The sequence below is a fragment of the Andrographis paniculata genome, unplaced genomic scaffold (genome assembly GCF_009805555.1).
Source record: "Andrographis paniculata isolate CXL003 unplaced genomic scaffold, ASM980555v1 Contig38END, whole genome shotgun sequence".
Classification (NCBI taxonomy): Eukaryota; Viridiplantae; Streptophyta; class Magnoliopsida; order Lamiales; family Acanthaceae; genus Andrographis; species Andrographis paniculata.
The window spans coordinates 1,727,488-1,799,576 of NW_026137571.1; the positions used below are offsets into that span (position 1 = coordinate 1,727,488).

The window sequence follows — 72,089 nt, forward strand, 5'->3', positions numbered from 1 at the left end:
ATTATGTACAAAATTTTAGATTTTGTGTAATTAGTGAGTAATTAAGAAGTGTATTAGTATAATAATTTTAATTCAATAAAAATAATTTTAAATTAAGATTAAGATGACTAAATAGTTTAATTAAAATAAACAAATTATAAATTATGAATTTTAAAATATGATTAAAGTATATAATTGTATTTTTTTTTAAAAATAAATTCTATAAAACGAATAAAAATAAAAATAATGAACAAATTAAATGAAACAATAGAGAATATTTTATTATTAGTTTCATATTCAACTTTGACCCCTCGCACCCCTCACACAGCGGTATTAGATATACCATAACCTCATATGTTTTATGTAGAGTTAAGATAAATTAATGCTGTGTTTTTTTTACCCGAAAATTTCGGTTAGTCGAAAATATTGACAATATTTACAAATAATTCTAATCGAACCGAAGTTAAAAAATAATACTCCCTCAATTCCATAATAAAGTATCCATTTACCTTCATTGTATTTAACGTTAAAAATATCCTTATATTTGTATAATTTTTTATACAAATGTCATTATATTAGTATTATAAGACACTAATAGAAATATTTTTGCAACTTTTTCTTGATCTGTAAGACGTTTTGATATAATAATTAATATTCAAAGATCAATATGCAAAAAATAAATGGATACTTAGTTATGGGACGGAGGGAGTATATTAAAAAATAATTAAAATTCTAATTAAATTAAAATATTTTCAAATATTTCAAATATTCGAACCAAAATCGAACTATAATCGAACCAAATATAATTATTAAGATAAAATTTAAAATTAAGAATATAAATATATTCGGTTCGGTTTAACCGAACCAACAAAAATATCAAAAATCGAAATCGAACCAAACTGAACAAATTTCAAATATACAGTATTTATATTCGAATCGAATTTGTTCGGTTAACCTCTTGGATTCAGTTTGGTTCAGCGGTTTGACGATTCGATTTGATTTTTTACCCACCCCTACATACCACAAAAAAATTAATTCATCTAAAAATACAAAATGAACATACTATATAAATAGTTTATTTGTTAATAAACGAACACGAGTCATATTCACAAACTTTCGTTAAAAAATAAATATGTAAAATTATTAATTAAAAAAATGATTATATATGAACTAAAAGATCAAATAAAATATCATATATTATATCTTATATATATATATGAGATTGTATCAATCTGCCACATGAATTGTCTTTTATGCCTTTCTCGCAAAATGACTTGTTAGCCCTTCACAATCACCCACCCTTTCTTTGTCCTGCTGCCACCGCTGCGCCAATGGCGTGTTACTCCTCCACCAACCATCCATTTGTTTTTGTCCATTTTCCAAGCGACTCTCTTGTGTCTCCTCATTGCCCAATCGATTCTTTATCGACTCTCTTTTTTTTTTTAAATTGACTAAAAAGATCCTTTCGTTGTCATCCGCATGTTTTAAATTTTTTGGAATAGAATATGTATGTCTTCCTATTTTACTTAGGGTGCATTTGGCAATTAGCAGATAGTTTTTAGTTGTTAGCTTATTCAATTAGCTATTAGTTGTTAGTTAATTTAATTAGCTGGTTTGACTAACTGATTCAATTAGCCGTTTGTATGGTTTGACTAACTGATTCAATTAGCCGTTTGTATTAAAGTGTTTGGTAAAATAACTGTTTGACATTAACTGTTTATATATAAAATTACTATTAAGGACATTGATATGCTATTTTTTAAAATATTTAATTTTGTTCATTTGGTTTGAAATTTATGAGAATTTTTGTTATTAATTATTGAAAATTATAAAAATATTATAAAATATTTATTTTTATTTTTATTATTTAGATTTGAGAAAATTATTTTTACTAAAAAATAATAATTTTTTATTAAAATTATATAAAATATAAAATAATAAATCTTTCGTAGATATATTTTTATTATGTTAAATTATTGTTTTAATATATATAAATAAATTTATAACTTTTTTTTATTTGATTTAGTTTAAAAATTTTATATATTTTACAAATAAAATAATTTATGTGTAATAATTAATAATAATAATTATTTTAAATTTACAAAAATAAAAATATAATTTAATATTAAATATATTAAAAATAATTAATAAATACAGTTATAAAAATATATTTATATGTAAAAAAAATAATTAAGTTTTAAGGGTAAATAAAGAATAACTAAAATTAAAATGAAAAATTCTTTCAAAACGCTGGGTAAATGAGGTTTTCAGAAATTAGCTTTTTAATCCAAAAACTATTTCAAAAAGCTAATTTATCAAACACCTAAATTAGTTTTTTGACTGGTCAAACAGCTAAAAACTGTTAATAAGCTAAAAGCTCCGTTTCCTAAACACCCTCTTAAGCTGAAATCATTTTATGGAAATGGACGTCTATGGTTTAGGTTTAGCTTTCTCTACTTTCAATCTCCTTTCCAGCCACTAGCATTCCTGGTCTCTCCAAGTACAGTAAATGACCTAAAATTTGCATCACGTTTTAAGTTAAATGTTGAGGTTGTTTTACTTTGATTTTGTTGCAATCGAACTTGTTTACTTGTTTTACATGTGTATGTATATGTTTTATACGAAATTATTTTTATTGTACACATCGGCGCGGCATCGCGCGCGCCGGGTTCTAGTATATATATATATATATATTTATTCAAACAAGCTTATTCAAATTGAATACTCCATAACATAAGTTGAGACAAAAAATTTGTTTAATGAACCGAATTAAAATACTCCCTCTGTCCCACAACAAGGGTGGCGTTTGCTTTTTGTACAGAGATTTTTTAATATTAGTATTATATTTGATTGTAGTGTAAAAGACAAAAATACCCCTATTAGTATAGTGTAATATAAAAGTAATGACATTTGTGTAATATATTGTAAGTTGAAAGGGTATTTATTATGTGAAGTAGGTAATACAATTACTAAATTAGGAAATGGTAACATTGTTTTGGGACGAACAAAAATAAAAAATAATAACCTTTCGATGGGACGGAGGGAATATATTTTTTAAAATTTTATTAATAAAAAAAAGGGAGAAAGAAGCAAATGTACAGCTTACATGGGAAGGAAGGATGTATATATATATTGGATTAAATAAATTTAATTTTTTTTATTATTATTTATGACGTGGGAATCTGTCCTCGCTACCCGAAAATACACACTTTAAAGCTCGGCCGAAAAAATAAATTTTATCTTGACCGTTGATTCAGTTGGCAGTGCATCTGGTCAAACGCATTTATTGTCTGTACATACATACGCATTTATTAACTGGGCCGGTTTCCCAATTTTTTCGATTTAATTATTTTGTCTATAAATTATTTGTTTTCGTTCCAACTGAATTTATGTTTTTAATTTTTTATATTAAATTAAAAAATAATATTTCATTCGTGTCTCACATAACGTGTTCGGATTACTGTAAATAAGAGAATATAAAATAAATATAACCAGTAGATAATTAAAAATATATTAGTGAAAATAATTATCCTATAATATAAATAATTATATATTAAAATTAAGATAATTAATCAGTCTAATTTATATTTTAAAAATGATAAAATATAAAATATAAAATAAAATAAAAGTGTGTAATCATTTTTTAAAAAAAAAAGTGACATGAGATGTGAAACGAACAAAAACGACAACATGGACACAATAGGTGGAACGAAAAAAGTGTTATTTTAGTATTAATTAGTGAAAATATATAAGTCACTTTTTATATTTATAATTTTGTAAGTACAAATAAAAATTAATTTTCTTATAAAAGTTATGAATGTTTTCATATTTATATATAAATTATTTTTACTAATAATTAAAAATTAAATTTTTTGAATTGGACAAATAAAAAAAATAAAAGTATACTTTCAAGTTAAAACGAAAATATTACATTTTAATCTCTTTCACATTCAAATTTATTTTAATTTCTTAGACTATTATCATTTTTATTTTTATTTTTTTGCTTTTATTAAGTGAAAAATAATACTAATTTTTTAACTATAAAATAAAGTAAGAAAAAATATATATTTATATTAAAATCTATACTAAATATGAAAATACTATTTTAATAAGGAATGGAGTGTTAATTTATAATACTCTTTGTTATCCATAATGTGCGAACACATCTTTTTATAATTTTTAAAAATAGTATTATTTCTAAAAAATATATATCAATTTTATTTTTTGTTATTTAATAATTTTGAAAATAATATGCTTTCTCCATTTTATTTAAATTGTTTAAAAATTTGTAGTAAATTAAAAAATTAATAGTATTATATTAATAAGAATATAAGATGAAAAAAATAATAATAATCATCTTAAATACCTTTGAATTTAATAAAGTCAAGAGTAAAGTAAGAAATTATTTTTTAATAAATAAAAATAAGAGTAAGATAAATAACATAATACTTCCTCCGTCCACACACAAAGTAAATATTTATTTTTGGCGTGGTGTTTAAGAAATAATAGTATTTTAATTATAGTGGGTAGTTAAAAATAGTAAAATGACATTTTTGTTATTGCTTTTTGGTGTAAAAGTAATGATGTGATGTAAATTAAATGGTATTTGTGGAAAAAATGAGGTATTTAATAAAATATTTACTTTATAATTAGACGTCCCAAAATAAAAATATATATACTTTCTAACTGGCCGGAGAGAAAACAATATATAACTTACTCAAGCCCATATTTCTATATAATATATAGTATATATTGTATGTCTTGTGTTAGAAAAAAAATTTAATATAAACTTTTAAATAAAAATTAATACTCCATTTTTATTAAAATTGTATATAATAAATAGTAAAAAATAATTTAAAATCAACTTTGAATTTTAAGTTAGTGATTTTCTAAATAATAAATGGACATTAATCTATATTTTGAAATTAAAAATATATTTTACATTAATATAAAAAAAATAATTTTTGGAAAAAAGAAATATTTATTTCGTCTACCCATAAACTATTTTTATTTTTATTGTTCAATTATAAAATAGCTATTTCAAAAAAGATTCTATTTTCTCTACAAATACACATATTTTACTATCACATAATAATTTTTACACTTAAAAAGCAAAGATAAAATTATCTTCATATTATTTTTAATTATATACTATAATTAAATATTATTATTTTTTAGACTTTATGTTAAAAATAAATACTCCTTCCGTCCAAACAAGGTACAACACTTATTTTGGGCACGGGTTTTTAGGTGGGTAATATTAAGTAAGATAATTTAAAAATTAGGTAATGTGATGGAGAGAGAAATGTATATTTTATTTTTTTTATTTGGGTGATGGGATGCGATAAAGTGTGGGATAGAGATTAAGTATAATTAATTATTTTCTATTTTGAAAATATTGCAGGGTATTTGAGATATACCAAAAATAAAATATTGCACGATATTTGGGAATGAAGGAATATATTTTTAAAGAGAGAATAATACAACATTTATGAAAAAAAAAAAAAAATTGGATAGGATGATATAAGTCAATAAAGGTGACTTCTTCACTCATATTTAGGGTATTTTCATGGACCCATCCCCAAAGTGTCTTTTTCCCACTTCCTATGTGAAGGGAATATAATTAAAAATTTACACCCACAATATTAAGGTCCCAATTAAACCATATATATATATAAATAAGTTGTGGAGTTTAAAATTTTTTGAAGGTGTGTTCTTTCATAAATTTTTAAAAGTATATATTCTTTTAAAAAATAATAATATATTATAATTATATTGATTATATAAAAAATAATATTCTCTTCGTCAGGCAAAATTAGTCATTTTCTTATTATTTTTACAAAGAAAGTAGACTAAATTTGATGGACGGAAATAATATATTATATTAGTATTATATATTATACTTTCTTCGTCCACTTAATAAGTTTAATTTTTTTTTTTGCGTCATTATAGTTTACATTAAAAATATTTCTATATTTGTACAATTAATATTCAAATATCAATATGCAAAAAAATATATGTAAACTTTTAAGGTGGACGAGAGTGTTTTAATAATATATATACAAAATCATTCTATTCAAAAATCTTATATGAATAAATCCAATATTTTTTTTAAAAATAATTACATCAAAAATTAAATGGAGAGTCGACATTAAACATGGCTAAATAAATAAATTAATTAATTAATACTTGTGGCAAGAAGAGCATGTGAAAGTTCATTATGAACTTTCATTGTCTTGCTTGCTCTCTCGCGTCTTTTAAGGAACGGAATTATATGCCAATTTTATTTTAATTTTATCTTACTATACAATATATATATATATTTTTCGTCCTACCACAATTGACATTATTTTTATTTTTATCTGTCTCATAACAATTGACATCTTTTTATTTTTGGTAAAAATTATTAAACCAAAATATATTTAACAAATATAAATCAACTTAATTAACTACATAACATACAACATCATAAATGACGTAGAACCCACTCAAATCTACTTTATTTCTATCTTTCATTTAAAAAATAAATATTTTTATTTATATTTAAAACTACACATCGTTATAATATTAATTTATGTTAATTATAAATAAACAAAAATATTTTTTTTATTTACTTGTATTATAAAAGATTTTATTCTCTACAAAATGATATTCATACTGCATATATTTTTTTTATTGTTATATAATTTTTAAATATTTAATATATATTTTAATTTTTTTAATCATATATATTAAATTTATTTTAAAATTATAAATATTATTAATTATATAAAAAATAATATAATAATATTATAACTAATTATTATTAACTAATTAAATATTCTCACTTTAAATACCGTATTCCTAATCAAATGGTTTAATTTCGATGGGACGGAGGGAGTACTTTTATAAAAAAAAATTAATTAAGTTAATATCCGGAGAAAATATTTATATAATGTTAAGACTCTATTTACATAGAAATTTAAATATATATATATTTTTTATGATTCCAAACACAGCCATATATTATTATTATTATTATTATTATTAAGATATTATATTAAAATATTATTTAAATAAAAATACAAATTAATATTTCATTTTAAATAAATTCAAATCATAACCAAACAAATTCTTAAATGTCTAAAATTTTAGAAAATTTTGATAAAAATAAAAAATTTGTCTTTAATGTGTATATATTTTGTAATAGTAAAAATGCATTTAATAACCTTTTTTTCCTTTTTTTTTTTAAAAAAATATTGTTAATAAATACTACTAGTATAAAAAATTAAGAAATATCTATATAAGCATATCCTAACTATTGGGTCATAGTGTATTCATTAAATCATATCATAGTCTTTTATATTAGAATACTATCATTTTCTGAGTGTTTGGTGTCAATTTCAAGTTTATATAATAGTTCAAATATTTTAAATATTTAATTTAATTTAATAGAATAAAATCTCTTTTATATATTTTTACTAAAATACAATAACATATTATATAATGTACTATTGTATTATTTATTTTTTTTAAATATGCACGGTTACGTCATAACATGTCATATAATTTTTAATTAATTAAATTAACTCATTTATTATTATTATTATTATTATTATTATTATTATTTATTTGGAATATTTAATCAGCAAGAAACAGGTCCACAACAGTTGCTATCCCCAGCAATTATAAGACTATCACCATCAATATTTATATTTATATGCTTGTTCGGTCTCATAAATATAGTCTTAATTAAATTAGACATAAAATTTAAAAAATATTAATATTTGTTACAGAAATTTTCAAAAAATCAAGATGAAATAACAAAGACAAAAGAACACAAGATTTGGTAACCTAGTTCGATCACGATGATCTACGTCTGGGGGCGCTGCGCTGCAAAGCCAGAAATTTTACTATAAAGTACGCAGGCACGTATTAAAGTGAGAACACATTGATATTTATAGCATATGTCTATGATAATAATATCCAAATCATATCTCTAAATCTCGGATATTATATCCAAATCATATCTAAATCATATCCCTAAATTTTAGGATATAATTAGGCTTCATATCCCAACAATCTCCCACTTGAAGACTGATTTCATCTTCCACTTCAACATTTTACTTCATCAGCAATGACAATGCCAAGCCTCCTTCTTCACTCATCGAGACCCATTGAGGTTGAACACAACCTCAATTCATCTAAGGTCACCACCTTAGATTGTCTTTCAAGATTACTTATAAATCGGCACACTACTCCCACTGCACGTGCTTTCCACCTCCTAAAGGTATCAAAAGCATCATAATTACACTTAAGGAAATATACCCATACTTTCCTTGTAACGTCGTCAATGACCACGGGGTAGTACTGTGAGCCTCCAAGGGTCGATACAAAAGCTGGTTCCCGCAACTCCGTATGAACCAACTCCAACTTTTCCTTTTCCAGATCTCTCCCACCCTTTGAGAACGCCACCTTTCGTTGCTTCCCAATGATACAGTCCTCGCATACTCCAATATCGACGGAATTGAGACCTGACAATCTTCCCTTTGACATGAACTTCCCTATCTCCTTCTCACTCATGTGTCCGAGACGAGAATGCCATAAATTTTTGTCATTATTTATGGCCACGGAACTGATTTCGTCTTGCATGGTTTTCGTCATGTAGAGAGTTCCATCTCTTCTCTGTTGGACCACCACAATGGATCCTTAGGTTACCTTCCACGACTGAGTTTAAAAAACTGTCGAGTAACCTGTCTCATCCAATTGTTCAACGGAAATCAGATTCCATTTCAGACCCAAAACATGGCTCACGTCATTCAATCTCCACTCTCCACCATTTGGTGTTCTGATTCGAATCATTCACCTACAATTTTCAATGTCTCATCATATGCAAGATAGACAACACCAAAATTACCTATGGTATAGAATTCCATGATTCCCGAATCACTGCATGAGTGGAATGACGTTCCTGAGACCAAGATCCATGACTCCATTGGACGCTCAGAATCAGCACATCGGATATCTACTCCACTGTGTTTGTTGAACCCTGATCCTTCTCTGGCGCTCCGCACTCTCGTTTCAAGTGTCATTTGCAGTTCCAACATACCACCTGACTTGCATCTTCCTTGTCTGTGTTCTCCAGCTTCAACTTCAATCATTCTTGATCTTTATCATTTCCCTTTGCCTCAAATCTAAATTCAGTCAAGACATCCTCCCAAAGGGTTAGTCGAACCGCACTCATCGTCTTCCTGTCGATCTTCTTTTACTCGACTTTATCCATCTTGACTCCCACAAACAAACCCAAGGCTCACTTGATATGAGAGCACATCTCTGATATTTTCTCCGCTGTGTTTGCCGAAAAACCCTTATCATTCCCTGTCTACCTTGCACCGCCTATCACAAAGGGACCCGCTGTCTGACCTACCAGTCGGGACTGACCCAACACTGCCAGGAGACTTTCGACACAAGGCACCTCCGCAGGTCACAAGGGATTCCCACAGCCACAATCAATATCCGATGCCTCCCAATCCACCTTACCAACGAACCAGACTCTGATACCACTTGTTACGGAAATTCCCAGGAAATCAAGAGAGACAACAAGGACACAAGAACACAAGATTTGGTAACCCAGTTCGATCACGATGATCTACGTCTGGGGGCGCTGCTAAGCCAGGAATTTTACTATAAAGTACACAGGCACATATTAAAGTGAGAATACATAGATATTTATAGCCTATGCCTATGATAATAATATCCAAATCATATCTCTAAATCTCGGATATTATATCCAAATTATATCTAAATTATATCCCTAAATTTTAGGATATAATTAGGCTTCATATCCCAACAATATTATATTGGTAGTTGGTAAAAAGTATGGATAAAAGACTTTTTTGTCCTTGTGAATATATTAGTGTAAAAAGTAGTGGCAATTGTGTAATAAAAATGAAAAAGTAGGGGTAGTTTTATGGTGATATAATTATTTATGAAAATAATACTATTGTTTTGAAACAAACAAAAATGGTAAACAAGACTATTGTATTGAAATGGTGGAGTATATGATTGTTTATTTCTGATTTTATTCACTTTTCTAACATTTCTAATTTAAAAATATAAACTATATTAAGAAAACAATTTACCTAAAAAAACAAATATAGTTTTTAGCTAGTGAAAAAAAAAAAAAAAAAACATATACCCCCTAAAGAATGTAATGATTCAATTTCATTTAATTAAGCAGCACATAATGACAATTAGTTGTTAAATGTCTATAATTAATGCATAATACTCCATCGGTTTTAATACAATAGTCTTGTTTATCATTTTTGTCCGTTTCAAAATAATACTCTTATTTCTATAAATAACCATCTCACCATAAAACTATTCTTACTTTTTCATTATTATTACACAATTGTCACTGTTTTTTACACTAATATACTCACAAGGGCAAAAAAGTCATTTATTCTTACTTTTTACTAATTATCAATATAATATTAATATTTCTTAAATTTCATGTCCAATACAATAAGACTATACTTTTTTTACGAACGGAGTAATTAACAAGCTGCAAGATGTCCTCTTTGATAGGTACAAATTTACTAATAGTAACCACAGTAATGTTTTTCCAATCATGGCTACTCTCTCACATATTATGTGTTTGTTTGAAATTTTTATTTTAAACAATAAAAATTTTGAATTTAAATAATAATTTGATGTGACATTCATCATTATTGATATTTTTTATAACTAATGAATTGGGCCAAGGGGTTATTATTACTATTTATTTATTTTTTAAAAGATATGCATGTATAATATATATATATAATAATTGTAAAAACATAATTACAAATTATTATTATTATTATTATTATTATTATTATTATTATTATTATTATTTTATTTTGATTTTATAGTAGAATTATTATTATTCAATTTATTTTATTTTAGTAAAAAATATTTATATTTTTATAATATCACTTAAAATATTATTAAAATAAAAAAATATTTAAACTCAAATTAAAATCAAACATATCATAATTATTGGAACTTAGACAATCTTAATAACTTTTTTTTAAAAAAAAATACACTCTCCGTCCTCTTTAATGTATTCATATTTTCATTTTCGTCTATCCCTCTGTTATTTTCTTTCTAAAAAAATATTATACACTTTAATTTCATATTAAAATTTTAATTTATAATTTTTTAAATTTTAATTAGACTAATTGATTATCTTAATCGTAATCTAATATTATTTTTATTATACGATAATTATTTTTACGAATACATTTTTAATTATTTACTAATTATACCCTTCATAAATTCTCTTGTCTACGATAAATGTGATACGATAACCGGGACAGAAGAAGTATATTATTTGTCGATTTTAAACCATATAATATATATATATATATATAATGTCTAGTTGCTACTACTATTGTTTGTTATTTATCAATATTTTTAAAGACTTTTAATAATTATTTTGTTATATACTTCCTCCGTCCCCCTTTTCATGTCCACCTTTTCATTTCCGTCAGTTCCACTTATTTTGTCATTTTTATTTTTTGAAAAATAATTATACACTTTAATTTTATTTTTAAAAATTTAATTTATAATTTTTTTAATTTTAATTATACTAATCAATTATCTTAATCTTAATCTATAATTATTTTTATTGTATAATAATTTTTTTTACTAATACATTTTTAATTATTTACTAATTATACCCCTTCTAAATTCTCGTATTTACATTAATGCGGACAAAATATTGGGGACGGAGGGAGTATATCTTTACAATATAGTATTGCTTATCCCTAATCAACATCATAACTAATCTGATTTTTTTAAACATATATATATATATAACTAAAAAAATATAATTTTCTGAAAATAAATAAATATATATTATTTATATGTTTAAAATTTTAGAAAATTAGTTCTTCATTCGTTTATATTTTGGATCCACCACGACAAACAAACATACGTAGAATTTATTTGATTGTTATTTGAAATTATTTAAATAATATTAATTTGAATTTTTATTTAAATAATATTTTAATGTAATGTTATATGGAAATAATAATATTTCTATCGTCCACTATATATATTTTTATTTTGAGGTTGTTCAATTATAAATTAACAATTTTATTAAATATCTTACATTTTTTTTTCACAAATATTTTTACTTTGCCATCATATTATTATTTTTATGTAAAAAAAAGGTAAAATTATCTTTATATTATTTTTAACTACTTATTATAATTAAAATACTATCATTTTTTTAACTTCGCGCTCCGTAAGTAAATACTCCCTTCATCAACTTCTTATTTATATTTATAATTTCATCAATCCAATTCAAATATTTACTTTTTTTTTTTTAAGTAACTTTAGACTCAACCACTAACTACTAATATATTTTTTACATTATTTAATTTTTTTTTTATTTTTTTTATGTATAATGGTATGTTTATTAATATATATATATATCTATTTAAAAATATTAACATATTAATATCTGTATTTTTTTTATTTGAAAAAAAAAAAGAAGAAGAATAGATTGCCACTTAATTGGATGGAAGACTCATGATGCTTTTGGTTGTAAAGTTGAATTATGAAAGCAAGTTAAATTTTACCGTTGAGTAATAAGAATTTATTTCAGAATAATTTTTGAACTTTTAATAATTAGGGAAAAAAAAATTATTATTCACTTGTCGTTTAAAAAAATTGCATAATACTCCACATGGTTTAAAAATTGCATGAGGATATCCCGTATTTTAAAAAGTACTGCACAAAATTTTCTAAAAATTGCATGAAACCCTTTTGTGTTTTCGAAAATATTGCACACAATTTATTTTTAAAAATTTGCACAATACTCCCTATATTTACAAATTGCATATGGTTCTCCCGCGTTCTAAAAAATACTGCACAAAATCCCCTAAAAAAATTGCATGAAACCTTCATCGTATTTTCGAAAATATTGCACAAAATCCCCTAAAAATGAGGATTTTGTGCAATGTTTAAAAATATCACGGGGTCTTATGCAATTTTTAATGTATGATAAAAAATTGTGCATATTTTTATATATTTTTCTGTACAAATATCATTGTATTAGTATTATAAGACACTAATAAAAATACTTTTATTATTTTTTATTAATTTATACTATATTTTAATATAATAATTAATATTCAAATATTAATACACAAAATATAACTATGGCTTATTAGAGCCTGACCAAAAGAATATTTCTTTTCAGGTGTCTTTCAATAGATGACTATATGTTACTTTAAAATAGCCATTGATACATTCAAATGAGTAAAAAGTTTCTATTAGATAAAGGTTGTGTAAGTTTTGATTGTTTTTTTTTTAGAAAACATATTTAATATAATATTTTCCTTTTTTTTAAAAAAAAAATATAATATCAACAAATAGTTATGACTACTCCGTATATGCAAAATTTACAGAACTTATCTAGATGATTTTTTTTTTTTAAAAAAAATCTAATATAAATTTGTTCTTTTGTAATTTTAAATAAAATCAACGCTATTTATTATATACAGTTTTTAATAAAAAAAATATATGATTTACTTTTACAAATATCAAATTAAAATATTATTTAAATTAATATTTTATTTCAAATTAATTGTAAATCACAACCAAATAAATCTCATCGTTTAAATCTACTTTTTTTTTTTTTTTTTAAGTAATATATAGCAATTTTTTTTTTTTGTCTCTTAACACTAATTTTCAATTGTGATTCTTCATAAATATTAATAAACAATAATTTTTGTATTTTCTTTTTACAAAAATCAAAATAAAACAATAAATAAATTTAAATACTCACTACAAAAAGTTAAAATATTTTATACTTTTAACACATATACTATTTTTATATAGAAATATATGTTGTGTAGATTATATATTGTGTTACATGAAATTATATAATATGTTATTTGTTGTATGGCTTGTATATTTTGTTGTGCGATATAATTTACTATTGTGATAAAATCAAAATATATTATGTTATATTTAATTACATAATGTGTTATATATATATATATATTCAAACATATCCTAAGTATTTTATTACAAATATATACTCTATATATTTTATGTATTGTTGTTGCATTTAGATCAGACACATAGTTTTAAATATTGTGTAATTAGTGAATAATTAAGAAATGTATTAGTAAAAATAATTATAATTTAATAAAAATAATTTTATATTAAGATTAAAATTACTAAATAGTTTAATTAAAATAAAAAAATATAAATTATAAATTTTAAAATATGATTAAAGTGTATAATTGTAATTTCAAAAAAGAAAAATACAAATTAAGTGGAACGAACGAAAATAAAAATAATGGACAAATTAAGTGGGACGGAGGAAATAACAAATTAGAATGGAGGAATTAATATATAGAAATAAATATTTTAAATGAAATATGTAATAAAAATGTCATACAGTATAAATTTAAACCAGAATTTTGAAATAAATGTTTTGCGTTTAAGTATAAGGTATTTTTAAGATGTGAGGTGTGAGAAATTGTGTCAATAATATAAAAAATAGTAATATTTGTATTGAATAATTGACTTTTTCTGATAAAATATACTCCATATATACTCCCTCCGTCCCACATTGAGTGTCTTGATTATTGTAGACACGAAAATTTAGGATAAATACAATTAGTAGATAATTAAGAATGTATTAGTGAAAATAATTAACTTATAATATAAATCATTATAGATTAAGATTAAGATGACTAATTATTTTCCAAAAAATGAAAGAAAGTGACATGAGATGTGAACGAACATAAACGACAACATGGACACAGTAGGTGGGACGGAGGGAATATTATTTATATTATGCGGATTGTGTATATATTACTTCATCCGTCCCAAAACAATAGTCTTATTACCGTAAATAATTATGTCACTATAAAACTACTCTTATTTTTTTTTTATTATTATTACACAATTGTCACTACTTTTTATACTAATACATTCAAGAGGGCAAAAATTTTTTTTACCTGTACTTTTTATCCACTGCCTCCCTAGACTATAGTTCTGGAATAGAGGGAGTATATCTTTTTTTTTTAAATATTAAGCGGAACTCTTAGTTGAACAAACCCAAAGAATTTAATTTCAAGAAAGATATTGTATAGTATCCTAAAAATAGTATGATTAGTATGGGAGTGGACTTATGATCGTAAGTTTGCGCAGTCATAAATTTAAACTTTCGATGTTTTCAGGTCTTACATATTTTATTTTTATATTCTAATATTTTGTGATAAAACAATCATTAAATCTAATACTTATCCATTTTTTATCCATTTTTTACATTTTTATCCATTAAATTAGTATTAAAATTATCCATTTTTTACATTTTTTTTTCAAAAGTAAACAACCTATAAATATTCCTCAGCCATCATATGCCCATTATTACCAACTCATCACACATAATCCTAAAAGCATAATATATATATTTCATTATATTATTATTATTATTATTCATAATAGCATATTCTCTATAAAAAATAATAATAATAATAATAATAAATAAATAAATAAATAAATAAATAAAGGGTTCCAGCTCATCAGGGTTTATGCCAAAAGAAAGTGGTGTTATTATATTAAAGTGGTGCATTAATTGAATTATATAAATTTGTTACATCTCCATACTAAATTAGAGTTTATTTATTTATTTTTTGTAAGTGGGATTCTTGTAGATCCAAAGGCTTAACACATTTTTTTATAAAAGCTTTTGTATTCTTTATTAAAAATGCAATTTTTTTTAGTTAAAAAAAAACACCAAAAATACTATATTAAACATTTATTTCTTTTAATAAAATATGACATTAAATACACGACTTATTAATACTTTATCTGTCATTCATATTTATTTTCACTTTTTTTTTTATTTTCACCTAAATTTATTTCCGTTTTATTTTTTTAGTTTCCTTGGTTATCTAAATTTATTTTTGTTTTATTTTTTAGTAAAAAAATACCACTTGTTTTACCTTTTTATTACCATAAAAAGAAAATATTTATATTTTTATCTATTTTTCTTAAAACAGCCTAAAACATTTAGAAATTTATCATGACTTTCTACTTTCATTGATTTTTACTCCCTCCGTCCCAATACAATAGTTTTGTTTACCATTTTTGTCTGTCCCAAAACAATCGTCTCGTTTCCATAAATAAACATATCACCATAAAACTATCTATATTTTTTCATTATTATTATGTCACTACTTTTTACACTAATATACTTATAAGGACCAAAAAGTCATTTATCTTTAATTTTTATCAACTATCAATATAATATCAATATTTCTTAAATCACGGAGGGAGTATTTAATTGTAAATATTTAATTTAAAGGAATCCTTAACGGGAGCAAACTTTATATAATATATATATATATATATAATAAAATTGAACTAATTATTTTATTTTATTTTATTTTCTTCTTTATTTAAATAGTGGACTTTTTCATGTGCAATTTTGGTCGTTTCTTCCACAGTCGTTGGTTTCCTAGTTGGAACTAATTAAACAATTAATTAAATTAAATTAAATTAAATGAATGTAGTAAAGTTAGTAGATGCATGCCTTTAGGCATCTTCTTAATTAAATTTGGGACAGCCCACATGCAATATTTTTTAGTCTTGCTGTAATTTGTTGATTTTTGACATCCTTGTTTTGACTTTTGATCCTAATAATTAATAGTAATTTTTTTATTATTTATTTAAATATGTGTTGAATTAATTTAAAATGATATATTGACTTTATATATATATATATACATATTAAGGTAAAATAGTATTTAAAGATGATGTTTAATACTCTCTCCGTCTCAGATACCATGCCTACATTGCCGTTTCTGTCCGTTCCACATACCATGTTACTTTTTTTTTTTGGAAAATGATTACACTCTTTAATCTTATTTTAAATTTTTTAATTTTAATTAAACTAATTAGTTATCTTAATCTTAATTTATAATTATTTATATTGTAGGATAATTATTTTCACTAATACATTCTTAATTATCTACTAATTACACCCCTTCTAAAATACCGTGTATACAGTGTAGCAGACACGGTATCTGGGACGGAGGGAGTAGTATTTAAAGATGATGTTTTATATGAAAATTTAGGGTATGTTTCTTTAACAAATAATTTTCAAATTTTACTATTTAGACTCTGCGTTTTTCGAAAAAATATATTTTTTCATCTCAGAAAATATGCCATCAAATATTATTTTAATACCAAACTTAAATCAATTTTTTTTCAAACTTAACCAAAAAAAACACACTCTTAAGTGTTTGACTGAATATTTTTTGGAATTTATTTTTGAAAAATTAAATAATAAAGGATTGAATAATTAAAGCTAGAAGCAAACAAACCCTATGTAATATAAAAATTTAACTAAAAACCAATGCAATATTAACACATTAAATAATAATGAAAATATATTGGATTGCGTAATAAGTTTTTGTTTGGAAAAGCAAATTGAGCTACACAAAAGGACTTAGAATTTGTTATTTTGGTGTTATATTATAAATATACACGTAAATTATATAACACTCACTCTATTGTGTTTTAATAAAAATGCATAAAACCCCCCGTATTTTATTTATTGCGTGAAATTCCTTGTATTAATATAAAGTTTGCATTAAACACCTTCCTTGTTTAAAGCTAATATTTAATTCTAAATAAAGACTTAAATTATGCAAGTTTTATATATATAAAAAATGTAAAATATTTTAAATAAGTTTTTGAATAAAATAAATAAATAAATAATTGACTAAATCATTTACTTATATAGTTTTTATAAAAATCATATAACAATTTATTTGTAAAAAATTATAAAACCAATGATTAATCAATTATTTATTTATTTATTTATTTATTTTATTCAAAAAAATTATTTAATTTTTTTTTTATTATTTGTATAAAATTTGCGTAATTTAAGTATCTATTTAAAACCACACATCAGCTTTGGATAACAAAGGTGTTTCATGCAAACTTTATATTAACACAATAAAATTTCATGCAATAAATAAAACACGGAGTGTTTTATGCATTTTTACTAAAACATAATAGGATGTTATATAATTTATCATATATATGTGTGTAATATTTTTACTATAATTTTAAAGAAATTGTATGTATATATATAAATACTACCCTAGTGTCATATTAAGTGATACTATGGTTGTTACTGTGCTAATTTTAAAATTAAGTGATAGCGTATCGTACATGAAAAGACATTACATAATATTACCATAAACATCATCATATTTTTATTAATATAGTATAAATACATTATATAAACTAACATCATAATAATATAGTCTCGCAGATGCATACTATTGTTGATTTTAGTATATAACTTATTTAAGTACAACATATCTATAAATATAAATATAAAATATATTTCTTTCGTCCCATTGGGTGGGTGACATTTGTGTTTTGCATGTCAATTTTTTAATATTAATATTATATTGGATTGTAGTAAAAATGACAAAAATACCCCTATTAGTATAGTGTAATGTAAAAATAATGACATTTGTATAATATATTGTAAGTTGAAATAATATTTATTATGTTAGGCAGATAGTACAATTACTAAATTAAGAAATGATAACCTTATTTTGGGACGGACGAAAATAGAAAATAATAAACTTTTAATAAGACGGAGGGAGTATAACTTTATTTTACACAATATGTGTTGTCTACCTGATTTATGTTATATTACTGTTTTAAGTGTGTTGATTGAAAATTTTAGTAACATGCTAATGACATAATCCGTATAAGTAATAATTAATGTTACAATCCCGACACCTCAGGTCACCTGCCACACATAGTTCGCCTAGTGTGACTTTCCCGTCGGATCTGGTTTGCAGGGTATTAAGTTCGGTCGGTGGTTTACCCAGTGCGTATTTTCGGATAGCGGTTGCAGATTTCTACGTCATCCAAAAAATAAAAATAAAAAAATAATTAATGTTACAAATCCGATCAAAATAATAATAATAATAATAATAATAATAATAATAATAATAATAATAATAATTAATGTTACAAAATTATTTGTATACCCCTAACCAATTTCATTTCAATTTTAATAAAATTAAATGTACATTACTTCTTTTTCTTTTGATGTATATGAATTTTAATTTTATTGATAGTATTAATTTTTATTTTTTTTCATTTTTTAATTTGCATGTAAATAAATACACTAATAATTAATAATATTTTTGCTTTGAAATTAAATGTATGATGATATTATGTTTTTTTTTTGTTTTTTTTTATTTTCAATTATATGTCTATATTTTCTAAAATTAGATAATTTGTAATATTTTCTAAAATTAGATAATTTGTAATATTTTGCCTTTATATTTTTTGAACAAATAAATATATATTTAATATTTAATACTATTTTTTATAAATGAATTTATATTAATTATGTATAAATCTCTATTTTATTTATTTGTACAATATAAATTTTTTTAGTGTATTTGATTTATATTTTATAGATTTTAGTTTTTGTTGTTTTTATATATAAGTAATAGTTATAGATGTTTATATTGTATTCATAAAATGTGTATGTTTTTATTGAAAATGTTAAAAGTATAGTATAATAAAAAATTAAAAAAATATATAATTGTATTTTCTACAAATTACAGTTATATTAAATATATATTATTAAAATATTAAAATTATATTTTAATCTAATATATATTATATTATTATTTACTTCATCCGTTTAAATTCAAACTACTATTTTTACAATTTTCGTATGTCCTACTCAAAGGTATTTTGTTTTTTTTTTTAGAAAAAGTAATTATATACTATACTAAAATAGCCTTAATTTTTATTTAAATTACAAATATATAATTACATATTCAATTACTTGTAATTTAATATTTTATTTTAAATTATCATTATTAAAATTTTGTTTTCTGCCTAGTCAAAATTTATCCAGCTCGACAATAAATTTAAATAATATTGATGTTTATTTAGTAGTGTGTACAAAATAAATAGTTAGATAATGTCTTTTTTCTGCTCTTGGGAATATATATTTTAATTTAGGTATAATAAATAATAATATTTGTATAATACTAATAAAAAAATGATGATAATTTTATAGTAATATAATTATTTATAATAATAAATTATTTGATTTAAAACAAAAAAAAAATAATAAAATGGAGCAATAAGTATAAAAATAGTTTTGTTTACATTATACACTTTCACTCATTTAACATTATTTTAAAAATATAAAATATTACATCAAATATATTTTTTCTCTCAGAAAACATCACATCAAATACAAATTTTTTATTTTATTTTATTTTTTCAAATTTAGACCAAAAACCAAAACTAATATGACAATTATGGTTTCATATTTATTTGAAATGAAATATTAATTTAAATTTTATTTTGATATTATTTTTTATAAAAATTTATGTAAATAGTATTGATTTAAATTTGAAATGGTAAAAAAATAAATCTCAAATTATGGGATATTTTTCGTTTATACAAATTTATTTATTTTTTTAACACTATTTTAGTATATATAAAATATCAAATTAAATATATATTTTAATTTATGTTTTTTTTTTTTGATAAGTTTGAAAAATATTTAATTTAAATTTGATATTAAAATAATATATATATGATATAATATTTTGTGAAAAAAAAATAAAAATACATAGTTTAAATAGTTGAATATGAGATTTATGACTTGACTTTTTTATGATTTTAAAATTTTTTGAAGACTTTAAATTTTAGAAGTCTATATATATAAGAGATCCATATCTTTATAATTACTTCACAGTCTCCAGACATGTGTTATTATTTTGTTGCACAATCTTTTACCACTATTTAATTTAATTAATTTCTTGACCCACCCAATAACAAAAAAAATTCAGTAAATATATATATATTAAAAAAATAATTTTTATTATGTTTATTTAATCGTGCACGAATTTTTAAAAAATTTTAAAAAATATATTTTTTATGATAAGAAAAAGATAAAAGAAAAAAATGATAATTTTTTACAAAAAGAAACATGATAGATTTGAATAAAAAAAATTAAAATAAATTTAAATGATAGAAGAAGTACTCCCTCAGTCTCACTTTTCTTTTTAATCCGTCTGTTAAATTTATCATATTATTAATTTTGGGAAAGTCAACAAATCAATATTTAATTATTATCTTTCATTCACCATTTATTTACAACAAATACCACTAATTTTATTATATATATTTTTTTATTTACTTCCATGTCTAATTAAATTTCCAAAAATACCCCCAATTACCTATCACTATTTCAATAAAATACTCCATCCGTCCCAATACAATAGTCTTATTTATTATTTGTGTCCGTCCTAAAACAATTGTCTCATTTTCATAAATAACTATATCATTATAAAATTATCCTTACTTTTTAATTATTATTACACAATTACCACTACTTTTTACCGTAATATACTCGTAAGGGCAAAAAACTCTATTACCCTTACTTTTTATCCACTACTAATATAATAATCAAAATTCTTTAAATTCCGTGTCAAATATAACCCAAACTATAATTTTAGAATGAAAAGAGTATTTATTTTTCTAAAACTCTGTACGGGATTCAAATGGATTATTTTTAATGGACGAAAGGAGTACTAATTAATTACTACAATTTCTTTATATATATGTATAAAGATATATTATTTTTAAAAATAAAATATGACATTAAATATTTATTTAAATACAAAACAAACAATCATTCAAATTTAATTTTAATATAAAATAAATCCAATACCCTTGATTATATATATATATTAAAATGATTAATTAATTAATTAATTTTAGTGTAGTGTAGTGTGGTGTAGTTGGAATTATTACATGTCTGTCCATGCGTGTGGAGATTGCAATTTTGCTATGCATGTTCGTTCATTACATTCATTTTTGTCTGCTTTATCGCCACTTGCCCCCATTCCCTTTTTGTCCTTTTTCCCAAAATTCATAATTAAATCAATCAATCAATTCACCTAAAGTTTTGACTATATTATAATACCTCATTCCCAAAATTATAGTCTCGATGTGTTTCACACAAGATTTAGAAAACATAGATATTATATTGATAATAGGTAAAAAGTACGGATAAAAGACTTTTTTGCCTTTATGAGTGTATTAGTGTAAAAAGTAGTGGCAATTGTGTAATAATAATGAAAAAATAAGGGTAGTTTTATAGTGATATGATTATTTGTGAAACTGAGACTAATATTTTGGAACGGACAAAAATGGTAAACAAGACTATTGTATTGGGACAAATGGAGTATATAAATATGCACATTTTAAAATTTGTTGCAATTTATATTTTAACATCATACTCCACCTGTCCCAAATTAAATGGTTATTTGGAGTTTTATAATATATTAAAAAATAATACTTCATCCGTCTCACATACCATGTCCACGTTGTCGTTTCTGTCCGTCCTACATTTCATGTCACTTTATCTTTTTGAAAAATGATTACACTTTAATCTCGTTTTAAATTTTTTAATTTTAATTAAATTAATTAGTTATCTTAATCTTAATTTATAATTATTTATTTTATAGAATAATTATTTTCACTAATACATTCTTAATTATCTACTAACTACACTCCTCCTAAAATACCGTATCTACAGCGTAGCAGACACGGTTATAGGACGGAGGGAGTAATATTTTATTAGTAATTGAAATGGGTACTTTGAAATAAAACAGACAAAAATGATAAAATGATACTCCATCCGTCCAACTACAAAGTATACATATTTCTATTTTGGAACGTCTAATTACAAAGTAATTATTTCATTAAATACCTCATTTTTTTCCCACAAATACCCTTAGTTTACATCGCATTATTACTTTTATACAAAAAAAAATAAGGGCAAAAATATCATTACACAACTTTTACCTGCCAACTATAATTAAAATATTATTAATTCTTAAACTTTGTGCCAAAAGTAAATGTATATTTATTGTTTGGACGGAGGGAGTATTTTAAATTGAAACGAAAGAAATATCAAATACCATGTATAAATTATTTATTTTTTCTATTTTGATCGTCTTATATAATTTTATTTTATTTTTTGGAAATATGACCATATCTTTAATCATATTTTTAAATTAATAATTTATAATTTTTTTTTAATTTTAATTAAATTATTTAGTTATAATTTTAATATATAATTATTTTTATTATATAATAATTATTTTTATTAATATATTTTTTAATTATTTATTAATTATATTTCACCTAAATTCTTATATATAATAATAATGCACATAATTTATCCGAAATAGAGAGTAATAAATTGTTATTTTAATTTATAAATTCCAAAATTTTTAGTAGTTTAGACATAGACTTTTGAAGATTTTTGTACTTTTGAAATTTTAAAAATAGTAAAAAATTAGTATTAATATAATTATAAGTTAAAAAAATTATGTTGATGTTATATTTTTTCAAATGTTGAATAATGCCATTTTATTTTTATTTTTTGTTTATTAGGCTTTGTTGAAACAAATGTTTTTGAGTTTTGATTTTTCTAGAAATAGTTACAACTAATAATTTTTATTTTTATTTTTTAATATTTAATATAATATATTTTCTAAATTATTAACAATAAATAATGCTAAAAATTTATATATATATATATGTAAATATAGCTTTACAATATACTTCTTCCATCTAGCTATAATATAACTGTTTCTTTTTACCGGTAAATTTTAAAAAAATACTAGTGTTTTATACTCTCTTCGTCTCAATACAATAGTTTTGTTTACTATTTTTGTCCGTCTCAAAATAATAGTCTTATTTCTATAAATAACCATATCACTATAAAATTATTCTTATTTTTTCATTATTATTACACAATTGTTACTACTTTTTACACTAATACACTTACAAGGACAAAAAAGTCTTTTACCGTACTTCTTACACACTACCAATATAATATCAATATTTCTTAAATCTCGTGTCAAACACAACCCCAACTCTAGTTTTGGGACCGGGGGAGTATATTATAGAAAAATAGAATTATACATATAAAAACATTATTTTTAAATCCATCTGCTTTTTTTAGTACTCTCTCGATCTCAATAGAATTGTCTTATTTTTTTTATTTTTGTCAATTTCAAAATAATTGTCTTGTTTTCTTATTTAGTAATCGTGGTTTCCACTTTATAACAAAATTATTTATATTTTTCTAAAGTATCCATAATTATTACTCTAACTTACTTTTTAAAATCACTCAAAAAGTAAGAGAAATTTAGTCTTTTATATTATACTTTTTACCCACTCTCAATTAAATATTATTATTTCTTAATTAGCGTGTCACTTCCAATAAGACATCTTTTCTCAGACGGAGGGAATAGTATTTTTTATAATATTGTATAAAATATATGAATAATTTTTTTTAAACAAATGAAAAATACCAATTACTAAAAAATAAAAGAGATTGAAGATAAATATACTAAAATGATAAAATAAATTTATTAAAAATGGAATAATAGAGTATTATTTATTTAAAATCATATTGTATCTCACCTGCTTTTTTTAGCCTTTAATTTTAAAATGTGAAAGCATGCAGCTCAGTCCAGACTTAGGTCGTACGGACCAATGTATAATCGTGACATCTCATTGTCCGAACAGGTGTGTGATTTATTTCAATTATAAGCCATTGACATTATTTTTCGCACACACATATATATAATTAATTATATGTATATATATTAAATAAGTTATACAAAAATAAAATTATATGTAACAAACAAAAATAAGGGACATCGAGAAGTTTTATAAATAGCTAAGACTATGTAAATTAATAGTATTATTTTTTTGAAAAAAGATAAAAATATTATTTTAACAAATATTTATTTCTTTAATTATTTCATAAAAATATCAAATAGAAAATTTAAAATTTTTATAATTTCTATAAATTTATAAAAAACTTTTCTTTCATCCCTTAATAAGGTAACCGCCCAGTTATTTTGCCCCGTCTTATATAAATATGTTAATTTAATAATAGCTACAATTTATTTAATATTAAAAATATTCTTATAACTTATAATATATTATACTCTCTGCGTTTCGGAAGCACGTAGTTTTAGAAATATTAGTATTATATTGGGATATAGTAGGAATAAAGTAGAAATGACTAAAATAACCTTATTAGTACGTGTGATATAAAGATAATGACGTAAGCTGTAAGGGTATTTGTAATGTTAGGTAGATAATACAGTTTTTAGAAAAAGAAATTGATACTTTGTTATGGGACAGACTAAAATGGAAAAATGAATACTTTGTTATGAGACGTAATGAGTATTAGAATAAACGGTCATTTACATCATCTAACAACTAATATTAAAAAAATTACGCGAAAAAAACAAATGACACTCTTATTTCGGAAATCGGGAAATAGTTATTTTGTCAGTGGATGGATAATAAAGTAAACTTAATTTTATGGGCGCGGATTAGGTATTAATTCAATCAAATTAACAAATCACATAAAGGTATACTAAATACTCTCTCTCTCTCATTCAAATCTAGTGCACTTTTCTTTTTTGGTTGTCATCGAAAAATATTATTTCTTTTTTTAAATAAAAAATTATTCTACTTTTGTACTTATTTTACTATAAAAAGGAAAAATTAACAATTATCACTCACTTTTATTAAAACTCGTATCTTGTCAAATGAGCACACATTTGCATGACGGAAGGAGTATATTTTTTTCATAACACAATATATATAATATTATATTCCGAATTATAACATAATATATAATGTATCATAAATATACTATGATAGTATATATTATATGTTGATTACCTTTATATGATATGGTGATAGATCAATTTAATATCATACTAATTTAATTGGATAAAAGTATATATAAATATATTTATATTATATATAGCAAAAAAGAGGGTTTGTTATTTCCAGACATGTGACAGGTTAGAACCCAAATTGAGACATGGCACGTACAACTACATCAAGAACTGACTTATTATTATTATTATTATTATTATTATTATGAATTAATTAATATTAATTGTAAAATAAAATAATAATATATTAGTAATTTTAGATGAAATTTAAAGATATTTTATTGTTACATGATGACTACATTAATTAATTAATTAATTAATTTTGAAAATAAATATTGATCGATTCAGTCAACGTTTTTAGATAGAATTGATTTTTTCATGTGTGGTATGAAGAACTATGCTAGTAATGTAAAAAATAATATTTTGTGTTGAATTCATTTTTTGTGTGCAGTAAGGAAAACTGTGTTAGTAATATAAAAAATAATATTTTGTATTAAATAATTGACTTTTTATACGTGAACGATATATATTGAATATTTGTATTTTTAATAATATTTATAAAAAATTATTCCATTAAAAAATATTGAGTGAGCATAATAATTGTATTTAATTGTGTGAAATAGAGATTAGACATTTGTGTAAATCAAGTTTAGGATAGTGACAATGAAATAAAGTGATGAGGTCCTCCTCCACATGTGCTGATTTAACCTACTCCACTTCACTTCACTTAATTCAATTCATACCCAAACCTGCAATAAATTATTATAAATATATAAAAATAAATAATATTAAAATAATAATAATAATAATAATAATAATAGTAATAATAATAATACTCCCTCCGTCCAAGATACTATGTCCACCTTGCAGTTTCTGTCCGTCCCATGTATCATATCACTTTCCTTTTTTGGAAAATGATTACACTTTAATCTCATTTTAAATTATTTTATTTTATTTTTTTTAATTTTAATTAAATTAATTAGTTATCTTAATTTTAATTTATAATTATTTATACTATAAGATAATTACTTTCACTAATATATTTTTAATTATCTACTAATTACACCCTAAAATACAGTAGCAAACACCGTATATGTGAAGGAGGGAGTAATAATCAATTATGAAAGCCCTGATAGATAGCAACCCAGTATAATAAATGTGGATAAAATAAATGTCTGAAAACGAGGATTCAATTTGGGCCTGGGCTGTTATTACAATGTTTTACATATTGGGCCCCATGTTGGGCCTAATTTATGATTTAGACATTTTTTATTAATTAGGGGCAGATTTCATAAATAAATTAAAAAAACCTTCTCATAATAATAAAATTAGTATTATCATTTACTTTTTACTTCATTGTATTTGATATTAAAAATATTCTTATATTTATATAAATGCACATATATCATTATAATAGTATTATAAGAAATTAATAGAAGTATTTTTGTTATTTTTTCTAATTAGTACATTTTTATATAATAATTAATATTCAAATATTAACACGTAAGAAAGTAAATAAGACCCGACGAAGATAGTATAATAATTGTGCAAGCCTAAGGCCTTTGATTTTAGTATAAATATCAACAATACTAACGTAATAAATATTTTTACAATTTATAAAATGTTAAGCAAATATCATTATTTTTATATTACACAATAGCATGTTTTTATATTTGTTTTTACGGAGAATAGTATGTTTACTGTATTATAATGTTATCTTAAAATTTAAAAAATAAAATAAAATACTACATCCAAAATATCACATCAAATAATTATTTTAATTTATTATTAGCATTGTTAATTAATGCTCCGTTTACATAAGGTGTGTTTACTTGTAATATGAACACTTGGTTTTTATATTTTAACATTTCTTAAAAATAAATATTAAATTAAACACATAATTTTTATTTACTATATTACATTATAATTTAATTTTATATTTAAAATATCACATCAAATAATTATTTTAATTCAAAAAATTTGCTATTGAAAACTAAAACTCAAAATAAACACAATATTTTGAGAATTTGTTTGCACTATTTCTACGATAATCTTTTAAAAAATAATACAACAATTCCAACATAAGCTGGCAATAATTTCCTCCAAGAAAAAACTCAGGAAATAAAAACGAGCATTTTATTTATTAGTAAAATTTCTATAATGCAATAAACTACTAAAACCTAAGAACACATCAATCCCATAATACTGTCTAAACCTAAACTAGAAAAAACTCATAAGCATGTCCAAAAGAATTATTTCATCTTCTTCATCAAGTATGAATCAATTTATATAAAGCAGAGTTTATAGTTAGTTACCTCGTGGAGAAAGATTCAAGCTTTAGGCTTAAGGATCTTCGGAGTTTCCCAGGTGAAGTCGGGATCGTCGCGCCCAAAGTGTCCGTAAGCCGCCGTCTTTTGGTACCTGAAATTGCCTCCTCTCTTCAAGTCCAGGTTGATCGCAATCATCCCCGGCCGGAAGTCGAAGCTCTCCTTGATCAGGGCCAGGATGTCCTTGTCCGGGATCTTACCCGTCTTGTAAGAATCCACGAATACAGACAGCGGTTCAGCCACGCCAATCGCGTAAGAAACTTGCACGATGCATCGTCGCGCGAGTCCTGACGCGACAACACTCTTGGCAGCTTGTCTGACAATGTAGGCGCCGCTTCTGTCGACTTTAGTCGGATCTTTTCCGGAGAAGGCGCCCCCGCCGTGTGCGCCCCAGCCGCCGTAGGTGTCGATGATGATTTTCCGGCCGGTCAGGCCTGCATCGCCGTGGGGACCGCCGATGACGAATCGACCGGATGGGTTGAGGTGGAAGATGGTTTTGTCGTCGAGGTATTGGGCAGGGATCACGGGCTTGATCACGTGCTCCTTCAAGTCACTGGCGATTTTTTCGTTGGTGACGGTTTCATCATGCTGAGTCGAGATGAGGACGGTGTGGACTCGAACGGGAACCATTGCGCCGTTCTCATTTTTGTACTCGACGGTGACCTGTGTTTTCCCGTCGGGTCTTAACCATGGGCAGGTCTTGTTCTTCCTGACTTCGGTGAGTTTGGCGCCGAGCTTTGTGGCGAGGACGTGGGTTAGAGGCATAAGCTCCTGTGTTTCGTCGGTGGCATAGCCGAACATGTGGCCTTGGTCGCCGGCTCCGATTTCTTCGGGTTTCTTGGTGAGATGGCCGTGGACTCCCTGGGCGATGTCGGGGCTCTGTTGCTCAATGTTGACGAGGACTTTGCAGTTGTCGGCGTCTAGGCCGACGTCGGGAGAAGTGAATCCGATTCCTCTGCAGGTATCCCTTACTATCTTCTCGTAGTTCACATTTGCCTTGGTTGTGATCTCGCCGAAGACCATTACCATGTTTGTTTTAGTGCAGGTTTCGCAGGCGACTTTGCTCTCTGGATCTTGCTCTAAGCAAGCGTCGAGAATGGCGTCTGAGACTTGGTCGCAGAGCTTGTCAGGGTGTCCTTCATTGACGGATTCTGAAGTGAACAGGAAGGAATCCATGGTTTCTGAAAAACAAATTTGGATGTCAATTGTCAGTCATTTGAATCGGAGACAGTTTTGTTAAAAGTAGCAAGTTCACATTCGAATTGAGCATGATTAAACTTGAACACAAATCACGCATGGTTATGAACTGGAACTGGACTATCAATAATTGATTGATCACTGGTAAGGAAAAGCATTCACCATCGCTTAATCGATGAATCTAACAAATGCACCGTGGAGATTATGTTCTATAAAAATCGGAAACATATTCGAATGGATAAAACAGAACACATTTATGTGAAGTTATTGTGCATAGGCATTTTGAGGCAGATTAAATACAAATCGAGGAGCTAAATCAAACGGTGCAGCTTCGGTGCGATCGTAACCATTGATAATGCTTAGGGATAAATCACCGCACAACAAAATGTAAAGGAAAATGCGAAAACCTAAAGATATTCCTCGCGACACAAAATCCATCGAAATATCTAAATTTAATCAAACAATCACCGCAATCTGTGAGGCTATCATACAAATTTACATAAAAACATCAAATCAACCAACAACAATCATCGAAATCGTCCAATTCGAATACTAAACGAAGCAAAATGAAATCATTGTAGGCATAAACGATAACAGAAGCGCAATAAATAAAAAAAATTAATAATAAAAAAACAAAATTAAAGTAGAGATCGATTCGATTCAGGTGGCTGACCTTTCTCCAAGAACGTTAGATCTGCAGCTTACAATCGTCTTCCTCGAGAGAGCAAAGCGCAATCGCAGACTGGTTCTGTGGCATCGGCGACATTTTATAGGCTGTCAAACTGACAGGCGCTTCAAGTGTAAAACTACCCTACCTACACCACCCAATTATATGGTGCCACCTGGCGACTGACAGTTGATGTCCACCAAATTCTTTATTTTTTATTTTTTATTTTATCTGCATTGTAAGTTTGTACCCTACGAATCTCGAGATGTACGTCTGTTGGTTAAAGGATTTCACCCACTTTTAATGAGAAGGGTGTGATTATTTGTGTTTTGTTTTTTATACTCTCTCCTCCCAAATAAAAGAAAGAACTTTTGAAATATTATAATACATAAAAAAAAATTAATATTAATATTTTAATAATTAGCGAAAATATGTGAAAATGTATTAACATTAAAAATATCATTATATTGGTATAATTTTGTTTTTAATTTGTACTATATATTGATATAATAATTAATATTCAAATATAAAAAAATAAAAAATAAAAAATAAATGGAACTTAGAACCGGACGGAATGGGTATATTTATTTAACCTATAAAGATATTTATCTTGTAATTTATTTTAAATAAATAAAATTTATATTAGAATGATTATTGTATTATTAAATAATTCAATTTTTTTACATATAAATTTATTCTTATTTATATAATATAAGTATATATATATGCTTACTGTAAAATAAATTAAAATTGATGTTTATTTAATAAATTAATAAAATTATATTAAATATTTTTATTTTTCTTTATTTATTCAATATATAGACAAAACTATAAAATTATTATATTTTTCATTCCCTCTCCTCTCCTCTCCTCTCCTCTCCTATTTAACCAAATACAAATACTTATAAAATTACTACATAATTCTACAATTTTTGTATACCATAAAAAATTAAACATATTTTATTAGGTAATTCATTTATTTATAATATATTAATTCAACTATACATCAACATATATACTTTATATAATTTAATAGTATTATTTTTATCAGTTAACAATAAATTGAATACATCATCCAAACTCCAAAGTCTTCACTAACAAGGGAGTGTTTTTTTTGTGCTTCCAATTTAATTTTACGTAAATATATACTCCTCCCGACTCAATTTATTATTTTTGTACGTTCCACTTAAAAAAAATAATATTCATTTCTTATAAATACTAAAATATCCCTTAATTTTTACAAAAATATTTTCTTCATTTTACTTACAATGGTAAAATTATTAATACTTTCCGGCTTATCAATAAAATATCATTATATTTTAACCTATCATTAAAAAAAAAAAAAAAAATTGAGTATTTTGAGTCAGAACGAAAAGAATAATATATAGCAAAAATTTTAAAATTAAGCCTTTTTTTTTTTTCTATTTATTTAGCCCTAAAAAACAGAAGATAACTAAATGGAATATCCACACTATGATCATTCTAACTATATTTCTCACTATTGCTATGATAATTATGAAATCTTGAAATAGTTTACCTCTACATAAGCTTGGCTGACAATAGATACAAGGAGTCTTCACTCAAGCAGCTGAGCAATCCCGAGCCCGGTAGACGAGCAAACTTGACGTCGCGAATGGGAGGCTTTAGAGGTTTGAACCACTCGACGGCATTTAGAGATGGCAATTCCTGCAAAGTGAGTTCATTTGTTGCTTCATCGCCAGAAACAAACACGGGTTTCGGGTATACTCCATCAATTATTGCCGATTTTGGGAATCGGATGTCGCTCACATTGGCAAAAGTGGTTCCTAGTTTGTGGTATCTCGAGCAACCTAATCTTTTGTAAAGGACATGACTTCCCACCGTGACTTGCCCACATGGCGCAAGTGTTGGTTGAGTGATCTCCACGGCTGATGGCTCGATTTTAGGTCGATAGGATGCGACAATATCATTGGTAGAGGGGCAATATGCAACGGATATACATACTCCTTGCTTGTCTGATTCTGGAATCAAAAATGGCCTACACCACGACAAAATTTTAATAATGAAATTGAAACTAGAGGTCTCCATAAATAGGTGTGATATAAATCGGAAAGACTCAAATAATAACAATCTAATATAAGATAATATAAACCTAATCTAAACTATAAACCAAATATCTAAAAATATAGTGTCTCCGTCCACCAAATCTATGCTCATTTTTCCTTTTTGTTTGTCCACAAAAAAATATGAACTTTCTATATTATTTAATTTATACCCTTCACTATTATACTTATTTACAAAACTACCATAACTACTTAGCACACTAAATTTATCAAAATGCTCATACTTATCAAAATATCCTTACTTTATGTCGCGATCAACCAATATGATACTGTATCCATGAAAACATGTGTGCAAACCAAATGAGCATACATTTGAAAGACGGATGGAGTATAAGATATCTCAACAAAAATAAATGTTACTGCTTTGCCTGTTCTTTCAACAAATTTTTAAAGCATCAAAAAACATAACTGAATGTACTATTAGATCCGACAAAATGTAAATTCCAAAAAGCAGGCGAGCATATGATCCCAATTTGCAACAATGGAAATTAAAGTAGTGAGCCCAAGAGAGAGCAATCGAATGTCACTAGTCCCTTCAGTCTTACACCTTGGAAATATTATAGTTAAAGACTAATTTGAACGAAACAGATGAAACTAAAGTGTTTTCAAATGGAAAGACGGAAGTAACAAGGGATTATGGCAACAAATATATGAAAAGATTAGAGGTTGGGAAAGAAGTCGATCAGTGGTCTGTGAAAAGAAAAGTAAAATAAGCTTTTCATTCATTTTTCTCATTTTCTTGGAAGGCAGCCAGTTTTTATTTTTAATTTTAAACTATATATGCCATCTAAATCATTTCCTTCTCTATCCAATTCCTATCATCAAAGATTATAACAAACAGTGAAAGAAATCTATGGCTTCATAAGTTAACACATCTGTAAACATACATTAAGGAAAGGGAGTGGGGAATGCTACGGAAACATACCTTCCTTCACGTCCACCGAAGTTCCATTGACATAAGCCAATGGAAGATGCGGAAAGAACACATCCGGTGCCAGAGCTTAGAGATGAATCAGACAAAAGAGAATGCAATGTATGAACTGGGCTATCTCTCAATCCAGTCAAACATTCCACATGAGTCTTGGTGTAGCGTCTGTCGAACTGCAAAACCATGCCATTCTGCAAGGATATTATAATTAGAGAGTTGATATAAATAAATAAAGCTGTATAAGATAAGGAAGATGCCAAACATCAAACGAAACCTGTAAGCCTGCATATGCATATTGTGCATTGCTAGCATCCCATGAACATGACCAGGCAGCAGCCTGAGGATTCAAAAACCATCACAGCTTCAACATGATAATAATAGAAAAGATAATAGTTACAGCTACTCAATAACATTTTAGAAAAGACAGAACATGATCATATACTTGCACAATCTCACGGTTCTTCAAAAAAATAATGATTATTTTGTTGGATTTTGGGCTTCCAACTAAAGCGAAAAGGTCCAAATACTTCATGGGTAATTAAGGACCACTAGGAAGATAAAAGATCTTGATTTTAGGGTTAAGGAATTAAAGACAATGCAGGTAAGCTGCGCCAGAAACAGGGAAAAACAGGGCATTTGTGCAGTTCTTCCGTTAACTGTGCAGTCTCGGATAGCCGAGCTTCTTTTTTAGCAAAGAAAACATTGTCCGATTGGCTTGGATTTTTTATGGAAATAGAAGACATTCTATTCTTAGTTTTGAATGGTGGAGATTGGATTTAAATGGTTAAAACTCTTGGAATAAAATTCACTGGAGATTTGGTTGTTTTGTATTTCGTTAATGGTAGGACTTGAGTCATATCGTGTAATTTCTCATTGAAAACTTTATTTTGAAAATGTGAAGTTGGTTCTCACTCGTTATATGGATGCTAACAAGGCTAGAGATTTAGATACTTCAGAGTCTACTTTGGGTTATGTAATTCCTTTCCACACGAGCAATTTCCTAGCAATCCAAACTACAGAAATGTGTTGCTTTCTCAAACATCCTACCTTTTGAAGTCGAAACATTGAAGTGAGATATCATTGGTTGCATGATGTGTTGGACAAAAAGTTAACTGAACCTGAAATAGGATGATAATCGAGCTGATATGCTATAAGCAATGTGGGCCAAGATGAAAATTCTAATTTTGTTGCTCACATGCCAGAATGAGAAGTTCCTTCTCCACAAGGTTGGGGGGGGGGGGGGGGGGGGGGGAGGGAATTTGTTGGGTTTTGGAATTAAGGAATAAGTAAAGACCTATTAAGAAGATAAAAAAACAATGATTTTAGTCAAAACTACACAGCCACTCAAGAACCAGAGAAAAAATAAAGCATCCATTAATTCTGCTTTCTTTGTGCAGTCTCAGTACTCTCGAGGTTTTGGAATAGTAAATATTGTCTAAGCAGCCTTTTTCTATGGTTTGAATGGGGGGATTGGATTTCAATGGCTAAAAGTCCAAGAATTAATTTTTGAGGGTGGAACAGTTTTTTTGCCTTTTTATCTACATATTTTATTATTCAGTTGATATTTGGGCCATATGGTGACTTTGTTGATAACCCAAGGCCTTATCTCATTGTGTGATTTTCGTATTCTATGTTGATTGGTTATAGTTGAGTTTTCAGTGAGCTCAAAAGCCCCGTGATTTTTCTTCTCCACATTAGAAAGGTTTTTCACGAAAAACTTTGGGGTTATTGGCATTCTTTATTTTCGATCTCTGGTTAGTCTAATGCTCCTAATATGGTTATGGCAAATTGGAAGGTATTGTAGATGTTTTAATGACATTCTTACAGACACAATTACGGGATTAGCTAACATTGCACCAAATATTACAGTTGTAATGTGTCGTGTTCTAGTAGGGTATGATTTTCATGGATTCCTAGCTAAGGAATGATTGCAAGAAGCTTCAAAAGCTGTGAATTTTACTATAAGAAAAATCAAGGTAATAAAAAAACATTACCGGAAGCTGATAAGTAAGAATGGGATTGTTGCTCTCCGTGCTGAAACATAGTAGAAGGAAAGCACAACAGATGATCAGAGAAAACTAAAATAGCTCCAATGACTGCCTATTTGGTAAGAAAGGGAGCACACTACCTGAATATCAATAGTTTCTTTCCTAAGGAAGCCAACAGCACATGTTTGCTATGAGGAGAAATCTTCAGATCCTTGACAACTTTGATGTTCTCAGGGAGACGAATATCATCCTTTTCATGGCTATTAAACATGCTAACCTGAAAAGATTCTTTACTAAATCAAATGAATGTTCACAAGATCAAAAGCAATATATATATACATATATATGAAAATTTTGTACAGACTTATCAAAAACCAAAAGGATCCATGTGGCCAAAATGATTTTATATTTCCGAAGGACCACAAGAACATACTTTGGTCAGCACGTGCAGTCCCGCCCTGCCTGGAAGTCTTCGAGCAGTTATAAATAAATGACTGGAACAATCAATGTCAAAGAGGCGAGCACCCACTACATGACATTCCATCTACAAAAGTAATATCAAATTAAAGAGATTTCTAAGCAAAGTTATGATCCATTATCAAATAGGAAAACATTTAAAACATTAAATACGAGTCACATGATGTTGTTACATACTTCGCTTCTTTTCCAAGAACCATTTCAGAAAATTTCAGAAATAAGACTTGAACTCATTAAAATTTTAATCCGGTGTATGTCTTGGACAATAAATAGAAAGATGGAAAAATCAAATACATAATAGAATTGGAAATCCACACAATTTCTGTAATTCATCAGACCAGGATGAAAGTTTTGCACATTGCCCTTCAACATTTATGGCTTCAAATTGCAATAAGGAAAATGACCTAGAAGAATTACTACCTCCAATTTAAATCTACTCATACATCCTTCCATTTGAAACCTGCCGCATACATCAAGATCTGCAGAGAAAAAATTAAGAGATATCAGGGACCAAGAAAAACCTAAAATAAAGCATGAGTCCATCCTACTCATTACAATTTTAATTAGTGAAAATTACCCGAGGTTGGCCATCTTTGAATTTGACCATTTAAATAGGTGGGAGCAGTTGCTGGTACCCTGTGATCCGTATCTCCTAAAAGACCCTCCAGACCATGTGTCCTCTACAAGACAGCAATATTGTAATAATGACGACTTTTTGTGATAATAATAATAATAATAATAAATCATATGAAGATGACTCATTGAGTAATTCCCAGATATTGGCTTCTCATGTTTCCCAAATTAGAGATAATAAAAAGTAGAAATAAGCAATTCAAAGTATGAGTAGTGATAACACTCCAGAAACATTTTATCTATTAGTAAGACTAAAAATCCAACGCATGTGAATGTGATTGTTAGAATTTAGAGAATAATAGCTAAGAGAAGAATTTGAAAGCAGCCAAATTCTACTTTCACCATTTTCCCACAAAAACCAATGGAATCGAATCTAACAAGATAATACTTTTCCAGTATCAATTTCCAAAACATGGACACAAAAATAATAATGTGAAACAGAAAGAACACAGGCTCTTTCGCTGCTAATCTTCTAACATCAATACTTCATAATTGTAGCATCGCATTTGATGCTCATCAATATATTGGATTAACAGCCAAAAACATTGGACACAGTAGTTTCATAAAAACAGATGAAATACTGGCTATAAAGAGGAAGAAACAATCAGGATATAGATGAAACCAATAAAGATATATGAACAAGATGAAGCAAATACCTCCTTAAGATGTTGCATTTTCTCCTGCATATCAGCTTCTCTCTGCCTCCATTCTACTTCCATCTTAGAAAAGGACAAGCACAGAAGGGAAGGGTAAAAATCACAGGTTGACATAAAGTAGATCCCACAGGTGGGATTTTAGAGGATTCCTCGAAATTAGGCACAGTACAAAGCAGAAATGAACCAATTCCAATTCATAAGAAAATCAATAAATAAGATACATTAGCATTTAGTACAGTACTAGACCAAAGACAAATTTACATACAACCCCCTTCTACTTTCAATTATTTCCACAGAATTTACAGGAATTCAACTGGATAATGTTTAGCAGTAAACATGTCCAAAGTAAACAGAAAAAAGAATAATCTGTAGCAGTAAAAGTGTACTCATGATAAAATTTCTTCGTGTGTGTTTGTTTGGGGGTTTGGATTTTGAGTTGGGATTTGAATAGTAAAAATTTTGAATTTGAATAGTTGTATGATGTGATATAAATAGGTGTTGATGTGATGTTTTGAATGTAAAATTGATTTTTAGTATAATATAAAAAATGAAAAATACGTGTTTGATTTGATGTTTTTTGGGGGAAAAAATGGGATGAATCATTTAAAATCCAATCCTCCAAACAAACACACCCAAAATCGTTAATTGCAGCAATAAGCACTTAAGATTAAGACCCACAGAAAAAACGAATAACAGCCAAACCAAAGTGTTAGCAATGAACGAGTGGATTACAAAATCATTGGCCCTATTAGTCTTAAAAAAAAATGAAAAATAGCAGCTATAAAAGGGTACAAACAATCAGGGAATAGAAAACATGGATGAAGAGACAGAAACTAGCACAAGCAATACCTTCTTGAGACATTGAACTTCCTTGAGGATATCAGCTTCTCTCTTCTTCCATTCAGATTCCATCTTAGACCAGTTAGCATTCTGTAACATGCCGAATAAAAGCAAGTGAAACCATCAACTACAAGGATAAAACAACAAAAACTGCCAACTTGCTAAAATGATCCTAGAGTACGTGTAGTACTAACTTCTTATAAATGTATGTCCTAACATCATCATATGATAGAAGCCAGGCTAATATTGATGTAACAGAGAGGCTACAATGAACATCTGACAAAAGTTATCTCTTGCAACTATAAAGCAACAACCAGAATGTTTAATCCAACAAATATTACTAACATCAATCAACAAAATATATTACTGAAGCTCCTAGTGAAAATTGAAATCAAGACCATTTTCTACATGGAGGTTGAAGTGAAGGTTCATGAAGTCAGGAACGAGAAATATATATATATATATATATATTACATAACATATACAATGCTACTTACCAAGCTTCATCTGATACCAACACTAAGTTATACACTTTTACTCACATCACAAACAATAAGAGAGTGCAGATACAAGATTAAGTAAAATAATGCATCTACAATTGACTTGCAGATTTTCTTCAGTACCAACATATTACATGTTTGTGGAAAATAAAATAAAACCCAACCTAAACAACAGACACATCTAACTATAAATTTCAATGTCATAAAAACTCAGAATACTGCATGTGAAATGTTGCTCAACTTCATAGCACAGAATGAAGTTAATTCAATGCAACAATCTCCTTGACAAGCTATAAACCAAGACCATAGTTGATAAAAGTTAACAAATGGAAAGAAAATATAACAGTGGCTCAGAATTAACCAGAAGCTAAGGAAACACATCCAATAACAGTCGGTCATATTTCAAGAATACTTTGTTTGATTTACAAATAGCCATTACTTACCACAATATTGTTTCAAGTAATCTTGAAACTATAACACATAATTTTTTGAAAGCACAATACAATACAATTTCAGTAGGGGCATAATTTTTTCAAAGCACAATACAACACAATTTCAGTAGGGGAAAAACAAAAGGTAAAAGTAAAAAGAAAAAAGAAAAGCATGAAAGATCATCAGACTTTCATGATAATAAGATATATAAAGTTTACACAAGCACAAGTATAAATCATTTATAGGCAAACTGCAAACAGATGGATTTCATCAGATTACCTACAAGAACAAGGATAAAAAAAAAAGAGTCCATTTTCACATGTATGCTCACCTTTTTCTCAAGAGTCGCACATTTAGCTTCAAGTGATTGCACTCTCTGCGGACAAAGAAACCAAACACACACAAATAAAAAAATTAAAAAAAAAAAAAGGATCACAATCCAATTAACTAATCCAATATAAACACAACGCTTGCCGCTCTCCATGACCTCAACCAAAACACACCTTTTGAAGCTCACCATCAACGGCAACAACTTGTGTAGCATAAAGCAGACGGATATCCTTCACCCCACAATCTTTTTTACATTGGGGGCACTAAACACAGAAAATTAGAAACAAAATTGCAGAAAAGTATTAAAAAAGATAAAGATTGCAGCACATATCATCGAACACTAATTGTAAGCTAAATTACCTTACTTGAACGAGGCCGCCTCAACCATTTCTTGATGCAAGAAAAGCCATATATGTGCCCGCACGGCAAACAACTGTTAATTACAGAAAAAACCTTATACACTAAATGTAAGCGATGAATTCTACACAATATAGGTTTAATTTTATTGAGACGTACCAGACATTGTGGTCGCTGCCAGAACCAGAAGACCACGGCTCGAAGCAAATGGGGCATATCAGTCCATCAATTTCCCCCCGATTCAACTCCTCGCCATTTACCCCATGATCATTGACGTTTCCACCATTGTTGAATTGATTACAACCCACTTCTCCGCCGTTGCTTTCGCCCACTACTACCAAGTCATTACTTGAAGCCTGGGTGTCAAGATCCAGTGCTTCTCGAGACGTGCCTGCAATCGTATTGCTGCTACGATTACCGTACAATACCTCACGCAATGTCCTTCTGGCGCCTTGATCGGCGTCATTGCTGTTGCCATTATCTTCCTCTCCTTGTTCTTCTTCTTCTTCTTCTTCTTCTTCTTCGTCCTCTTCATCTTCTTCTTCTTCTTCTTCTTCCTCCTCCTCCTCGCTTTCTACATCAATGTATGAACTCATATGCCGGAGATCATCCATTGCCTGCTCAAAAAGATGTAAAGCATCGTCGCGGTGGCTTGGATCCCACATGTATGAGCAATAGTGCGGTGTGGTTCTGTGGAAATTTGGGGATTTAGGGTTTCGGAATCCGCTAATTTGGGGTGGCCTTGTCGTCGTTTCACACTATGTGATATCCATGGACAGGTTTGTTTAACCCATAGGCAATGTCTATTGACTTGCTATCGGTTTGTTAGGGTGCGTTCCTTCCCATTGGTTCGGAAAATCTGATCTGTATTTTTTGTTGGATATGGTTTCCTTTTTTCTAATTTTTTTTTTTTTGTTTTTTTATTTATTTACAATGTGAGAATATGTTGTTGTTATGCAAAAGTGGTGCCTGATAAATTCGGCTCGATCTAATACCCTATTTGCAAATTAAATCTAACAAGTTAAATCACATTAGACTAAGACAGATGATTTGGAGGCGTTAGAATTTGAACCATACTAGAAATTTATTTATTTTTTTACTTTTGGAAAGATATAGTTTGAATTTAAAGAGTTTTTAATGTGTATTAATTTGATAGTCAACTGATGTAATAATGTATATATGTATTAAATTATATTCATTGAAATTAATTATAAGTATGATTTGAGTATTAATTTATATTAATTATAAATAAATATTTATATTTTTTTATTATTTATAGTATTATTTAAAATTTTATTGACATGCATCTTATATATATTTATTTATTAAATTATAGTTATTGAACGAATTAAATGGTTAATTCGTTCTAGTGCAGCACCGGTTTACAAATCGGGCTATAATTATCTATTTTAAAAAGAATCAAAACCTACATATGGAAGTTTCATGCCAAAAAATACTATAAACGAAAAATACTATAATCTATATTAACACAATGCTTTGTTCACTTTGTGTTTTTTATGTTAAGTACGAGATATTGTATTGATATTATAAAAATAAATAAAATTTTGTGTTGAATGATTGAACGATAAACTAGTGTGTTTGTTTGGGGGTTTTGATTTTGAGTTGGGATTTGAATAGTAAAAATTTTGAATTTGAATAGTTGTATGATGTGATATAAATAGGTGTTGATGTGATGTTTTGAATGTAAAATTGATTTTTAGTATAATATAAAAAAATGAAAAATAGGTGTTTGATTTGATGTTTTGGGAGAGGAAAAAAATAGAATGAATAATGTATTTAAAATCCAATCCCCAAACAAATACACAGTAGATATATTATAGATAATACTATATAATATTTCCTTGCATTTTAATAAAAAAATATATATATATACAAAATGCACTCTTAACACATGTGCGACTTCTTTAGGATCAACCCTGGGTGGTAGGTTGTCGGTAACAGAAATAGGGTTATGGGTCTGTCCTCCTGATCGTTCTTCTCTTGGATAGGTCGATGGGAGGACGTCAAGCCTTGCACCAAACGGGATGTTGTTGAGGTAAGTGAGGGGAATTTTTCCCTATCCGTCCTAAAAGGGGCAATAGCACTTTAGATAGTACTATCCACATAGGACGGTCCAGCAAAATTTGTTTAAAATCGGAAATGGGACATTCCTAGTGGCGTAGGACAGACTCAGTGTGACCTTTGACATGGCTTGGCCAAGCATGTTCTGCATCAAGTTTTGTTGCCCCCGCAGCATAGTCTGCACAATCGATGTTTGTTGATTGTTCATTTGTTGAACATATGATAACAATTCGATATGTACTTGAGCTGCTCCTTTTGTGTTTGGGACGGTCACTGTAATCGGCGTAGGGTAGACGCTCTAAAGGTGTGGGACTGAGAGCTTGCCATGTAGATCCTTCCAATGATTCGGCCGGACTAGAAACGTATAAAATTTTTGTTTGATATAAGATCAGCAGTCTTGCCTATACTTCTATTGTAGTCGTCAAATTGTTGATGAGAAAATTTCAATAATAAAAAGTAAAACTAAAAAATATATTTCGAATTTGATAGGTGGTGCCTGAGATCAAGGATTCTTAAGCACTAAACTTGAATACACTAAGAAATGATTAGATAAAAGCTGGGAAAAATATGAAAATAACGATCCCCAAAGAGATTCTCTTGAATTTGTTGTCGATTGAAGATGATATATCCCTTCTTGCTGAAGCCCTTAAATAAAAACAGTCAATCTGTCTGAAACCGTCTGCCAATCGGTTATCGAGATCGTGTGCCCAACTGACAATAGTTTCACATTATACATCTCATATTGTTGTACCAATCGTTAAAACCAACTGCTTGTCCCTCAATTTTTTTTGGCATTTTTGACAAATCAACTTCCTTCACATCAGGTCTCTTGGCCTGACCAATACTAACTAGGACAGTCCTCTAAAAGGACTAGACGATTGGTCTTTTGAATGACCCAATTAGTTGCTCTTTTGAGACCCAACCCTTATTCAGACCCCGGGGCCCACCACCAGGCCCACTTTGACTCAGTATTTTGGTTCGAAACCCTAATTTTAAATTTACATGCTCAACAATAATATTGATATATTTAGTGCTAGTTAAAAAATATTAATGCAAGAATGAAATTAATATCAAAGAATGAAATTAATATCATCATGAACTGAGTCGAGGAATGCCTTCTTTTTGCAAATTAGATTACGCCATATAATGTCTCCAAAAAGATAAACAATTTTCAAATTTTGGTCTAAAAAAAGAGTGACACATTTAATCCTTAGAATTTCAATAAACTAAAATAATGAGAGAGGTGCCGAAAAGCCTTTGCAAGAAAGGAAATGATATGAGAGGAGACGGGAGAATGTGGTGATATGTTGGAGAATGAAAAATGAAGGCCCGTCATATAAGCGTCTTCACTCAATTAAGGAAGTACTCACTCACCATTAATTATTGTCTTAGTTATTGATGTAATTAAAAGTCGCAATTTACATTTATTTCAAACATTTTGTTTGATCTGATCATAATTTACGATAATTTCAAAGATTTCATTTGAAGTTATAATGGATATATATATGCTTAAACATGATTTTATCTTGATTAATATGCAACTTCAGTTATATATTTTGGTTTAACTTTGATTTTCATAATTTAGTTTATCTCGAGACGGACAAAATAGTCAAATATTAGCAAAACTTCATATCCAATATATATAATATATTTAATCTACATTAATTCAATTTATTTGGTGCACTGATTCGCATTTTCAATTACCGATTAATCAATTTTGTATATTTTGAATTTAATTTGCTAAATTTAAATTTTATCAATTAAATAATTAACCGATTGTCAACATTTGGTACAACAATGACACATGAAATGTTTTTGTGCGAAGGATTTTGGGGATTCTTTATTATTAAAAAAATTAAAATATCAAACCAATACTTATTTTATTTTGTTATATTATATTAAAAATTAACTTATATTTAAAACATCGCATTAACACTTATTTATATTATATTATAAAAATAATTTAATTCAAAATTTAATTATTTAAAAATAAAATCCAAAATCTATGTGATTGTTTTGTAAAATAATTTGAATGAATATTTTTTTATGTAAAGTATAATATATCGTCCCATAAATGGGTTGGATAGTTGGTAAAAAGTATGGATAAAAGATTTTTTTGCCCTTGTGAGTGTATTCGAGTAAAAAGTAGTGACAATTGTATAATAAAAATAAAAAGTACGGGTAGTTTTATGGTGATATGATTATTTATGGAAACAAGAGTATTATTTTGGGACGGACAAAAATGATAAACAATACTATTGTATTGAGACGAAAGAAAGTATATAAAATATAAATATATTGAATATATGCGATATATTAATATTTTTAAGAAATATATATATTTATATATATATATATATATTTTTTTTTTGTTAAAACAACATACCTTTTAAACTCAAACAAGCACAACCATCCTGGTTTTGCAAAATTAAATAAATAAGAAATCACTTTTCAAGAAATTAATTTCCGATAACACCACAAGACCCTCAGTTAATAGACATATATATATATATATATGTTTGATGTATGTATTATTTGGTTTGACCGCCCAAATATATTATTTTGATCGAATTGAATTAATAATTTTTTATCTGGGTCTATAAGGGTATATTTTATTTTTTTTATTAGTTTGAAAAAAAAAAATTGATTTGAATTTAATATTAAAATAATATTTGTAAAATTAAAATAATAAAAAATTAAAAATTTAATAAAAAAGAAACAAACTCTACCGTGTTTCTTGTTTTTTTTTTAATATTTTATAATAAAAATACTACGCAAACACACCCTTTATTCTATAAAAAAAAAAAAACAATGAGTTTATTTGTTTAGTATTTTGATTTGAATTTTTTTTTTCTATATATTAAGAATAAAGAATTGTTTTTTTATAAAATAATAAAATATATATATTGAAAATCGTTATGAAAGAACAAAGTCAATATTTATATTCAATATATACCAAGTATATATCATCCGTTCAAATTCAAAGTACATTTTGCTATTTTCGTCAGTTCTACTCAAAAGTATAATTTTTTATTTTAGAAAAAGTAATTATTCACTAATATTAAAATGTTATTTCATTTTTACTTAAATTACAAATATACCATTACACATATAAATAGTTTATACAAAAAAATCAAGGAACAAAAATTATCAAAATCTCTTACACATTTTCACTATTAAAAAAAACTATTATTTATTAATTTACTACAAAACCCCAAAAACATTTGAAACAGAACGAATATTCAACAACAAACCCTGACCATTAGCCCAACAAAACTAAGGGTGTGCTTATTTTGTGATTTGCTTTGAAAGAATTATGTTTTTTTTTAATTTGAAATATATAAAATTATTCCGATAGTATAAAAATAATAAATATATATAATAATATATTATTTTTTTTTGTTCCAACTAAATTATCTAATTTAGCTTAGACACAAAATTCTAGGTATTGTGTAATTAATAAGTAATTTAGAAATGTATTAGTAAAAATAATTATGATTTAATAAAAATAATTATAGATTAAAATTAAGATGACTAACTAATTTAATTAAAATAAAATAATTATAAATTATGAATTTTAAAATATAATTAAAATATATAATTATATATTTTTTTTAAAAAATAACAAATAATGTGAAATAAGATAAAATAAAAAGACTAGACAAATTAAGTGAGACATGATTTATTTATTTATTTTTTTTTTTGTAATTTTTCTTTTTAAAAATGCCTTATAAAATTATGAGTAAAAGACTAAAGTCTAATTAATTTCAAATAATTTTGTAGTTTGGTGGCCGCTGACGCGGTGCCACGTGGGATGATGTCACGAGTCATCCCTGTACGGTACCGTGTATTAATTGGATACAGGTAGGAATATTCCTGCCCCTTTAATTTAAATAAAATAAAATAAAATTAGTGGAGTTGGATTTTTTTATAGTGCATTAAATTGGTTGATTGTTTATGCAATAAATCAATTTATTAGTGTTAATATTTTAAATCAAATTAATAATTTATAACAATAATAATAATAAAAGTATTGAATAAATAAAAATTGAAAAAAAAAAACAGCTGTATAAACAAATCCCTTTACATAGATTAATAAATAATAAAAAATACGAGCACGCAAGTCACGTGCTCCGGTGCGCAGCGGCACCTGCTGCCGGAGATTCCTCCCTTCGCCGGAGATTCTTCCGTCGGATTGTTCTCAGTCAATGTCAGTCTACTCGGAGAAAGCGAGAGATTCGATGAATTTCTGTCGATAAACATGTAAAGCGTGAGAGAATCTAGCAAAATCTTAAATTGGAAAAAAAAAAGGCGGAATGTCACAATTCTCGTGAGGGGTCGCCATCATCACCAGCAAATCGACAAACGAAGGAAAGCATCGCCCACCGCAGTCCACACTTGTTGTGGATTACCTACCCCAAAATCACCAGGCACGTTTGATTCTCGCTCATAATGCACCCAGCTGATAATTATGGCGTCACAATTTCACTTTCACCACTGAAAGCCACTCTTGTTCCCCTACCCCTTCCCCTCCCTCTCTCTCTACACATGTATTTGTAATCGAGCGCAATTACGATTCAATTTCTGTGGTTCACAGCCGGAATTGTCATCCGATTTGGTGTTTGCAAATTGAAATTGAAAACCCTAATTCAAAATTGGGGAAACAGCTGCGGATGCGATGGGGTTGCTGCTTGACGATGCGGTGATAATCAAGCTATCCGAGAAGGAAGAGGAGCCTACTATTATCACTGTAAATTGTCCCGATAAGACTGGATTGGGTTCAGATCTTTGCCGCATAATCCTCTTCTTTGGTCTCACTGTAACCAGAACTGGTATGCATATATACCTTTGTACCTCTTTTTGTTTCTTCTTATTGTCTATAATTCAAGATAAAATCACTTGATGTATTCTGAAGTGATTGATTCATTCGATGGAATAGTTAATTGTGGATGAAGGTTCAGAGGTTTCCATTTTCCAATGGTCACTGTTTTTGTTGAGTTTGCTAATTGCTACTGCATCTTTCTTGTCTTTCCATGGTTGTGTTGGTGAAGACATGTCTACAGATGGAAAATGGTGCTACATAGTGTTTTGGGTGATAGGCAAACAGGTCACAAGATGGAGCTTGCTGAAGAAGAGGTTGATGGGGGCATGCCCATCTTATTATTCATTGGCTTCGGGAATTTCGTATTACAGAGCTGAGTTGCAGCCCCCCAAGCCTTCTGATGTCTTCCTTTTAAAGTTATGCTGCCATGACAGGGGAGGTCTTCTATATGGTAAATTCTGCATTCTTGTCGATGTTGAATCAGTAGTATTTCTGTTTTGTGATTGTAGTTTGAAGAGGGGATAAGTTATATGCGACTGAATGAGCAATCCTTAGTATTTTGTTCTATATAAAGGGATATAATTGATGCGAAAGAAAATTAAGTAGAGAATGAAAATAGATTTTTTGTTTGGTAAAATTAAGAATTCAATGAAGAAATGTAATATATAATTTGGATAAATTGATCTATAGGAGATAATGTATTACATTTCAGAATGAAAAGGAAAAAAAAAAAGAAGAAGAAAAATGAATCGATTAGGAGGAGACAATGAATTAACTGAAAAAGGATTTCAATGGATCCAGAGAAATATTGTTGATGTGATTAGTTGGTGACTTTTTATTTTTTTGGTTTTGGTTTGAACAATAATTTGAATGTGATGTTTGATGTGATGAAATATAAGTTAATCGAAAAAATTGAATAGTAGAAAATAGTTGTCAAATTCTTATTTTTTATTTCTCTCAATTTCTCTGATAAGGTAGAACTATGAAAACAGAGAATTTCTCATTCTCCGACTCAAACAAATATGGAAAATGTCATTTCTTTATTCTCATCCCTAAGGTTGTTGTTCAAGAAAGGATTACTTGGTAAGACTAAAATGTTATTTTTTGGCAGATGTGACCGAGGTTCTTTGTGAACTTGAGCTAACGATAGAGAGAGTAAAGGTATCAACTACTCCGGATGGAAAAGTGGTGGATCTTTTCTTCGTAACCGACACAAGGTTTTTACAATCTTGACAATTATGGCTTCTCTGTTTTGTTTACTTATTCCAATGAGATCTGATTGCGTAGTTGGTTCGAGAACTCATGACTCTGCTAATGTCCTCATCAGGGAACTGTTGCATACAAATAGCAGGAAGGACGATGCTTGCTTTCATCTAAAACTTGTTCTTGGCGATGTAATTATCAGTTGTGATATAGAAATGGCGAGCCCTGAAGTCACTGCCTGTTCTCAAGGACCCTCCTTTCTTTCAGATGCGATTGCTGAAGAGATGTTCGATATAGAGATGCTTGACAAACGGCAAGATGATTGTACGGCCTTTAATTGCCCATCCATCACGATGGACAACTTGTTGAGTCCTTCCCACACGCTTGTCCAAATCGTTTGCCAGAATCATAAAGGTCTGTTATATGATGTAATGCGAACATTAAAGGACTACAACATTCAGGTATTTGCAAGATTTGCCCCTTCTAAATTTGAGGTGCCGATTCAATCTGCTTAGCTGAAAGCTGACCCTCTTCCTCATGCTTAATCAGATTTCTTACGGACGCTTCACCACAGGCGGGAAAAGCAACGGTGAAATGGACTTATTCATTATGCAAGCAGATGGTAAGAAGATCATCGACCCCAGCAAGCAGAATGCTCTGCGCTCTCGTCTACAAACAGAACTAAGCCGTCCTCTCAGAGTAGCATTGATTAGCCGTGGCCCTGATACTGAACTGCTAGTTGCAAATCCTGTTGAGCTATCCGGAAAGGGCCGGCCCCTAGTTTTCCATGACATAACCCTCGCCCTCAAGAAGCTTAACACACCAATATTTTCGGTACTTTTTACATAAGATTTCTTTTAATTCGGAAATATACTGTTCTCCAGTTCTGTAATTGTTGTCTGGTTTTGCTGCTTTTCAGGCTGAAATCGTTAGGTATGAGGTTGGTGATCGCGAGTGGGAAATTTACAGAGTTCTACTAGATGAAGGAGACGGATCCTCCATTCCAAAGAAAAAGATAGAGGAAACCGTGTGGGATATGCTAATGCGCTGGGAGTGAAAATTTCCGAACTTCCTGCTCTACTTGATCATCGATCTTCATCTGCTGCCCGGGTATGCGATTGTTCTTAATGTTCTTGTGCATCGTGTAAAAGACTAGATTTTCAGGTCATATGTATCTTTTAGTTTAGCTTAGCTTAAATCCGAAGAAATATGGGGATTATGTGTGTATATTCATCCAGCTTGTGAAAATAGGACATTAAGCCATTTCTCTAACTTATGAAATGCTTTGCGATTCGAAACTCAAATGTACAAATAGACAGGGAGAATTCCGGCTGTTATATTCGACGTATTGTTCTTACAATTTCCAGTATATCCCAAGTTTGTGCAGGATGCCGGAAACCACTGCCCAGAAGGTAATCTCAGCAAATATTACGTAGAGTAGAGTCCCGACTCGCTCAGATTTCCAGACATCGATGAAAACGTGCTGCTGAATCCAGTTCACCTGAAGAAAAGAACACGAAAGGTATAATCGAACATTCATCCAGTCCTCGAACATTGTACATATGCATACTGATTAAATTTCATTACCAGATTGTTGTCGGGATTCTTGAAATACCATCCGTTGACGAAGGCTGCGAAGATCCCCTGCGCTGCCATCACGAACACAAGCATCGCGTTCATCCCTATCCACTCCAAGAACAAGAATGGCACGCGCATTCCCCAGACGTCAATCTGCGCAACCATTTGCTCGAAGATTTGTTATCGAGGAGAATGTTGGCCCGGATCAAAACAGTGTCGTTCTTACCAGTATGTAAAAGGCGGAGAAGACAATGCCAGCAGCCCCAGCGGTGAAGCAGACATAGCTGAAACTGTAGAGCTGCTTGTTGATCGGAATTGCTGATTCGAAAACACCGTCAGTCTCGATTCTCCGGGATAAAAAACAGCGTAAAAGTATGTCATTACCATCCGTAAAGTGAAGAACGAAGGCTACGGTCAGCAACACCAGTGCCATCGGCACCCATTGTTTCAGCCTCTCCGCGTGGCCCTGCAACAAAGAACGTCGTATCAGAGTTTTCGTCGGAATTCAAAGATTTCAATAAAGTGTGTTCTCCGATTCTCTATCAGCATACTCGGAAATGGATCAAGACATGGCCGTAGTGAACTCCGATGGTGCCGGAGACAATGGCTGAGATCGAGCTGCAGCGAAAAGAATCTCGTCATAGTTAGCTCAATGTCGAAGATGGATAAAGTGAAACAAACGATCGAAATCAAAACCTGAGCAGGCCTTCGGGTTCGAACGGTGCGCGACACCAAGCCGGCGCATCCTTTCGAAGAGGACCGGCAGATGGAGAACTGAAAGTACAAGCCTGCAAGTCAATCGATGAGCATACGGCGGGAACCTTAAACCGGAACGTAAAGCGCAAGAAAAGGGTTCGGGAGCGCTAACTCGTAATCGCGACCAAACGGGTTGGTTGTAGAGATGATTAATGCCCCAGACTTGTCGATCGACATAGCCTACCGCGTTGCAGGCCGGTCCGAGATGTCCTCTCATTCCACATTTCACCTGAAAGTTACGATTCCGGCGTGTTATCGAGTTTTCGAAGAAGTTCCGATAGTGCTGCAACTATCGTCGATTGTTACCGTGTATCTTCCCGTTTTGTCCGTGAAGCTCCAGTCGGGAACATACAGAGAGAACGTCGTGACCATGTAGATCGTGAATGCTACGAAGCCTCCGATCCTGCAAACGACGACGCAATTATTGTCATACGATTGTCGTCGGTGGAGACTGAATAAGGTGCGGCGAGTATATCACCATTGGCATTTATATGCAGTGAAGATCGAGAAGTGATTCGGGTTTAGAGTCGCCGGCTTGAGCTTCGTCGTTAAGACCTCGATCAAAGCCACCACGAAGTACACCAACGCGATTCTCTGCGACACGAGAAAGACACATCGAAACAAAGAGTTACGGAGTCCTCCAAAGTATTGGCGACGGTGACGATGAAATAGTTATCACCTGGAGAATACCGAACCATCGGATGAGCTTCATGTCGACACCGTAAGATAAATCGTCCGGCGCGTGCGAATACCCCCCTACAAGATTCGTTTTTGAAGTTACTACAGAAATAGACATAGGTCAGGTCTCGTAAGAATTTCGAAAACTCCAAAATCGACAAAACCTTGAAGAAGAACACCCCAAAAGAGAAGCTTCAATGTCCTCAAAGCTATCTTCCTAATCGCTTTCCGAGCATCGGGAATCCTCTACAAGATTCTCGATAGGTTAGAGCTTTGTTTACATAGATACTTTTGAAAGTTCTGATCTTATGGAATCTCAAGACAGATAGGAAATTTCAGTAAATTCGAAAAATCACAGTGAGATTTCAAAACTTAATAAGTTTCTTCCTAAACGGAGTCAAGATTTCAAGCTCGTAAGAAACGAGCACGTACCTTAAGAGCGAGGGCGATGGCGACGCCGACGATGAATAGGAAAAACGGCATGACAAAGTCGGCCAAGGTGCATCCATTCCACGGCGAGTGATCGATCCGCGAATACGCGGACCCAGCGTCGTCGACGAGCACCATCAGCTGCGTAACGGTAACGTGAATTATCGCTCATTACATATAATTAACAAGCGTAAGCGACTGTCGGGGCCATATATACCACGATGGCAAGTCCTCGAAAAGCGTCTAAGGTTGCGACTCTTTTGTTCGACGTCGTCTTCTGCTGCGCGCCGCCGGGGATGTCCGAAGCTGGACCAGCCGCATTCTTTTGGTCGTGCTCGCCTTGTCCTGACTCTTTTTCGCCGGAAATGGGATCGGCGTTTGCGCCCGCCCCGAATCCTTCCTCCAGCTTGCTCGGATCCTTCTCCATTGATCGAAGCACCGGATATGTCTACGTGTTCTCGATATATATATATATATATAGATATAGATATAAATAAGGGGAAGTGAGGGAGACATGAGACAACATTGAATTCAGACGCCGGCGAGGAATCGAAGGAGAAAGAAGACAGAAGCTAGGAGATAGGTAGATGAAGACAAATATGGAGCTCTTTTGATTATTATTGATAAATAACAATAAAAATTTCAATTTTTTTTTTAATTTTTTTAAATTTTATTATTATAATAAAAGATAAATATATATACACGATATATGAGAAGAGGACGAAAGACAGGTTAGGGGCGATAAAGTCATAAGATGGATGATTCTGCCTGTTCTTTTCGGACTTTTCCTATGTAATTATTTATAGCAGACTGCACTACTTAATAATTTTACATAAATCAACCCGACAATAAGGTTGTGGGAAATCATATTATAGTAAGGGGGTGTTTGACAACTCTTTTCATTTCTTTTAAGGTGTATTTGTTTTGGGATTTGATTTTAAATTCACTGTTCATCCCATTTTTTTTCTCAAAAATATCAAATTAAAAACCTATTTTTTATTTTTTATATTATATTAAAAATTAATTTTACATTCAAAATATCACATCAATACCTATTTATATCACAGCATATAACTATTCAAATTTAAAATTTTAACTATTCAAATCCCAACTCAAAATTCAAACCCCCAAACAAACGCACCCTTAACCAATTAAACTCGAGAAATAAATTTATTTTATTTCTTTCTTATAGTCAAATGAGTGGAAAAAGAATTGAATATTGTAGTATATATGTATATATAGATATATATTTTTGTACTATTAATTTTTATAATTTTTAAAAATTATATTATTTTAATTTTATAAAAATTATATTTAATTTATTATTTAAATATTTAGTTTTTATAATTTTTTCGTATAAATTGTATTAAAATATGATTTTGCAAATTATCCTATACTCCTTCCGTTCGACTCTAAGGTCTTATTTATTTTTTGCGTTGTACTTAACATTAAAAATATTTTTTATATTCAAATAATTTTTTGCACAAATGTCATTATAATAATATTATAAGACAATAACATAAGTACTTTTGTCATTTTTACTTGATTTATACTAAGTTTTTATATAATAATTAATATTCAAATATCAAAAGTAAACGAGACCTTAGAGCTGGACGAAGATAGTATAATTAATACTATTTTTTTTTATCTTATAATTATATACATTTATTGAAATAATATTGGATTTGTTTGTTTAGTTTTTTCATTTGATTATATATATATATATATATATTGGATCGGCCGGATAAATCAAAATAGATTCCCGGACTAATTATAGTAAATCTCCGGAACGAGGTCTCTATGTGGATGGTTGTATTAGATCACGCAATCAATAAAACACAAACAAACAACAAGAAGAACAAGAGAAATTGCATGAACTTATGAAATATAAAATGCAAAATTTGAACAAGAACAAGACTAACAAAATCAAGAAATTAAAGATGGATCCTCATGTGCTAGTGTCGTCGTTCCCTTCCCCACAGCCGCTTTAATACACTTTTAAATCAACTAAAAAAAACTCCCGACGCTTCCGGATTTCACCTACTATATATGATTAGCTTAGTGTGACTTGTTGGATCTAATTTGCAGCGTATTAGGTTCGGTCGGATTTACCCAGAATGTACTCGAATTCGGGTGTGTTTGTTTAGGGATTTAGATTTTGAGTTGTGATTTAAACAGTAAAAATTTTGAATTTGAATAGTTGTATGATGTGATATTTTGAATTTAAATTAATTTTTAGTATAATATAAAAAATAAAAAATAGATATTTGATTTGATGTATTTTTTTAAAAAAAATTAATAAATAGTAAAAATCTTATAAAATCCCTCGAAACAAACACACCGTTCCGACTGCAAAAAAACCACAAATTAACACAATTATTCACCAAATCGTCATTTCAATTTTCATCCCTCCATTTTTTTATTTTTTTTTTTCATTTTTGGGCCTCCATTTCACCATCGCTTACCTCACTTACTAAGCCCATTAATTCAATTCGGCCCACTGAATTCTTTCTCTCTGTTTGCCCACAAACTTTTGAATAGAATATAATATTCTTCATGTATCAAATTAACTGAGCCGTTTTTTTTTCCAATTTTAATTGACACTTTCTATATTTAATAAATATATTTATTTAAAAAATTATATTTAATAAATATAAATCAAATTTATTAATTTTATAACATATACTCCCTCTATTTCATATAAAATATTTATATTTCTATTTTCGTCTGTTCACATAATTTGTCATTTCATTGGAAATATAATTATATATTTTAAATACATAATAAAATTTATAATTTATAATCTATTTTAATTTTTAATTAAACTATTTATTTAATTATTTTAATTTTAATATATAATTATTTTAATTATATAATAATTATTTTAACTAATATACTTGTTAATTAATTATAATTTCATTTAAATTCTCGTATGTACAGTAACATTGATATATTATCTTAGACGGAGGGAGTAATATAATACATCAAGTAGACTCACTCAAAACTCTTATATTTTTTTTTTCAATAACTAAATATTTTTATTTGCATTTAAAACTCTTCATTTTTTTATAAAATCAATTTATATTAATCTTAAATAAATTAAATACTTTTTTCATCTCATAAGAAGAATAATCTTTACTTTTTGTACAAAAAAAAAAGGATAAAAATACTTTTTTTACTATTGTGTAATATAAAAATAATGATATTTGTATAATATATTATAAATAGTAAGAACATTTATTATATTAAGTAAATAGTATAATTATTAAATTAAAAAATAATACACTTGTTGGCACAGATAAAAATTAAAAATAAAAGGTGACAGATGGAGTATATATTTTTCTCTATTTATATTATATTAACTTTTATTCTCTACAAAAATAAATTCATATTATATGTATTTTATAAAGATATAATTTTTAAAATATTTAAATGTATATTTATTTTTTTAAAAATTACTTCATCCGTCCCACAGACCATGTTCACGTTGCCGTTTCTATTCGTCCTACATACCATGTCACTTTCTTTTTTTAGAAAATGATTATACACTTTAATCTCATTTTAAACTTTTTATTTTTTTTAAATTTTAATTAAACTAATTAGTTATCTTAATCTTAATTTATAATTATTTATATTATAGGATAATTATTTTCACTAATACATTATTAATTATATACTAATTATACTTATCATATATTCCCGCGTCTACAGTGACCATGACATCCATTGTGGGACGGATGTAGTAATATATATAGAAAGTAATAATTTATAATATTAATTTACTGTCTTATACTCCCTCTGTCTCTCAGGTGTCTATTTTTTCATTTCTGTTTGTCCCATATATCTCGTCACTTTTATTTTTTGGAATAAAATTATACATTTTAATTTCATTTTAAAATTGTTAATTTATAAACTTTTAATTATTTACTAATTATATTTTTTTTATAATTCTCGTATCTACAGTAAATAGAACACCTTAGTGAGAACGGATAGAGTATATCATATCATTAATCAAATTGATTGATTGAAATGGAAGTGACGAAGTAATAATAATATTCCCTCCGTCCATGACAAAGTATCCATTTTTCATTTTAGTCTGTTCCATAACAAAGTATTCATTTCCTCTTTTAGTAATTGTACTATCTACCTAATATTACAAATACCATTACAACTTACAATATATTACACAAATATCATTACTTTTATATCACACAATACTAATAAAATTATTTTAAAATCATTTTTACTTTATTCCTACTACATTCTAATATAATACTAATATTTCTAAAATCTTATGTAAAAAGTAAATAGATACATAATTACGGATGAGAGGAAATAATAATAATAATAATAATAATAATAATAATAATAAGACATACATGTAGGAAATACATAAAGAACAAAAAGAATTAACAGATACGACATAACACTTTCAACCAATTATTCGAATTTAAGAAATAATAATAATTTCCTATTTTCTCTGTGTCTGTCCACAAAATATAATATTGTATCATATAGGAGTATAACAATATATACTTCAAATACTTCTTTCGTTTCATAAGTAAGTATTTATTTGCCTTTTGTACGTAATTTTAAAAATATTAGTATTATATTGAGATGTAGTAGGAATAAAGTAAAAATAACTAAAATAACCTTATTAGTATGCGTGATATAAAAGTAATGACATTTGTGTAATATATTATAAGTTGTAAGGGTATTTGTAATGTTAGGTAGATAGTAGAGTTACTAAAAAAAAGAAATGAATACTTTGTTATGAGACATATTAAAATGAAAAAATGAATACTTTGTCAATGTGACGAAGGGAAGGGAGTATAATTAATTAGAAACGGGTCAAATACTTCACATTGGTACTATGTATGATTGTGTGTATTTACATTTTTTTAGATATTTATTTCATTTAATAACAATAAATTTTCCATATACTTCCTCCGTCCATTAAAATTAGTCCATCTGTGTTCAATACGAGAATTAAGAAAAATAGATATTTTATTGAAAAAGTGATAGATAGTTGAGGGTATTTTTGAAAATTTAGTTAAAAAGTAAAATAAATGAATAGAGATAATGTAATAAAATTAGAGGTATTTGTTGTACATAAGTGTTGAATGAAGGGTAATAATTAAAGGTTGATTTGTTGACTTTGCCAAAATTAGTAATGATATAAATTTAGTGGACGGACTAAAAAAAAGTGAAAATAAATTTGACGGACGGAGGGAGTATTTAATAATAATAATAATAAAATTTCCATATATTTAATAATTATATCTAAATATTAAAGTACTTCTAATTTTTTTAAAAATATTTATTTTGTTTTTATTTTTAAAAGCAAAAATATAAACATCAGCTTACATCTCTGCTTATTAATAAAATATTAATTTATTAAATAAATAATAAAAAATAAATTGAATTTGGACAAAAAGTAGGTGAATGAGTCTTAATAAATATCAATAATATAAATTTAATTTAAATATATTTTCAAATTTAAAAACATCAACCAAGCGTAGCTTTTAAGGAATTACTCATCAACACTTGTAGTGTTGGGTCTTAATCGACATGAAGTTAGGGCAATTATTTTGGATTTGTGGTTGTAAATTTAATTGGATGAAATTTATTTAATTAATAATTATTTATGATGTAATATATATGGTTAAAATTGTTACGTATGAAATTTAGAATTAGGTTAAAAAACTGAAGGTAAAAGAAAAACATGAGCCTGGTAATAGAGTTGATTAAACTGGCTGAAGGACATTGTGGGGAACTCAAGGAAAATAGGTTAATTTCTAAGGAGAATGCAGGACGGAAGGTCCTCAGGCCGGGAAGTCCTTAAGTCGGGAAGTCTTCAGGTCGGAAAGTCCTCAGGTCGGGAAGTTTTCAGGTCGGGAGGTCCTCAGGTCGGGAAGTCCGCAGGTCGGAAAGTCTTCAGGACGGAAAGTCTTCAGGTCGGAAAGTTCTCAGGTCGGGAAGTCTTCAGGTTAGGAGGTCCTAAGGTCGGGAGGTCCTCAGATCTGGAAGTCCTCAGGATGGAAAGTCTGCAGGTCGGGAGGTCTACGACTAGACCAGTAAGTCGGATGGTCTTTAGGTCGGGAGGTCTGCGACTAGACCAGTAAGTCGGATGGGTCTTTAGGTCGGGAGGTCTGCGACTTGACCAGTAAGTCGGATGGTCTTTAGGTCGGGAGGTCTGCGACTGGATCAACAAGTCGGGTGGCCCGCAAGTCGGGAAGATTGGTAGTCGGGCCAATAAGGTGGAAGAGTAGTGTTCGGACCAAAAAGGTGGAAGGTCTGCAGTCGGTCCAAAGAGGCGAATGCTGTTAAGAGTGGAATAGAGTGATAATGTTGGTCTGCTAAGGACACGTGTCAGCAGGAGAAGGGTTGGCAGACGGTTAAAAAGGAGACGTTGTAACCGTTCAGGCGACGGTTTCCAGTACAATTTCTCAGGAAGTATTTAAGGATTTGGATTTTTCTTGAGAGGGCATATTTAATCAACTTCAACAAAGCAAAGTCAGATTTGGAGATCATCACTTTAAATTTCCAGCATTTTATTTTTCCAATTAATTTCTTTATGTACTGTACAGAGATTCCTAATCTCAGGCACTAATTAATCAAGTTTAAAGATATTTTCCATATCTTTGAATTTTACTTTTTGTTTGTTGAAAAAATACATCAACAAAAATAAAATCAAAATATGTATATTTAAATACTTTGTGTTTTTAAATGAACTTGTTTTTAAAATTAAGGATGAAGATTTGTGTTGGTAATGTAAAAAATAATACTTCATTCGTCTCATAATTAGGTATTCATTTACTTTTTGCATGTAGTTTTAGAAATATTATTATTATATTGGGATGTAATAGAAATAAAGTAGAAATAACTAAAATAACCTTATTAGTATGTGTGATATAAAGGCAATGACATTTGTGTAATATATTGTAAGTTATAAGGGTATTTGTAATGTTAAGTAGATAGTACAATTTCTAAAAAAAGGAAATGAAAAAATGGATAGTTTGTTATTAGACGGAGGGAGTATCACATTTATTCCAAGATAATTGTCTCATTTCGCTAGTGACATGGTATTTAAGGTAATAATGTTTATTTGGTTAATAATATTGAATTATGATAATGTTTTATTATTTTTTCATTTAATTAATTATATTCATAGTTTTAAAATAAATTTTCGTTCACCCAACTTTGGGGGAATTGATTTTTGGTGTGTAGTACGAGGAATTGTATCAAAAATATAAAATATATTATTTTAAATTAAATATTTAACTTTTATAAAAAGTATTTTATATTTTTTATTATTATTTTTGGGAATCGCAATTGAAAAATAGTCTTGAGTGAACAAAACCATTGATTAAAAAAAATTAGAATGTACTTAAATATTTTAAAAATTATATCTCAATTAAAAATATATGCAATATGGTATAGTTTTTTAAAAATTAAAATTTTTTATAATACAAATAAATAAAAAAATATATGTTTATTCAATTATAATTAATATAAATTAATTTTATAAAAGATGTGAAGTTTTAAATATAGATAAATATATTTATTTTCTAAGAGAGATATAAATAAAGAAATTTTTTATGATGAAAATAAAGAAATTTTGAGTTGATTCTACATGGTGCATGATGTTATATGTTACATAATTAATTAAATTGATTTATATTGTTAAATATGTTTTGATTTAATAAATTTATCCAAAATAGAAAAATGTCTATTGTTATAGGACATACAAAAAAAATATATATATCAATTATTGTTGAACGGAGAAAGTATATATCTTCTAAAAATGTTATTTTTAAATTATCTATATAAACATATTGGGGGATTTTATTGTGTTAATTATAATTAATTAGGAAAATGTTGATATCATATACTCCCTCCGTCTCAAAACTATAGTCTTAATTGAGTTGAACACGAGATTTAAAGAATATTGATATTATATTGGTAGTTGATAAAACATATAGATAAAAAACTTTTTTGCCCTTGTGAGTGTATTAGTGTAAAAAGTTGTGAAAATTGTGTAATAAAAATGAAAAAATAGAGATAGTTTTATGGTGATATGGTTATTTATGAAAATAAGACTATTGTTTTGAGACGGACAAAAATAATAAACAAAACTATTGTATCGAGACGAATGGAGTATAATATGTACCAACATGACACAATGTACAAACCGAGGACATATAATTAAAGTCTATATTAATAGCATGTGACAATAGTCCACACAACACATATTATACTTCATTTGTCCCTTAACAATCTATCAATTTTTTTATTTTGGTCCGTTCCATAACAAAATATTCATTTCATTTTTTAGTAATTGCACTATTTACCTAACATTACAAATACCCTTTCAATTTATAATATATTAGACAAATGTCATTACTTTTATATCATACAATACTAATAGGGTTAATTTAGTTTTTATACATTTATTTATACTTTATCTCAATATAATACTAATATTTCTAAAACTCCGTACAAAAAACAAATGGATATATAAATATGGGATATAGAGAGTAATTGATTTCATCATGTCATATATATATAATGAATATTAACATGTGTTGTCTATTATATTTTTCTATAGTAACTATACTAATTGTGATAATTAACATATTGATGATTAACTCTAATTAGCACCTTAATTATTTCCAAATAGCTTCGGTTAGAATGTTGATTGAAGATTTGTTAGTACTATATTCATTGTCTCAGTCAAGACATGAAAATGCTATAAATAATATATGAAAATATAATAGATAGTACATAATATATAAAATATTACTTTCTCTATCCCGTAAGAAGGATATCATTTTTTACTTTTGTCCGTCCCAAAACAAGGGTATTATTTCATAATTTAGTAAATATATTACCTACCTAACATAATAAATACCTTTACAATTTACAATATATTACACAAATACCATCACTTTTATAACACACCATACTAATAAAGGTATTTTTGCCTTTTTTACTACAAACTAATATAATACTAATATTAAAAAATTTATGTTAAAAAAAAAACAGTGCAATTCTTGCGGGACGAAGGGAGTAATATATTTTTGTCATTATTATTATTATTATTATTTTCATTCATTACTACTATGACAAGAAGAATTAAAAAATAAATAAATATCAAATCAGTAAAAATATGCCGGCAAATCAGTTCTTCCTAAATTCATAGGCCGGTTCCGCCAGTATTTGTATGTACAGTGTAAGGGTGTGTTCGTTTGGGAGAATTTTTTCAAATTTTTATTATTCATCAAATTTTTTCTTTAAAATAATATCAAATCAAATACTTTTTTTATTTTTTTTTTATATTATATTCCCTCCGTCCCATCACAATTGACACTATTTTCATTTTTGTTTGTTCGTAATAATTGACACATTTTTATTTTGGGTAAAATTTACTAAATTAAAACATATAACTGTTACGTACGAAATTTAGAATTAGGTTAAAAGCCCAAGGTAAAAAGAAGGATGGGCCTGGCAATAGAGTTGATTGAACTGACTGAGGGGTACCATGAGGAAATCAAGGAAAATAGGTTTATTACTAAGGAAAGTCCTCAGGTCGGAAGGTCTTCAGGTCGGTAGGTCCTCAAGACGGAAAGTCATTAGGACGGTAGGACCTCAGGTCGGTAGGTCCTCAAGACGGAAGGACTTCAAGTCGGAAGGTTTTCAGGTCGGGAGGTCCTCAAGACGGAAAGACCTCAAGTCGGAAGGTTTTCAGGTCGGGAGGTCCGCAAGACGGAAAGACCTCAAGTCGGAAGGTTTTCAGGTCGGGGAGTCCTCAAGGCGGAAAGACCTCAAGTCGGAAGGTTTTCAGGTCGGGGAGTCCTCAAGGCGGAAAGACCTCAAGTCGGAAGGTTTTCAGGTCGGGAGGTCCTCAAGACGGAAAGACCTCAAGTCGGAAGGTTTTCAGGTCGGGAGGTCCTCAAGACGGAAAGACCTCAAGTCGGAAGGTTTTCAGGTCGGGAAGTCCTCAAGGCGGAAAGACCTCAAGTCGGAAGGTTTTCAGGTCGGGAAGTCCTCAAGGCGGAAAGACCTCAAGTCAGATGGTTCGCAAGTCGGGAGGATTGGCGGTCGGACCCATACTATTGTAGATTGGTAGTCGGGCCAAAAGAGTGGAAGGTCTGGGGTCGGCTCAAAGAGTGAAATATAGGGATAATTTTGGTCTGCTGAGGACGCGTGTCAGCATGAGAAGGGTTGGAAGACGGTTTGGAAGGAGACGTTGTAACCGTTCGGGTGACGGTTTTCGGTACGGTTTCCCAGAGAATATTTAAAGGCTTGGATAATCATTTGGCAAGGCATCTTCAATCAACTTCAACAAAGCAAAGTCAGATTTGGGGATCACCACTTTAAATTTCAGTCTTTTATTTTCCAATTTATTTTCTGTACCATACAGTGTTTAGAGATTCCTAATCTCAGGCACTAATTAATCAAGTTTAAGGATATTTTCTATATCTTTGAATTTTACTTTATTTTTGTTGAAAAAATACATCAACAAATTGGCGACCACAGTGGGAGCAAGACAAAATTGCTCATTCCAATTCCGGCGATAATTACATACGTCTAAGATCCGGCCGTATCATCGGAAGGGTCCATATGGCAGGTTCACAACCTCAATCATCGTCGGCACCGGTGGGAGAATCCGTTCCACCACCTAATGTGCCAAATGCCGGGGAAATCCCACAACCACCAACAGATTGGTGGTCTTATGTTCAACAAATGTTGCGTGAGCAACAAACGAACATGTTGCGTGAGCAACAGAGTATGATGCAGACCATGATAGATCAAGCACTGTCTAGGGTTAGTCTTCAACCCACTCAAACTCCACCAGGAGTTTCACCGTCCAGACTACAGACAAATTTCGCAGGGCCATCATTCGTGGATAGTGCATTTCCAAGTGCCACAAATCCCAACCGAATGGATAGGGGAAAGTCTCCTCTAACTTTTCCCAACACTGTTCCACTGGGACCAAGGGTTACCAATCCGCAGACGAACAATACACGGGAGGACAGGCCTGAAGGATATATACATGATCCTATTCATATTCCTGTGCAGGATCCGTTCCATGTTCCTGATCATCAACGCTTTCATGTAGATCCTGATGAGCTTGCACATATATTAAGGGATCAGTATGGATTAACTCCTCAGATGGCTAACCGCACTGCATATCAGAAACCTTTCCCAGAAAGGGTCATTAATGAACACCCTCTCCCAAGGAATTATCGACCACCCGATTTTCAAGCATTCTCAGGGGAGGACGGATCTTCCACTATAGAACATGTTGGTCGGTTCACAGCACAATTGGGAGAAGTTGGTAATAACCCTTTTTATAAGTTGCAACTGTTTGGCTTATCTCTTACTAGAACCGCATTTTCGTGGTTTGCAAGTCTGCCTCCTGGACAAATTCAGACGTGGGAAGGACTGGAGACGGCATTTCATGCTAGATTCTTCAATCCTTTACCAACTGTTTCTTTAACAGATTTAATGGAATTGAGGCAGTATCCAGAAGAATCTGCTTCACAATTTATAGAAAGGGTACGATTGTTGAAGGGACGATGTCCTACGGTAATCAGTGAGAAAGAGATGACCAATTTAGTGGTCCGGAATATGCATACTCGTTTAAGAAAGGCACTCACTGCTTTGGACGTGGAGGATTTGGCAAGTCTTGCATCCAAGGCAGGGCGTCTAGAGTCTTTGTTCAGAGAGGAAGATCAGCATAACAGGCGTAATAGAGGCCAACATATGGCGAGTATGGGAACAGAAACATGTGACTTTGATTTTAATAATCAGTCAGAAGAGATGGCAGCCGAAATCCTTTCTGGAAAACCTTATGTATGCCCTAAGTTGAAACCAGTACTAGGATCTGAAGGAAAAGAGCAACCGACGTTTGATAGTTCAAAAGCTGATGAAATTTTTGATATCTTGCTGACTGATGGTCAGATCCGTATTCCAAAGGGGCAAAGACTTGCCACTAAAGATGAAATCAAAGGGAGACCATATTGTAAGTGGCATAATTCTTTCACGCACACTACAAGTCAGTGTACTCATTTCAGGAAGGAAATTCAAAAGGCCATCAAGACGGGTCGGCTCAAATACATCACTCTAGGTGTAGACCAGCAACCGTTTCCGAAAGTAACAACGGCAATGGTTGACATCCAACCAAGTTCGGAAACAAGGAAAAGTTCGGCCAATGATGGACAAACAGGGGAACGACCTCAGGCAAGCCCCGGAACAAAGAAAGGAAATCAGCCAAAAAGCAGCCGACCTGAAGAACGACTCAAAGTTTGTGAGAAACCAGTCGCTGAAAAATGGGACCATCCAGACGGTTCTTTTAATGTGGAGGTGAAAGAAAGGGCGTTAGTTCGTGACCACCCGACCAGAAAAACAGGGTCAGTCGGGAACAATTGGGCTCGAAATAAAAAGCCTTTGCCAGTTGATATAGATCCTCGTTTCCCAGGTATGAATCGTACACAGATTCGCAATGCCAAACGCAGGTATGCTGCAAAGTATGGGAAACGAGTTCCTTCAGCAAAACAATTAACCGACGAACAAAAAGCAGCCGACCACGTGGCAGGAGATCGGTCCGTTAGAGTCTCCACAGAACAACCGACCAACGAGCAGGGAGCAGCCATTCAGTCTCCAATTGGTCGGTCCAGTCGGGTCTGGTCAGGAAAGCAACCGAATGCCGAATCAGGCGCTTCCGACCATACCAAAAGAAGTTCGTCGGGACAGGGGAAAGGTAAAGGAATGGCAGATGAAATAATTAAAGGTTTTAGATGCCAACATTGTGAACGGATCAACATCAATCCATCTCTTGAAGACTTCCGTATAGAATCTTTGACGCTTCAACCTCAGAACAAGACGAAGGAAGAAGTTATAACTACAGAGGAAAGTTCAAGATCTGTTAAATCTCGTCTGGGACCACGCATCCCTTGTCGGATGACAGAAGTTAATCAGATGAGAGATGAACCGATATGGGCGAGTCTGGTAGATGATACTATGGACGAACCGTTATGGGCATTCTTGGCAGATGATGAATTAGAGGAAACAGAGTGGGTAAAGACTTCAGATTCTGAGCCTCAGTCCGAAACACCTTCGATAGTGTTTCCTCCTATTCCAGAGGGTGTGATCTCCCATTTGAAACCTCTGTATGTTAATGCTCACATTTGTGGGAAACCAATTACAAAGGTTTTCGTGGATAATGGAGCAGTCTTTAACGTTATGCCATTGAAGACTCTCAAGAAGCTAGGGAAAGGAATTCATGATCTGTCTCCTGTGGAATTCGAAATGACAAGTTTTACAGGGCAGCCGACTAAGCCTGAAGGGATGATGGTTGCCACCATTGAAGTCGGACCAAAGAAGATTTCCACTGTTTTCTTTATTGTGGACGCAGATACTACATACTCTCTCTTGCTGGGAAGAGACTGGATTCATGCCTCCCAATGTGTGCCATCAACCCTGCACCAACAATTGATGTTCTGGGAAGGAAATCAGGTTCTCAAAATGGAAGCAAATGACAACCCCTTCGATATATCAGAGCAAGTTGAAGAGTCAGTGTTTTATTCCAGTCATTTGGCTCCGATGTCTCAGTTGTATATGGCCAGGGAGTACCCATACAAGGGTTATAAAGTCACTGGCCAGAACTCGATATTCTATTAAAAGAACACCTTGATTGTATGGCTCATGATAAAGCCACACCCATTCCCATATAATTTGTTTGCAATGGATGATACAAGTTTAGAAGTATGTAGTTCTCTTATTAATAAGTTCTATTTAAAGCAGTTATTACATAAAGCAGAAAATAGTAAAGAGATTCTTGATGTTCACCTCCAAGAAGATGAACAATTTCGTTGGCCTGATTTATTGGAGAAAACAGAACCAACAGCTTCATCACAAGACCCATTATTGGAGTTTAATTTAGGAACCGAATTGGTTCCAAAAGTGATCAGGTTAAGTGGTTATTTGTCTAAAGAGCAACAAACAATGATGCTCAAAGTTATTAGAAACAACATTGATTGTTTAGCATGGGATTATTCAGAGATGCCTGGTTTGACAAGAAGTCTAATAGAGCATCGATTGCCTATCAAAGAAGGTTGTAAACCTTACAAACAACCTCCAAGGCGAATGAGCCCGGACCTAATGCCTCAAATCAAGGAAGAAATCAAAAACTTCTCAAAGTGGGTTTTATTCAGCCTTGCCGTTACGCGGAGTGGCTGGCTAATATTGTGCCAGTGGTCAAGAAAAATGGTAAGATTAGGATATGCATCGATTTCAGGGATTTGAATCTAGCTACCCCTAAGGATGAATATGTGATGCCTATGGCCGACATGTTGATAGATGCAGCAGCAGGGCATAAAATCCTTAGTCTGATGGATGGTTATGCAGGTTATAACCAAATATTTCTGGCAGAGGAAGGCATTCCTAAGACAGCATTCAGATGCCCAGGGGCTTTAGGTATTTATGAATGGACAGTCATGCCATTCGGGTTAAAGAATGCAGGGGCAACTTACCAAAGAGCCATGAATTCAATCTTTCATGATTTAATTGACAGATCTATGGAAGTGTATATTGATGATGTTATTGTTAAATCTGCCAGTTTTGATGAACATTTGAGAAATCTTGAAGAGGCATTTGAAAGAATGAAGAAGTACAATTTAAAGATGAATCCAACCAAATGTGCCTTTGGAATATCAGCCGGGAGCTTTTTAGGATTTCTAGTTCATGAGAGAGGAATTGAAATCGATGCCAACAAGGCTAAAGCCATTCTTGATAGTCGGCCACCCAGGACGATTAAAGAAATCCAAAGTCTTTTGGGTAAGGTGAATTATTTGAGGCGTTTCATTTCTAATGCTGCTGGCAAGGTCAGACCCATCACTAAATTGTTGAAAGCTGGAAAAAATGCTTTCGAATGGGGTCCCGATCAACAAATGGCTTTAGATGCTATCAAGCAGGCATTGGTTCACCCTCCAGTCTTGATGCCTCCTAAACAAGGTCGGCCACTCAAACTTTATTTGGCAAATACATATGAAGTGGTTAGCTGTTTATTGGCACAGGATGGTGATGACGGGAAGGAAAGGGCAATCTACTATCTCAGTAAAACCCTTACAGGACCAGAACTGAATTACACTATGCCAGAAAAAATGTGTTATTCATTGGTCTTCGCTTGTACTAAACTCGAGCATTATTTGCTGCCCAGAAGAATTGAGGTCATATCAAAGGTGGATCTCATCAAATTAATTTTGCAGAGACCTACTATGAAGGGCAGACTTATGAAGTGGGCCATCAAATTGGCTCCTTTTGATCTTCAACATTCCCCGCTGAGGGCAATCAAGGGACAAGCAGTAGCCGACTTCTTAGCAGAATTTTCACAAGTCGGGTATTCTCTTTGTGATAGCGTCCGACCACTTGGTCGTTCATCATATTTGGATAATCTACAGGTCGGATGTGTGCCATATATAAGTACCAGAACATGGTTGATGTTCTTTGATGGTTCTACCTCTGGAAACAAATCAGGGGCAGGGGTCTTTTTGCAAGGACCTGATGGTCAAAAGATCAACTTACAATTACGATTGGAAGCCATGACCCATAATTCGGCAGAATATGAGGCTTTAATTTTGGGTCTGGAGGCTTTAATAGCCAGGAAGGTCCAGTCTGTAATCATAAGAGGGGATTCTCAACTAGTAATCAACCAGGTAAACAACCAATATGTTTGCAATTACCCTCATCTTCGCAGATACAGGGACATTGTGGGTCGGTTACTGACGAAAATCTCAGAAGTAATAATTGAGTTCATTCCGAGGAAAGAAAACCAACGTGCTGATGAGTTGGCTCAAAGGGCCTGTAAAGGAATTCTGGAGGATATGTGGTCGGAGGTCAAGTCGGGCATAGAAGAAAAGACAGACCCAATATGTGACCGAATGGTCGGGCAAGAGACGGTCGGTCAGGAGTCCGACTGCGAAGTTACGGTCGGGCAAGAGGCTATTGGACAGGAGCCCGACTGCGAAGTTACGGTCGGGCAAGAGGCTATTGGACAGGAGCCCGACTGCGAAGTTACGGTCGGGCAAGAGGCTATTGGACAGGAGCCCGACTGCGAAGTTACGGTCGAGCAAGAGGCTGTCGGACAGGAGCCCGACTGCGAGGCTGTCGGGCAGGAGACGGTCGGTCAGGAGCCCGATTGTGAAGTTATTATCGGACAGAAGTCCGATGGCGAAACAGTGCCCGATTGGAGAACAGAGCTTATCCTGTATTTACAGAATCCTGGTGCGAGTGTTTCAATTGCGACACGATTGAAGGCTTTACGTTTTCAATTGATAAATGGAATTTTGTACAAGAGATCATTTGAAGGTTTACTTTTGAAATGCTTGGGATCTAAAGAAGCTCTAGAAGTGATGACAGAAGTACATGGTGGGATATGTGGAGCTCATCGAGCAGGTCTGAATATGAGATGGGCCATTCATCGTTTGGGGTTTTTCTGGCCAAAGATTTTTGAAGATTGCATACAATTTGCCAAGGGCTGTCAGGAATGTCAAAGACATGGAAACTTAAACCATTTGCCAGTAACCGAATTGCAATTTTTGGCAAAACCATGGCCTTTTAAATCATGGGCTATGGATATTATTGGTAAGATACATCCTGCTTCATCGAAACATCATTGTTTCATATTGGTCGCGACTGATTACTTTACCAAATGGGTAGAAGCAGTTGCTTTGAAAAATGTGGATCAGAAAGAAGTGATAGACTTCGTTTTGAACCAAATTATTTACAGATATGGTATTCCTCAGTCTATAACAACCGACCAAGGCTTGGTCTTTACAGGGGAAAAGTTCTCTAATTTCTTGGCAGAATTCGGTGTTCGGTTACATCATTCTTCACCTTATTATCCCCAAGCCAATGGACAGGCGGAAGCAGCAAATAAGATTATCATTGGGATTATAAAGAAGATGATTGAAGGGAACCCAAGAAAGTGGCATTTGTTATTGTCTCAGGCTTTATGGGCACATAGAAATACCAGAAATACGGCCACAGGGTTCTCACCTTACCAACTTACGTTTGGCCAAGATGCTGTTTTACCAGCCGAAATTCGAGTATCATCTGGCCGAACAGAATTTACTGATAGTGATCTTACAAAGGAATACCAACAACTTATGTTGCAGCAGTTAGAAGATTTGGATGTTAACCGTCTCCATGCAATAGATCGAAGTGTGAAACAGAGTGAAATCAGAGCAAGGAGTTACGGAAAGAAAGTTCTTCACAGGACATTCCAAAAAGGAGACCTAGTCTGGAAGACCATTCTTCCTACATATAAGAAAACTGATCAATTGGGAAAGTGGTCACCGAATTGGGAAGGACCATACATTGTTCAAAAAGATATTGGAAATGGCGCGTTCATTATTGTAAATCATGAAGGTAGAAGAGTACATGATTGTATTAATGCTAAATATCTGAAGAGGTATTATCCTGCCTTTTCAGATAACAAGACTGCCTGAAACAAAATATTATTCAGAACCCATTTGTGGGGTTCGAACCTACGGAAAGGTTCATTTCTGTTAGTCATCGTGTAGTTGTGAGAAATTTTCTGCCTCTGAATCAGACTTTTCATCCCAGTGAGTGGATATTAGCTCTGGTTCTTCTTCAATAAGATCTTCCAAATCTGGTCGGTACCTTTCCCATTGGCTTTGCATTTCATCTAAATCTTGATGGGTACGTGCTTGCATGTCTGTTATGGCTTGATGTTCACGATCAACAATGGTCCGTAATCTTGAGAAGACTTTTCGTTGGTTGGAAAAGATATTATCCCAACCAAGATCTGGAAGTATAGTTGCTGCGTGATTTTCTATCATTTCCATGTGGTGATGGAGATCAGGAATGCGGCTAAGGATGTCACGAAGAGGTTCATACCCTTCAATGACTTTTTCCATCAGGCGGATGACGCGATGAATGGTTCTTCTTCCTCGTTGGGAGAATCGGAATTTGAAGTCTAGTTGCTTGAGTATATGTAACAAGTCTTCTGCATGGCCTCCAATAGGGTGATTACCCACAAAGAAGGGTTGAAGAACACCCTGCCAATTGTTTGATGGAACATAAGGTCGGTCATTCGCCATGTTTGTTAACACTTTAAGTGTTGTGATTTTCAAAATATGCCTTGGAATGTGTTTCTTAAAATGTGAGAAACAATGTTCTTTTAAATAAGGAGTTTGTTTCTATTCCTACAAAGTTGGAAATTGAAAGGTGATCCTTGTTTTGTGAGACGAAAGAAAAAATGGATTACTAAGTCAAACGTTGTTACAGAGGGGAAAATATTACAACAATGCCCCTAGGGCAGTTTTTATATGGGTCCATTTGATTTCATCCCTGGATAGCCTTCTGGTATTGGCAGCCGTCTGATATCTTATGATGAATTGGGATCGGGCTTGGGTTTTCAGCTCTTGATCCAATTCAGCCTCATTTTTGGTATACTTCTCAAGCAGACGCTGTTCATTGGTAATTTGCTTATCCAGGGTAGACTGTTCTTTCCTCAGCTCCCGTAATTCTGCCTCCTTTTTCTGAATAGCTTCATCAACTTGAGCTTTCGTGCTAAGGAGACCACCCAGCCTTCCAGTAGTCTGCTGAAGAGATTCTCGGGTCTTAGCCAAAGAATTCTCCAGCGTTGTTTGATCGAAGTCGGGCTGGGGGGTTTCGGCTGACAGGAGTCCAATGACTAGCACTTCAGTCTTGAGCTCTGTGAGTCTTTCCATCAGCCGATGCAGAATGGGGACGGCTGGCGATTCCGTTGGAGTGTAAAAAAGAAGGCCACCAATCGTCTGAATGAGTCTGTCCAATAAGTCGGATCTCAATTCTGACAGGGGATGGTTAATGGCCTCAGTGATTATGGTTCGGACCTCCGCTGGAACCGGGACAGTTGATAGGACAGCTAAGTCCGAAGGCCCCTGCAAGTCCTACAATGTCAATAAATATTCCAAGGAAGGTGCCAATTTATTCAGATCAGATATGTGTTACCTCTGGGCGGACTGCTGTCAGTGAAGGGGGCAGCAATGAGGTCGGTCGAGTAGGGCAGACAGCTGGTATAATAGCGGCCGACTCGTCGGCTGCTGCGAATGGTCGCTGAGGTGCCGACCTGGGTCCCTATGGAAAGTAGTATATAGAACAGTTAGTGTTTTCTGAAGGAAACATCGTAGCGTGGATTGGCTTAATCTTACCAAGTTCACAGAAGTCTCCGAATCGGATGAAGAAACTTCTTCCATTTCTGGAGGTTGGGCTGCCACAGGTGGTTCTTCTGCCTGCCCCTCGATTGCTGGTGGGAGCGCCGCTGCTGGCTGGACGGCTGCAGGGTGGACGGCTGCATCTAGAGCCACTGCAGCTGAGGCATTTTCAGTCTCCAGCACGGCTGCACCCGATTGGACGGTTTCGGGATCAGCAGCTTCCGGGACGTCGTATGGAGGGTCAGCTTCGGCAAGGGCAGCTGGTGTTTCCTTCGACATGGATGAGTCTGATGCTATGTATGGCGGTCGACCCATCTGGGAAGTAGTTCCCTCGCTGTCAGAAGAGACCCCTGCTGCTGATCCGATGGGTGAAGGTGTCTGTGAAAAATCATGGGAATGTTGCTGATTGAATATATCAAGGTTGGTCATTGAAATCCGAAGTATTGCTGATAAGAGGACTTACTGGTTCTATAGGCAGTTCTTGTAAAGATTGCCTCCTGGTCGGGTGCCTGGCTCGACCACTCCTCGGTACGGGAGGAAGAGTTTGCCTCCTCGTCGGGTCCTCCGTCCGACTGCTCATTGGCAAAGTGAGAAGTGGAGTAGGGGTTTGGAGAGGAACTGCCTCAGTCGGGACCAAAGGTTGGTTGGCTGGGGTTGGCGTCGGTTGTGGGGTCGGTGCTACCAAGGTCGGTTCTGGTGAATGATATGTGAAATCAAAGTTAAGATATAGTGAATTGGTTCACGGTTTTAAGAAAAATTACCTATTCGGGGTCGGATCCTTGCTGATGTTTTCGTAGTTCCAAGGTCCGCTGGTGCTTGCTGGTCGGCCCCAGAGGTCGGGGGTGTCGGCAGCCGGGACGCCTTCCTTTTTCGCGTTGGAGCAATAGACCCGGTCCCCGGGGCGGCTGTTGGTTGTTGAGTGCTAGTATGTCTAGCCGCCCCTAGAACCAATCCTTGGGGTGGAAGGAGTATGTTCAGCAACCGACCCTCATCAGGGGATATCAGGGGCCATACAACCGACCACCATTCATTGAAAGTATCTACAATCTCAGGGTTGGAGCGGAAAGGAATATAAGAATTGGAAGTTATATACGTGGTGAGCTGGGAGATATAAGAAGGGATTGAATTTGGTAGGACTCGTCGGTCGGGACTTTGAAAAATTATATGAGGACAAGCGACGGGTCCAGGGATACCTTGGCAACAGCCGAACTGGCGCGCTATGAATTGAGGTTCATAATTAAAAGTGTAAAAGGTTTTCTGCCCCTTTTTATCAAGTTTTTTGCTACTAAAAAGAGACCTGGGTTTGAGGGCAACGTCCCAGGCAAAAGGATAAGTGGAATGAGGACAAGGCTCAGGAGTCGGAAGCGGATTTGGTACTGGAAAAGGCCAAAAATGGTCGGGAGCATAGCCCGCATATTTTTTATACATAGAAAATCGAGAGTTACTGCGGGTATCTGTTAAAACTGCGATTATTATTGGATCGGAAGATTGGAGGTTATTCCGTCCTGAGCAGAGTCGGTTAAGGGCTAATCCCAAATGTTTTTCAGCTGTTGGCATAGTGGGCGGAGATCCTAAGTTAAACGCATTGGGGAAGTAGAGCCGGAACCAAAGTTCTAAAAACCAAAAAGGACCCGACGCGGCAGTATCTAATTTCCTATTATCATTATCTGTTAAACGAAGGCTAACTCTAGTGAGTCCTTCAAACAGATTGGCTAAAAACAGGGTGCCAAGAGAGAAAAAACGACCTGACGCGATATGAATGGCTAGGTCGAGATGAGAAGGAAGAACACATTTGGAAGGGGAAACAATGACGTACCTACAAAGCCAAAAAAGGATAAAGGCAGTATGCTCCCGGTCGGTTACAGGGGTCCCTGGAGCCCCTTGCTGGTCGGTTGCGAACTTTGTCCAACCCCATTCCTTCACACCTTGTAAAGACCACCCTGGATGGTCTTCTGATGGCTCCTGCCCATCTAGGGCTCCCATTACAGGGTCTTCACCCACGACTGGGAGATGCGCGATCATTGCAACGTCCATAAGAGTTGGGCCAAAGGGGCC

General features: G+C 30.6%; 4 protein-coding genes across 8 annotated transcripts; 1 reads left to right on the top strand and 3 right to left on the bottom strand.

Annotated features, from left to right (window-relative positions):
* Positions 1–26,401: 26,401 nt before the first annotated feature.
* LOC127250893 (S-adenosylmethionine synthase 3) lies at positions 26,402–30,147 on the bottom strand. 2 transcript variants are annotated; one of them, XM_051274366.1, is made up of 3 exons: positions 30,021–30,147; positions 28,139–29,331; positions 26,402–26,572 (listed from the first exon to the last, which is right to left on the bottom strand). In XM_051274366.1, the coding sequence occupies exon 2, from the start codon at positions 29,324–29,326 to the stop codon at positions 28,154–28,156; it is 1,173 nt and encodes a 390-aa protein (XP_051130323.1). In that variant the 5' UTR covers positions 29,327–29,331; positions 30,021–30,147; the 3' UTR covers positions 26,402–26,572; positions 28,139–28,153. The 2 variants fall into 2 exon arrangements, with proteins under 2 accessions (XP_051130323.1, XP_051130322.1); XM_051274365.1 differs by lacking the exon at positions 26,402–26,572 and having other exon boundaries at positions 27,938–29,331.
* A 1,248-nt stretch (positions 30,148–31,395) lies between these two features.
* LOC127250894 (uncharacterized) lies at positions 31,396–40,086 on the bottom strand. Its single transcript, XM_051274367.1, has 14 exons — positions 39,417–40,086; positions 39,261–39,333; positions 39,074–39,163; positions 38,902–38,946; positions 37,648–37,728; positions 36,799–36,861; positions 36,087–36,189; positions 35,930–35,988; positions 35,466–35,576; positions 35,173–35,309; positions 35,039–35,078; positions 33,319–33,381; positions 33,042–33,235; positions 31,396–32,031 (listed from the first exon to the last, which is right to left on the bottom strand). The coding sequence occupies exons 1-14, from the start codon at positions 39,920–39,922 to the stop codon at positions 31,554–31,556; spliced, it is 2,043 nt and encodes a 680-aa protein (XP_051130324.1). The 5' UTR covers positions 39,923–40,086; the 3' UTR covers positions 31,396–31,553.
* Positions 40,087–45,645: 5,559 nt separating this feature from the next.
* On the top strand, positions 45,646–50,307 carry LOC127250913 (ACT domain-containing protein ACR10). 4 transcript variants are annotated; one of them, XR_007838805.1, is made up of 9 exons: positions 45,646–45,769; positions 45,937–46,171; positions 46,391–46,612; positions 47,273–47,378; positions 47,489–47,825; positions 47,914–48,198; positions 48,284–48,474; positions 48,752–48,886; positions 48,955–50,307. XR_007838805.1 is itself a non-coding variant. In XM_051274388.1 (6 exons), the coding sequence occupies exons 1-6, from the start codon at positions 46,018–46,020 to the stop codon at positions 48,419–48,421; spliced, it is 1,242 nt and encodes a 413-aa protein (XP_051130345.1). In that variant the 5' UTR covers positions 45,786–46,017; the 3' UTR covers positions 48,422–48,724. The 4 variants fall into 4 exon arrangements, 1 of the variants encoding a protein (XP_051130345.1); XR_007838804.1 differs by lacking the exon at positions 45,646–45,769 and having other exon boundaries at positions 45,786–46,171; positions 48,743–48,886; XR_007838803.1 differs by lacking the exon at positions 45,646–45,769 and having other exon boundaries at positions 45,786–46,171.
* LOC127250915 (uncharacterized) lies at positions 48,719–51,349 on the bottom strand. The gene is made up of 13 exons (XM_051274389.1): positions 51,023–51,349; positions 50,809–50,946; positions 50,541–50,622; positions 50,378–50,454; positions 50,177–50,292; positions 50,005–50,101; positions 49,811–49,927; positions 49,639–49,730; positions 49,494–49,560; positions 49,327–49,408; positions 49,169–49,260; positions 48,952–49,095; positions 48,719–48,865 (listed from the first exon to the last, which is right to left on the bottom strand). Exons 1-13 carry the CDS (start codon positions 51,230–51,232, stop codon positions 48,719–48,721), a joined length of 1,461 nt encoding a protein of 486 aa, XP_051130346.1. The 5' UTR covers positions 51,233–51,349.
* Positions 51,350–72,089: the final 20,740 nt, after the last annotated feature.

Bases quoted from the DNA above. Each gene is read 5' to 3' on its own strand.
- LOC127250913 (XM_051274388.1), top strand. From the start codon at position 46,018: ATGGGGTTGCTGCTTGACGATGCGGTGATAATCAAGCTATCCGAGAAG. The intron at 46,172-46,390 runs GTATGCATATAT...GTGTTGGTGAAG, and splicing joins TCTCACTGTAACCAGAACTG to ACATGTCTACAGATGGAAAA. The intron at 48,199-48,283 runs GTACTTTTTACA...GCTGCTTTTCAG, and splicing joins TTAACACACCAATATTTTCG to GCTGAAATCGTTAGGTATGA.
- LOC127250915 (XM_051274389.1), bottom strand. From the start codon at position 51,232: ATGGAGAAGGATCCGAGCAAGCTGGAGGAAGGATTCGGGGCGGGCGCA. The intron at 49,731-49,810 runs GTTAGCGCTCCC...ATTGACTTGCAG, and splicing joins CCGTTTGGTCGCGATTACGA to GCTTGTACTTTCAGTTCTCC. The intron at 49,096-49,168 runs GTAAGAACGACA...ATGGTTGCGCAG, and splicing joins TCTCCGCCTTTTACATACTG to ATTGACGTCTGGGGAATGCG.
- LOC127250893 (XM_051274366.1), bottom strand. From the start codon at position 29,326: ATGGATTCCTTCCTGTTCACTTCAGAATCCGTCAATGAAGGACACCCT.
- LOC127250894 (XM_051274367.1), bottom strand. From the start codon at position 39,922: ATGTGGGATCCAAGCCACCGCGACGATGCTTTACATCTTTTTGAGCAG. The intron at 36,190-36,798 runs GTATTTGCTTCA...GCTGTCTTGTAG, and splicing joins AAATGCAACATCTTAAGGAG to AGGACACATGGTCTGGAGGG. The intron at 35,310-35,465 runs GTATGTTCTTGT...GAATCTTTTCAG, and splicing joins GACTGCACGTGCTGACCAAA to GTTAGCATGTTTAATAGCCA.